Here is a 65,591-nt window from a genome sequence, read left to right as displayed (position 1 = left end):
CACTCCCTCAGCACTGACCCTCCCACAGCCCCCACTCCCTCAGCACTGACCCTCCCACAGCCCCCACTCCCTCAGCACTGACCCTCCCTCAGCACTGACCCTCCCTCAGCACTGACCCTCCCTCAGTTCTGTCCTCTCCCTGGCAGAGTGACGGATTGCTGTGTCTCTCTCTCTCTCGTTGTGTTTTAACGCTCCCCCCTTCTCTCTCTCTCTCTCTCTCCCACAGCCCGTGGCGCTCTCCAGGATACCAGATGGGGCGGTGCCCGAGCAAGTTCTATCCCGATTCCGCCGGGAGATCCTGCCCTCCGAGGGGGAGATGTACGCCAGCAATCCTGGGGACCCAGGACTAGGCCCAGGCCTGTACCCCCAGGCCCTGGGCATCCCCTCCGGCCTGGCTCAGCTCAGCCTGAGCCCGGGGAGCTCCAGCAACTGGAGAGGCAAGCCCTGAGCCTAGGCCTGAGGCCTGGTACTTCCCGGCCTGGTCCCGGGACCCTGGGCCGCGCCCTCCAGCGCCCCCTGGGAGCCGGAGACCCCCGGGAGCAGGCTGAGGCCTACGCTGCAGGCTTGCTCGGGCCTGGGAGCAGCTCGGCCGGAACGCGGCCTAACGCCAGGCCTCGGCCGCGCCGGGGGTTACCTCGACCACAACGGGCCTCGCTTGGGGGAGCAGGAGGAGGGAGAAGCCGAGGAGGAGGGGGAGGAGGGGGAGGACGGGGCCCGGGAGACGGAGGAGAGGCTGCTGGTCTACCTGGTAGGCCGCATCCTGGAGGACCTGGGGGCCAGGGGGGATCAGCCGGCCCCGAGGGGTCCCTCCAGGGGGCGCCCCGAGCCCCGCAGACTCCGCCGCGCCTGGAGGGGGCGGGGGGGCAGCCGCGCCAGCCTGCTACGCGTCAAGAGGGTGGGGGCTGAGGAGGAGGGGGGAAGGTGGGGTGACCTCCAGAGGGCACGGCTGGGCGGGGGTCGCCCCTTCCTGAGTGGGCACCTGGCCCGGCGTCTGGCCAGTCTCCTCCTCTCCTGAGGGGGGGGGGGGGAGGGGGGCGCGACCCCCACCCACCCACCCACCCATCGGAGATCGTGAGCCTCCCATCGCGGGTGGGGGCGGGGGTGGGGGAACTGGGTCTGGGGTTGGATGCTCTTTGGAGGGCCGAATGGCCTGTTTCCACCCCCCCGGGATTCTGTGACTGTTGGGTGGGGTGGGGGGGCAATGGTGGGTGAGCGATCGGGGAGGGGAAACTGCACCCACAAACCCCTCCTCCTCCACCACCACAACCCCCCTCCCCCGCGCCCACCCAACTGGTTCGCCACCATCCCTGGGTGCCAATCCCTCATTCGTCCCACCTCCCCTCCCTCCCACAGTCGAATAGCCCATATCCCCGTGTACTGCCATTTTACGCTCTTGTCAGATAAAAAAACACCTGCATTGCTCTAGCACCTCTCGCCTGGCCTCTTTACTGATTGTCCGCTACCTCCGGCGATTCGCCGGGTCAGTGAGGGTGGGGGTGGGGGTTGGGGGTGGGGTCAGTAACGGTGGAGTTGGGTTTGGGGTGAGGTCAGTGAGGACGGGGTGGGCTTGGGGGGTGGGGTCAGTGAGGATGAGGGCGGGGGTTGGGGGTGGGGTCAGTGAGGATGAGGGCGGGGCTTGGGGTGGGGTCAGTGAGGATGAGGGCGGGGTTGGTGGTGGGTCAGTGAGGATGAGGGGGGGATTGGAGGTGGAGTTGGTGAGGGTGGGGGTTGGGGGTGAGGTCAGTGAGGGTGGGGGTGGGTGGTGGGGTCAGTGGGGTGGGGTCGATGAGGGTTGGGTTTGGGGGTGGGGTCAGTGAGGGTGGGTGGGGCTTGGGTGTGGGGTCAGTGAGGGTGAAGGTGAGGGGGTGGGGTCAGTGAGGGTGGGGTTGGGGTTGGGGTCAGTGAGGGTGAAGGTGAGGGTGGGAGTTGGGAGTGGGGTCAGTTACGGTGGGGTCAGTCAGGTGTGAGGGTGGAGTGGGGGTGGGGTCAGTGAGGGTGGGTTTGGGGGTGGGGTCAGTGAGGGTGAGGGTTGTGGGGTGGTGGGTCAGTGAGGGTTGGGGGTGGGTCAGTGAGGGTGGGGTGGGGTTTGGGGGTGGGGTCAGTGAGGGTGGGGTTGGGGATGGGGTCAGTGAGGGTGAAGGTGAGGGTGGGAGTTGGGAGTGGGGTCAGTGAGGGTGAGGGTTGGGGGTGGAGACAGTTACGGTGGGATTGGGTTTGGGGGTGGGGTCAGTGAGGGTGGGTGGGGTTGGGGGTGTGGTCAGTGAGGGTGAGGATGGGGGTTGGGGATGGGGTCAGTGATGGTGGGGTGGGGTTTGGGGGTGGGGTCAGTGAGGGGGGGTGGGGTTTGGGGTGGGGTCAGTGAGTGTTAGGGTGGGGTTGGGGATGGGGTCAGGGATGGTGGGGTGGGGGTCAGTGAGGGTGGGGTCAGTTACTGTGGGGTTGGTTATGGGGGTGGGGTCAGTGAGGGTGGGGTGGGGCTGAGGGATGGGGTCAGTGATGGTGGGTTGGGGGTGGGGTCAGTGAGGGTTAGGGTGGGGTTGGGGATGGGGTCAGTGATGGTGGGGTTGGGGATGGGGTCAGTGATGGTGGGGTTGGGCGTGGGGGTGGGGTCCGTTAGGGTTGGGTTGGGGATGAAGACGGTGAGGGTTGGGGGTGGGGTCAGTGAGGGTGGGGTCAGTTACTGTGGGGTTGGTTATGGGGGTGGGGTCAGTGAGGGTTAGGGTGGGGTTGGGGGTGGGGTCAGTGAGGGCTAGGGTGTGGTTGGGGGTGGGGTCAGTGAGGGTGGGGTGGGGTTTGGGGGTGGGGTCAGTGAGGGTTAGGGTGGGGTTGGGGATGGGGTCAGTGTGGGTGAGGGGAGGGTCAATGAGGGTGGGGTCAGTGTGGGTGGGGTTGGTGTTGGGTGGTGTCAATGAGGGGAGGGTGGGGATTAGGGTGGGGTCAGTGAGGGTGGGGTGGGGTTGGGGTCAGTGGGGGTGGTGGGCTCAGTGAGGGTGGGGTGGGGTCAGTACGGGTTAGGGCGGGGTTGGGGGTGGTGTCAGTGTGGGTGAGGGTAGGGTCAGTGAGGGTGGGGTCAGTGAGGGTGGGGTTGGTGTTGGGGTGGTGTCAATGAGGGGAGGGTGGGGATTAGGGTGGGGTCAGTGAGCGTGGGGGTGGGGTCAGTTACTGTGGGGTTGGGTTTGGGGGTGGGGTCAGTGAGGGTGGGGGTTGGAGGTGGGGTCAGTGTGCGTGGGGGTGGTGTCAGTGTGGGTGAGGGTAGGGTCAGTGAGGGTGGGGTTGGTGTTGGGGTGGTGTCAATGAGGGGAGGGTGGGGATTAGGGTGGGGTCAGTGAGCGTGGGGGTTGGGGGTGGGGTCAGTTACTGTGGGGTTGGGTTTGGGGGTGGGGTCAGTGAGGGTGGGGGTGGGGGTTGGAGGTGGGGTCAGTGTGCGTGGGGGTGGGGTCAGGGAGGGTGAGGGTAGGGTCAGTGAGGGTGGGGTCAGTGAGGGTGGGGTTGGTGTTGGGGTGGTGTCAATGAGGGGAGGGTGGGGATTAGGGTGGGGTCAGTGAGGGTGGGGTTGGGGGTGGGGTCAGTGTGGGTGGGGTGGGGTTGGGGTGGGGTCAGTGTGGGTGGGGTGGGGTTGGGGTTGGGGTCAGTGAGGGTGGTGGGGGTGGTGGGCTCAGTGAGGGTGGGGTGGGGTCAGTATGGGTTAGGGTGGGGTTGGGGGTGGGGTCAGTGAGGGTGGGGTTGGGGGTGGGGTCAGTACGGGTTTGGGTGAGGTTGGGGTTGGGGTCAGTGAGGGTGGGGTGGGTGGACTCAGTGAGGGTGGGGTGGGGTCAGTATGGGTTAGGGTGGGGTTGGGGGTGGGGTCAGTGTGGGTGAGGGTAGGGTCAGTGAGGGTGGGGTCAGTGAGGGTGGGGTGGGGTCAGTATGGGTTAGGGTGGGGTTGGGGGTGGGGTCAGTGAGGGTGCAGGGTTGGGGGGACATGGAGAGGGTAAATAGACAAGGTCTTTGCCCCCTGGGGTGGGGGGGGGGGGGGTCCAGAACTAGAGGGGGGGTAGGTTTAAGGTGAGGGGGGGGGGGGGAAAGGGACCCGAGGGGTCAGTGAGACGATGACCTGGGTAGTGACATCTCTCGCCTTTGGGAATGACCATCTCGTCCTTTCATGTTTGACACCATGCCACCGTCTCTGAAGCCCCCGCCCCCCCACCCCCCCCACCCCCCCCCCCCCCCCACCCCCCCGTGACAGCGGTGGACATGAAATTCCCGCCCCCCAGGTCCGCGTCCCGCCCGACTCCCGGCCCCGCGAGAGGCAGGAGACAACGTCCCCCGGTGCAGCGGCTCCAGAAGGGGAGGGCAACGGAGGAGGGATTTTGCGCTGGGCGTCCCGTGGACGAGATCGAACGGCCGAAACGCCAGGTATTTCCCCGCGGTGCGCGAGCGGCCCCTTCGGTGCTCGCCTCTCCTAGCCCATCCGAGGCGAGCGCATGGTCCCGTCGTTCCCTGTCCGGCCCCCACCACCCCCCACCCCCCACCCCCCCCGCCGGATTCCTGAGGATCAGAAAAGGTCGCTGCCACTCAGCTCAGAGTGACTGGATTACTCCAAGGGGGAACAGCCCTGATCGAGAAATTACTGTCACCAGACGTCAACCGGACAGTGTCCATGATCGCCAACTCCCTCTACACTGTCCCCAGGGACAGGGGGGTTAGATACAGAGTAAAGCTCCCTCTACACTGTCCCCCCACTCCCAGGGACAGGGGGTTAGATACAGAGTAAAGCTCCCTCTACACTGTCCCCCCACTCCCAGGGACAGGGGGTTAGATACAGAGTAAAGCGCTCTCTACACTGTCCCTCACTTCCAGGGACAGGGGGGTTAGATACAGAGTAAAGCTCACTCTACACTGTCCCCCCACTCCCAGGGACAGGGGGTTAGATACAGAGTAAAGCTCCCTCTACACTGTCCCCCCCACTCCCAGGGACAGGGGGTTAGATACAGAGTAAAGCTCCCTCTACGCCGTCCCCCACACCCAGGGAAACTGGGTTAGATACAGAGTAAAGCTCTCTCTACACTGTCCCCCACTCCCAGGGACAGGGGGTTAGATACAGAGTAAAGCTCCATCTACACTGTCCCCCCACTCCCACGGACAGGGGGTTAGATACAGAGTAAAGCTTTCTCTACACTGTCCCCCCACTCCCAGGGACAGAGGGTTAGATACAGAGTAAAGCTCCCTCTACACTGTCCCCCACTCCCAGGGACAGGGGGGTTAGATACAGAGTAAAGCTTTCTCTACACTGTCCCCCCACTCCCAGGGACAGGGGGGTTAGATACAGAGTAAAGCTCCCTCTACACTGTCCCCCACTCCCAGGGACAAGGGGGTTAGATACAGAGTAAAGCTCCCTCTACACTCCCCCCCACTCCCAGGGACAAGGGGGTTAGATACAGAGTAAAGCTCCCTCTACACTGTCCCCCCGACTCCCAGGGACAGGGGGTTAGATACAGAGTAAAGCTCCCTCTACACTGACACCCCACTCCCAGGGACAGGGGGTTAGATACACATTAAAGCTCCCTCTACACTGTCCCCCCACTCCCAGGGACAGGGGGTTAGATACAGAGTAAAGCTCCCTCTACACTGTCCCCCCACTCCCAGGGACAGGGGGTTAGATACAGAGTAAAGCTCTCTCTACACTGACCCCCACTCCCAGGGACAGGGGGTTAGATACAGAGTAAAGCTCTCTCTACACTGTCCCCCACTCCCAGGGACAGGGGGTTAGATACAGAGTAAAGCTCCCTCTACACTGTCCCCCACTCCCAGGGACAGGGGGTTAGATACAGATTAAAGCTCCCTCTACACTGTCCCCCACTCCCAGGGACAGGGGGTTAGATACAGAGTAAAGCTCCCTCTACACCGATCCCCACTCCCAGGGACAGGGAGTTAGATACAGAGTAAAGCTCCCTCTACACTCTACCCCACTCCCAGGGACAGGGGGTTAGATACAGAGTAAAGCTCCCTCTACACTCTCCCCCACTCCCAGGGACAAGGGGGTTATATACAGAGTAAAGCTCCCCCTACACTGTCCCCCCACTCCCAGGGACAGGGGGTTAGATACAGAGTAAAGCTCTCTCTACACTGTCCCCCACCCCCAGGGACAGGGGGTTAGATACAGAGTAAAGCTTCCTCTACACTGTCCACCCACTCCCAGGGACAGGGGGGGTTACATACAGAGTAAAGCTCCCCCTACACTGTCCCCCCACTCCCAGGGACAGGGGGTTAGATACAGAGTAAAGCTCCCTCTACACTGTCCCCCACCCCCAGGGACAGGGGGTTAGATACAGATTAAAGCTCACTCTACACTCCCCCCCACTCCCAGGGACAAGGGGGTTAGATACAGAGTAAAGCTCTCTCTACACTGTTCCCCCACTCCCAGGGACAGGGGGTTAGATACAGAGTAAAGCTCGCTCTACACCGTTCCCCCACTCCCAGGGACAGGGGGTTAGATACAGAGTAAAGCTCGCTCTACACTGTTCCCCCACTCCCAGGGACAGGGGGTTAGATACAGAGTAAAGCTCGCTCTACACCGTTCCCCCACTCCCAGGGACAGGGGGTTAGATACAGAGTAAAGCTCCCTCTACACTGACCCCCCACTCCCAGGGACAGGGGGTTAGATACAGAGTAAAGCTCACTCTACACCGTCCCCCCACTCCCAGGGACAGGGGGTTAGATACAGAGTAAAGCTCCCTCTACACTGTCCCCCCACTCCCAGGGACAGGGGGTTAGATACAGAGTAAAGCTCCCTCTACACCGTCCCCCATTCCCAGGGACAGAGGGTTAGATACAGAGTAAAGCTCCCTCTACACTCCCCCCCACTCCCAGGGACAGGGGGTTAGATACAGAGTAAAGCTCCCTCTACACTGACCCCCCACTCCCAGGGACAGGGGGTTAGATACAGAGTAAAGCTCCCTCTACACCGTCCCCCATTCCCTGGGACAGGGGGTTAGATACAGAGTAAAGCTCCCTCTACACTGTCCCCCCACTCCCAGGGACAGGGGGGGTTACATACAGAGTAAAGCTCCCCCTACACTGTCCCCCCACTCCCAGGGACAGGGGGTTAGATACAGAGTAAAGCTCCCTCTACACCGTCCCCCATTCCCTGGGACAGAGGGTCAGATACAGAGTAAAGCTCCCTCTACACTGTCCCCCCACTCTCAGGGTCAGGGGGTTAGACACAGAGTAAAGCTCCCTCTACACTGTCCCCCCACTCCCAGGGACAGGGGGTTAGACACAGAGTAAAGCCCTCTCTACACCGTCCCCCCACTCCCAGGGACAGGGGGTTAGACACAGAGTAAAGCTCCCTCTACACTGTCCCCCCACTCCCAGGGACAGGGGGTTAGATACAGAGTAAAGCTCCCTCTACACTGTCCCCCACTCCCAGGGACAGAGGGTTAGATACAGAGTAAAGCTCCCTCTACACTGTCCCCCCACTCCCAGGGACAGGGGGTTAGATACAGAGTAAAGCCCTCTCTACACCGTCCCCCACTCCCAGGGACAGGGGGTTAGATACAGAGTAAAGCTCCCTCTACACCGTCCCCCCACTCGCAGAGAAATGACACAAAGGTGAATATGTGACGAGTCTTTATTGTCCGTTTTTGGAGGGGGTCGTTCACAGCCGAAAGGTCTCGGTCGCGGCCTGTCTTTCGCCTCCCTCACCATCCTCCTGGAGCCCAGGATGGGGCACTGCTCACAGGCGATCCTCCTCACGCACAGTCTCACTCACCGAGACAGGACAGGCGTCAGCAAACCTGGAACAGGAACAGGCTGACACAGGTCAGTGACGGGATCACCCACAGTCCCACACACACCGACACTGACAGTCCCACACACACTGACACTGACAGTCCCACACACACAGACACTGACAGTCCCACACACACAGACACTGACAGTCCCACACACTGACACTGACAGTCCCACACACACCGACACTGACAGTCCCACACACACCGACACTGACAGTCCCACACACACAGACACTGACAGTCCCACACACACAGACACTGACAGTCCCACACACTGACACTGACAGTCCCACACACACCGACACTGACAGTCCCACACACACTGACACTGACAGTCCCACACACTGACACTGACAGTCCCACACACACTGACACTGACAGTCCCACACACACCGACACTGACAGTCCCACACACAGACACTGAAAGTCCCACACACACGGACACTGACAGTCCCACACACACTGACACTGACAGTCCCACACACAGACACTGACAGTCCCACACACCGACACTGACAGTCCCACACACACCGATACTGACAGTCCCACACACACTGACAGTCCCACACACACTGACACTGACAGTCCCACACACACCGATACTGACAGTCCCACACACACTGACAGTCCCACACACTGACACTGACAGTCCCACACACACTGACAGTCCCACACACTGACACTGACAGTCCCACACACGCTGACAGTCCCACACACGCTGACACTGACAGTCCCACACACACTGACACTGACTGTCCCACACACAGACACTGACAGTCCCACACACACTGACACTGACAGTCCCACACACACAGACACTGACAGTCCCACACACTGACACTGACAGTCCCACACACACCGACACTGACAGTCCCACACACACTGACACTGACAGTCCCACACACTGACACTGACAGTCCCACACACACTGACACTGACAGTCCCACACACACCGACACTGACAGTCCCACACACAGACACTGAAAGTCCCACACACACGGACACTGACAGTCCCACACACACTGACACTGACAGTCCCACACACAGACACTGACAGTCCCACACACCGACACTGACAGTCCCACACACACCGATACTGACAGTCCCACACACACTGACAGTCCCACACACACTGACACTGACAGTCCCACACACACCGATACTGACAGTCCCACACACACTGACAGTCCCACACACTGACACTGACAGTCCCACACACACTGACAGTCCCACACACTGACACTGACAGTCCCACACACGCTGACAGTCCCACACACGCTGACACTGACAGTCCCACACACACTGACACTGACTGTCCCACACACAGACACTGACTGTCCCACACACAGACACTGACAGTCCCACACACACTGACACTGACAGTCCCACACACACTGACAGTCCCACACACTGACACTGACAGTCCCACACACGCTGACAGTCCCACACACGCTGACACTGACAGTCCCACACACGCTGACAGTCCCACACACTGACACTGACTGTCCCACACACACTGACAGTCCCACACACTGACACTGACAGTCCCACACACGCTGACAGTCCCACACACGCTGACACTGACAGTCCCACACACGCTGACAGTCCCACACACTGACACTGACAGTCCCACACACACTGACAGTCCCACACACACAGACACTGACAGTCCCACACACGCTGACAGTCCCACACACGCTGACACTGACAGTCCCACACACGCTGACAGTCCCACACACACTGACACTGACAGTCCCACACACGCTGACACTGACAGTCCCACACACGCTGACAGTCCCACACACACCGACACTGACAGTCCCACACACACTGACACTGACAGTCCCACACACAGCGACACTGACAGTCCCACACACACCGACACTGACAGTCCCACACACAGCGACACTGACAGTCCCACACACACTGACACTGACAGTCCCACACACACTGACACTGACAGTCCCACACACACTGACACTGACAGTCCCACACACACCGACACTGACAGTCCCACACACACAGACACTGACAGTCCCACACACACTGACACTGACAGTCCCACACACACAGACACTGACAGTCCCACACACACAGACACTGATAGTCCCACACACCGACACTGACAGTCCCACACACCGACACTGACAGTCCCACACACCGACACTGACAGTCCCACACACACTGACACTGACAGTCCCACACACACTGACACTGACAGTCCCACACACAGACACTGACAGTCCCACACACCGACACTGACAGTCCCACACACACCGACACTGACAGTCCCACACACACTGACACTGACAGTCCCACACACACCGACACTGACAGTCCCACATACACTGACACTGACAGTCCCACACACACTGACACTGACAGTCCCACACACACTGACACTGACAGTCCCACACACAGACACTGACAGTCCCACACACACCGACACTGACAGTCCCACACACTGACACTGACAGTCCCACACACAGACACTGACAGTCCCACACACACACACATTGACAGTCCCACACACTGACACTGACAGTCCCACACACACCGACACTGACAGTCCCACACACCGACACTGACAGTCCCACACACACTGACACTGACAGTCCCACACACACTGACACTGACAGTCCCACACACCGACACTGACAGTCCCACACACCGACACTGACAGTCCCACACACACAGACACTGACAGTCCCACACACACACACTGACAGTCCCACACACACACACTGACAGTCCCACACACCGACACTGACAGTCCCACACACACTGACACTGACAGTCCCACACACACCGACACTGACAGTCCCACACACACAGACACTGACAGTCCCACACACACTGACACTGACAGTCCCACACACACAGACACTGACAGTCCCACACACACAGACACTGATAGTCCCACACACCGACACTGACAGTCCCACACACCGACACTGACAGTCCCACACACACTGACACTGACAGTCCCACACACACTGACACTGACAGTCCCACACACAGACACTGACAGTCCCACACACCGACACTGACAGTCCCACACACACCGACACTGACAGTCCCACACACACTGACACTGACAGTCCCACACACACCGACACTGACAGTCCCACACACAGACACTGACAGTCCCACACACCGACACTGACAGTCCCACACACACCGACACTGACAGTCCCACACACACTGACACTGACAGTCCCACACACACCGACACTGACAGTCCCACACACACTGACACTGACAGTCCCACACACACTGACACTGACAGTCCCACACACACTGACACTGACAGTCCCACACACAGACACTGACAGTCCCACACACACCGACACTGACAGTCCCACACACAGACACTGACAGTCCCACACACACCGACACTGACAGTCCCACACACTGACACTGACAGTCCCACACACAGACACTGACAGTCCCACACACACACACACTGACAGTCCCACACACTGACACTGACAGTCCCACACACACCGACACTGACAGTCCCACACACACTGACACTGACAGTCCCACACACACTGACACTGACAGTCCCACACACACAGACACTGACAGTCCCACACACACCGACACTGACAGTCCCACACACCGACACTGACAGTCCCACACACACTGAGACTGACAGTCCCACACACACCGACACTGACAGTCCCACACACACTGACACTGACAGTCCCACACACACCGACACTGACAGTCCCACACACACTGACACTGACAGTCCCACACACAGACACTGACAGTCCCACACACACCGACACTGACACTGACAGTCCCACACACACAGACACTGACAGTCCCACACACCGACACTGACAGTCCCACACACACAGACACTGACAGTCCCACACACACCGACACTGACACTGACAGTCCCACACACTGACACTGACAGTCCCACACACACTGACACTGACAGTCCCACACACCGACACTGACAGTCCCACACACACTGACACTGACAGTCCCACACACACCGATACTGACAGTCCCACACACACTGACAGTCCCACACACACTGACACTGACAGTCCCACACACACCGATACTGACAGTCCCACACACACTGACAGTCCCACACACTGACACTGACAGTCCCACACACACTGACAGTCCCACACACTGACACTGACAGTCCCACACACGCTGACAGTCCCACACACGCTGACACTGACAGTCCCACACACACTGACACTGACTGTCCCACACACAGACACTGACAGTCCCACACACACTGACACTGACAGTCCCACACACACTGACAGTCCCACACACTGACACTGACAGTCCCACACACGCTGACAGTCCCACACACGCTGACACTGACAGTCCCACACACGCTGACAGTCCCACACACTGACACTGACTGTCCCACACACACTGACAGTCCCACACACTGACACTGACAGTCCCACACACGCTGACAGTCCCACACACGCTGACACTGACAGTCCCACACACGCTGACAGTCCCACACACTGACACTGACAGTCCCACACACACTGACAGTCCCACACACACAGACACTGACAGTCCCACACACGCTGACAGTCCCACACACGCTGACACTGACAGTCCCACACACGCTGACAGTCCCACACACACTGACACTGACAGTCCCACACACGCTGACACTGACAGTCCCACACACGCTGACAGTCCCACACACACCGACACTGACAGTCCCACACACACCGACACTGACAGTCCCACACACAGCGACACTGACAGTCCCACACACACCGACACTGACAGTCCCACACACAGCGACACTGACAGTCCCACACACACAGACACTGACAGTCCCACACACACTGACACTGACAGTCCCACACACACTGACACTGACAGTCCCACACACACCGACACTGACAGTCCCACACACACAGACACTGACAGTCCCACACACACTGACACTGACAGTCCCACACACACAGACACTGACAGTCCCACACACACAGACACTGATAGTCCCACACACCGACACTGACAGTCCCACACACCGACACTGACAGTCCCACACACACTGACACTGACAGTCCCACACACACTGACACTGACAGTCCCACACACAGACACTGACAGTCCCACACACCGACACTGACAGTCCCACACACACCGACACTGACAGTCCCACACACACTGACACTGACAGTCCCACACACACCGACACTGACAGTCCCACATACACTGACACTGACAGTCCCACACACACTGACACTGACAGTCCCACACACACTGACACTGACAGTCCCACACACAGACACTGACAGTCCCACACACACCGACACTGACAGTCCCACACACTGACACTGACAGTCCCACACACAGACACTGACAGTCCCACACACACACACATTGACAGTCCCACACACTGACACTGACAGTCCCACACACACCGACACTGACAGTCCCACACACCGACACTGACAGTCCCACACACACTGACACTGACAGTCCCACACACACTGACACTGACAGTCCCACACACCGACACTGACAGTCCCACACACCGACACTGACAGTCCCACACACACAGACACTGACAGTCCCACACACACACACTGACAGTCCCACACACACACACTGACAGTCCCACACACACACACTGACAGTCCCACACACCGACACTGACAGTCCCACACACACTGACACTGACAGTCCCACACACACCGACACTGACAGTCCCACACACACAGACACTGACAGTCCCACACACACTGACACTGACAGTCCCACACACACAGACACTGACAGTCCCACACACACAGACACTGATAGTCCCACACACCGACACTGACAGTCCCACACACCGACACTGACAGTCCCACACACACTGACACTGACAGTCCCACACACACTGACACTGACAGTCCCACACACAGACACTGACAGTCCCACACACTGACACTGACAGTCCCACACACACCGACACTGACAGTCCCACACACACTGACACTGACAGTCCCACACACACCGACACTGACAGTCCCACACACAGACACTGACAGTCCCACACACCGACACTGACAGTCCCACACACACCGACACTGACAGTCCCACACACACTGACACTGACAGTCCCACACACACCGACACTGACAGTCCCACACACACTGACACTGACAGTCCCACACACACTGACACTGACAGTCCCACACACACTGACACTGACAGTCCCACACACAGACACTGACAGTCCCACACACACCGACACTGACAGTCCCACACACAGACACTGACAGTCCCACACACACCGACACTGACAGTCCCACACACTGACACTGACAGTCCCACACACAGACACTGACAGTCCCACACACACACACACTGACAGTCCCACACACTGACACTGACAGTCCCACACACACCGACACTGACAGTCCCACACACACTGACACTGACAGTCCCACACACACTGACACTGACAGTCCCACACACACAGACACTGACAGTCCCACACACACCGACACTGACAGTCCCACACACCGACACTGACAGTCCCACACACACTGAGACTGACAGTCCCACACACACCGACACTGACAGTCCCACACACACCGACACTGACAGTCCCACACACACTGACACTGACAGTCCCACACACAGACACTGACAGTCCCACACACACCGACACTGACACTGACAGTCCCACACACACAGACACTGACAGTCCCACACACCGACACTGACAGTCCCACACACACAGACACTGACAGTCCCACACACACCGACACTGACACTGACAGTCCCACACACTGACACTGACAGTCCCACACACACTGACACTGACAGTCCCACACACCGACACTGACAGTCCCACACACACTGACACTGACAGTCCCACACACACACACTGACAGTCCCACACACCGACACTGACAGTCCCACACACACTGACACTGACAGTCCCACACACACCGACACTGACAGTCCCACACACACCGACACTGACACTGACAGTCCCACACACACAGACACTGACAGTCCCACACACCGACACTGACAGTCCCACACACACAGACACTGACAGTCCCACACACACCGACACTGACACTGACAGTCCCACACACACCGACACTGACAGTCCCACACACACCGACACTGACAGTCCCACTGACACTGACACTGACAGTCCCACACACTGACACTGACAGTCCCACACACCGACACTGACAGTCCCACACACTGACACTGACAGTCCCACACACACTGACACTGACAGTCCCACACACAGACACTGACAGTCCCACACACAGACACTGACAGTCCCACACACAGACACTGACAGTCCCACACACTGACACTGACAGTCCCACACACACTGACACTGACAGTCCCATAAACACAGACACTGACAGTCCCACACACACTGACACTGACAGTCCCACACACAGACACTGACAGTCCCACACACCGACACCGACAGTCCCACACACACCGATACTGACAGTCCCCCACACCGACACTGACAGTCCCACACACACAGACACTGACAGTCCCACACACAGACACTGACAGTCCCACACACACCGACACTGACAGTCCCACACACACCGACACTGACAGTCCCACACACACTGACACTGACAGTCCCACACACTGACACTGACAGTCCCACACACACAGACACTGACAGTCCCACACACACTGACACTGACAGTCCCACACACAGACACTGACAGTCCCACACACACTGACACTGACAGTCCCACACACACAGACACTGACAGTCCCACACACACCGACACTGACAGTCCCACACACCGACACTGACAGTCCCACACACACTGACACTGACAGTCGCACACACCGACACTGACAGTCCCACACACACCGACACTGACAGTCCCACACACACCGACACTGACAGTCCCACACACACCGACACTGACAGTCCCACACACACCGACACTGACAGTCCCACACACACCGACACTGACAGTCCCACACACACCGACACTGACAGTCCCACACACTGACACTGACAGTCCCACACACACTGACACTGACAGTCCCACACACAGACACTGACAGTCCCACACACTGACACTGACAGTCCCACACACACTGACACTGACAGTCCCATAAACACAGACACTGACAGTCCCACACACACTGACACTGACAGTCCCACACACAGACACTGACAGTCCCACGCACACCGACACTGACAGTCCCACACACACAGACACTGACAGTCCCACACACCGACACTGACAGTCCCACACACACCGATACTGACAGTCCCCCACACCGACACTGACAGTCCCACACACACAGACACTGACAGTCCCACACACAGACACTGACAGTCCCACACACACCGACACTGACAGTCCCACACACACCGACACTGACAGTCCCACACACACTGACACTGACAGTCCCACACACTGACACTGACAGTCCCACACACACAGACACTGACAGTCCCACACACACTGACACTGACAGTCCCACACACAGACACTGACAGTCCCACACACACTGACACATGACAGTCCCACACACACTGACACTGACAGTCCCACACACAGACACTGACAGTCCCACACACACTGACACTGACAGTCCCACACACACAGACACTGACAGTCCCACACACACCGACACTGACAGTCCCACACACCGACACTGACAGTCCCACACACACTGACACTGACAGTCGCACACACCGACACTGACAGTCCCACACACACCGACACTGACAGTCCCACACACACTGACACTGACAGTCCCACACACACCGACACTGACAGTCCCACACACACTGACACTGACAGTCCCACACACCGACACTGACAGTCCCACACACACTGACACTGACAGTCCCACACACCGACACTGACAGTCCCACACACTGACACTGACTGTCCCACACACACTGACACTGACAGTCCCACACACCGACCCTGACAGTCCCACACACACCGACACTGACAGTCCCACACACACCGACACTGACAGTCCCACACACTGACACTGACAGTCCCACACACAGACACTGAGTCCCACACACTGACACTGACAGTCCCACACACAGACACTGGCAGTCCCACACACACTGACTGTCCCACACACACTGACACTGACAGTCCCACAGACAGACACTGACAGTCCCACACACACCGACACTGACAGTCCCACACACACTGACACTGACAGTCCCACACACCGACACTGACAGTCCCACACACTGACACTGACTGTCCCACACACACTGACACTGACAGTCCCACACACCGACACTGACAGTCCCACACACACCGACACTGACAGTCCCACACACACAGAGACTGACAGTCCCACACACAGACACTGACAGTCCCACACACACCGACACTGACAGTCCCACACACACAGACACTGACAGTCCCACACACACACACTGACAGTCCCACACACACACACACTGACAGTCCCACACACACACACACTGACAGTCCCACACACAGACACTGACAGTCCCACACACACACACACTGACAGTCCCACACACACACACAATGACAGTCCCACACACAGACACTGACAGTCCCACACACACCGACACTGACAGTCCCACACACCAACACTGACAGTCCCACACACACCGACACTGACAGTCTCACACACCGACACTGACAGTCCCACACACCAACACTGACAGTCCCACACACACCGACACTGACAGTCCCACACACACTGACACTGACAGTCCCACACACACTGACACTGACAGTCCCACACACACCGACACTGACAGTCCCACACACACCGACACTGACAGTCCCACACACCGACACTGACAGTCCCACACACACCGACACTGACAGTCCCACACACACCGACACTGACAGTCCCACACACACTGACACTGACAGTCCCACACACCGACACTGACAGTCCCACACACACTGACACTGACAGTCCCACACACCGACACTGACAGTCCCACACACTGACACTGACTGTCCCACACACACTGACACTGACTGTCCCACACACCGACCCTGACAGTCCCACACACCGACCCTGACAGTCCCACACACACCGACACTGACAGTCCCACACACACCGACACTGACAGTCCCACACACTGACACTGACAGTCCCACACACAGACACTGACAGTCCCACACACTGACACTGACAGTCCCACACACAGACACTGACAGTCCCACACACACTGACAGTCCCACACACACTGACACTGACAGTCCCACAGACAGACACTGACAGTCCCACACACAGACACTGACAGTCCCACACACAGACACTGACAGTCCCACACACACTGACACTGACAGTCCCACACACAGACACTGACAGTCCCACACACTGACACTGACAGTCCCACACACAGTCACTGACAGTCCCACACACTGACACTGACAGTCCCACACACCGACACTGACAGTCCCACACACCGACACTGACAGTCCCACACACACTGACACTGACAGTCCCACAGACAGACACTGACTGTCCCACACACACTGACACTGACAGTCCCACAGACAGACACTGACAGTCCCACACACACCGACACTGACAGTCCCACACACACTGACACTGACAGTCCCACACACCGACACTGACAGTCCCACACACTGACACTGACTGTCCCACACACACTGACACTGACAGTCCCACACACCGACACTGACAGTCCCACACACACAGAGACTGACAGTCCCACACACAGACACTGACAGTCCCACACACACAGACACTGACAGTCCCACACACACACACTGACAGTCCCACACACACACACACTGACAGTCCCACACACACACACACACTGACAGTCCCACACACAGACACTGACAGTCCCACACACACCGACACTGACAGTCCCACACACACTGACACTGACAGTCCCACACACACCGACACTGACAGTCCCACACACACTGACACTGACAGTCCCACACACACTGACACTGACAGTCCCACACACAGACACTGACAGTCCCACACACACCGACACTGACAGTCCCACACACTGACACTGAAAGTCCCACACACTGACACTGAAAGTCCCACACACACACACATTGACAGTCCCACACACTGACACTGACAGTCCCATACACACCGACACTGACAGTCCCACACACCGACACTGACAGTCCCACACACACTGACACTGACAGTCCCACACACACTGACACTGACAGTCCCACACACCGACACTGACAGTCCCACACACCGACACTGACAGTCCCACACACACAGACACTGACAGTCCCACACACACACACTGACAGTCCCACACACACACACTGACAGTCCCACACACCGACACTGACAGTCCCACACACACTGACACTGACAGTCCCACACACACCGACACTGACAGTCCCACACACACAGACACTGACAGTCCCACACACACTGACACTGACAGTCCCACACACACTGACACTGACAGTCCCACACACACAGACACTGACAGTCCCACACACCGACACTGACAGTCCCACACACACCGACACTGACAGTCCCACACACACTGACACTGACAGTCCCACACACACCGACACTGACAGTCCCACACACACCGACACTGACAGTCCCACACACACTGACACTGACAGTCCCACACACACTGACACTGACAGTCCCACACACACTGACACTGACAGTCCCACACACACCGACACTGACAGTCCCACACACAGACACTGACAGTCCCACACACACCGACACTGACAGTCCCACACACTGACACTGACAGTCCCACACACAGACACTGACAGTCCCACACACACACACACTGACAGTCCCACACACTGACACTGACAGTCCCACACACACCGACACTGACAGTCCCACACACACTGACACTGACAGTCCCACACACACTGACACTGACAGTCCCACACACACAGACACTGACAGTCCCACACACACCGACACTGACAGTCCCACACACCGACACTGACAGTCCCACACACACTGACACTGACAGTCCCACACACACTGACACTGACAGTCCCACACACACTGACACTGACAGTCCCACACACAGACACTGACAGTCCCACACACACCGACACTGACACTGACAGTCCCACACACACAGACACTGACAGTCCCACACACCGACACTGACAGTCCCACACACACCGACACTGACAGTCCCACACACCGACACTGACACTGACAGTCCCACACACACAGACACTGACAGTCCCACACACCGACACTGACAGTCCCACACACACCGACACTGACACTGACAGTCCCACACACTGACACTGACAGTCCCACACACACTGACACTGACAGTCCCACACACCGACACTGACAGTCCCACACACACTGACACTGACAGTCCCACACACTGACACTGACAGTCCCACACACACTGACACTGACAGTCCCACACACCGACACTGACAGTCCCACACACACTGACACTGACAGTCCCACACACACACACTGACAGTCCCACACACCGACACTGACAGTCCCACACACACTGACACTGACAGTCCCACACACACCGACACTGACAGTCCCACACACACCGACACTGACACTGACAGTCCCACACACACAGACACTGACAGTCCCACACACCGACACTGACAGTCCCACACACACAGACACTGACAGTCCCACACACACCGACACTGACACTGACAGTCCCACACACACCGACACTGACAGTCCCACACACACCGACACTGACAGTCCCACACACACTGACACTGACAGTCCCACACACACTGACACTGACAGTCCCACACACTGACACTGACAGTCCCACACACCGACACTGACAGTCCCACACACACTGACACTGACAGTCCCACACACACTGACACTGACAGTCCCACACACAGACACTGACAGTCCCACACACACTGACACTGACAGTCCCACACACACTGACACTGACAGTCCCATAAACACAGACACTGACAGTCCCACACACACAGACACTGACAGTCCCACACACACAGACACTGACAGTCCCACACACCGACACTGACAGTCCCACACACACCGATACTGACAGTCCCCCACACCGACACTGACAGTCCCACACACACAGACACTGACGGTCCCACACACAGACACTGACAGTCCCACACACACCGACACTGACAGTCCCACACACACCGACACTGACAGTCCCACACACACTGACACTGACAGTCCCACACACTGACACTGACAGTCCCACACACACAGACACTGACAGTCCCACACACACTGACACTGACAGTCCCACACACAGACACTGACAGTCCCACACACACTGACACATGACAGTCCCACACACACTGACACTGACAGTCCCACACACAGACACTGACAGTCCCACACACACTGACACTGACAGTCCCACACACACAGACACTGACAGTCCCACACACACCGACACTGACAGTCCCACACACCGACACTGACAGTGCCACACACACTGACACTGACAGTCGCACACACCGACACTGACAGTCCCACACACACCGACACTGACAGTCCCACACACACCGACACTGACAGTCCCACACACACTGACACTGACAGTCCCACACACACCGACACTGACAGTCCCACACACACTGACACTGACAGTCCCACACACCGACACTGACAGTCCCACACACACTGACACTGACAGTCCCACACACTGACACTGACTGTCCCACACACACTGACACTGACAGTCCCACACACCGACCCTGACAGTCCCACACACACCGACACTGACAGTCCCACACACACCGACACTGACAGTCCCACACACTGACACTGACAGTCCCACACACAGACACTGAGTCCCACACACTGACACTGACAGTCCCACACACAGACACTGGCAGTCCCACACACACTGACTGTCCCACACACACTGACACTGACAGTCCCACACACAGACACTGGCAGTCCCACACACACTGACTGTCCCACACACACTGACACTGACAGTCCCACAGACAGACACTGACAGTCCCACACACACCGACACTGACAGTCCCACACACACCGACACTGACAGTCCCACACACACTGACACTGACAGTCCCACACACCGACACTGACAGTCCCACACACTGACACTGACTGTCCCACACACACTGACACTGACAGTCCCACACACCGACACTGACAGTCCCACACACACCGACACTGACAGTCCCACACACACAGAGACTGACAGTCCCACACACAGACACTGACAGTCCCACACACACCGACACTGACAGTCCCACACACACAGACACTGACAGTCCCACACACACACACTGACAGTCCCACACACACACACACTGACAGTCCCACACACACACACACACTGACAGTCCCACACACAGACACTGACAGTCCCACACACACACACACTGACAGTCCCACACACACACACAATGACAGTCCCACACACAGACACTGACAGTCCCACACACACCGACACTGACAGTCCCACACACCGACACTGACAGTCCCACACACTGACACTGACAGTCCCACACACACTGACACTGACAGTCCCACACACACTGACACTGACAGTCCCACACACCGACACTGACAGTCCCACACACTGACACTGACTGTCCCACACACACTGACACTGACAGTCCCACACACACCGACACTGACAGTCCCACACACTGACACTGACAGTCCCACACACAGACACTGACAGTCCCACACACACTGACACTGACAGTCCCACACACACAGACACTGACAGTCCCACACACACTGACACTGACAGTCCCACACACTGACACTGACAGTCCCACACACAGACACTGACAGTCCCACACACTGACACTGACAGTCCCACACACAGACACTGACAGTCCCACACACACTGACAGTCCCACACACACTGACACTGACAGTCCCACAGACAGACACTGACAGTCCCACACACCGACACTGACAGTCCCACACACCGACACTGACAGTCCCACACACAGACACTGACAGTCCCACACACACTGACACTGACAGTCCCACACACAGACACTGACAGTCCCACACACAGTCACTGACAGTCCCACACACTGACACTGACAGTCCCACACACTGACACTGACAGTCCCACACACACTGACACTGACAGTCCCACACACCGACACTGACAGTCCCACACACCGACACTGACAGTCCCACACACAGACACTGACAGTCCCACACACACCGACACTGACAGTCCCACACACACAGACACTGACAGTCCCACACACAGACACTGACAGTCCCACACACACTGACACTGACACTCCCACACACAGACACTGACAGTCCCACACACACTGACACTGACAGTCCCACACACAGACACTGACAGTCCCACACACAGTCACTGACAGTCCCACACACTGACACTGACAGTCCCACACACTGACACTGACAGTCCCACACACACTGACACTGACAGTCCCACACACCGACACTGACAGTCCCACACACCGACACTGACAGTCCCACACACAGACACTGACAGTCCCACACACACCGACACTGACAGTCCCACACACACAGACACTGACAGTCCCACACACAGACACTGACAGTCCCACACACACTGACACTGACACTCCCACACACCGACACTGACAGTCCCACACACACCGACACTGACAGTCCCACACACACAGACACTGACAGTCCCACACACAGACACTGACAGTCCCACACACACTGACACTGACACTCCCACACACAGACACTGACAGTACCACACACAGACACTGAAACACCCCCATACACAGACCCACACAGACACCCCACACCCCCCCAGACACACACCCACACACACATACAGACACAGACACTCACATACCCCCAACCACAATCACACATCCCCCCACGCACCCCCCCACACAGACACCCCCCCCACACACAGTCACACACAACCCCCACACACATACTGACACACACACACCCCACACACAGACACTCACAAACCCCACACACACAGACACGCACCCCACACACCCACACACACACTCACACATCCCCACGCACCCACCCTCATACACACATATCCACACACACCGACACTCATACACCCCCCCCACACACAGCCACACACCCCCCACACAGACACACACCCACACACAGACACACCCACACACCCCCACGCACCCACACACATGCACACACCCACACACACAGACACACATACATACAGACACCCACATACTCACACCCACACACACCCCCTCACATACTGACAGAGAGGCAGACCATGTCCACATTGGTGTACAAGGGTGTAGGGGGGCAGGGGATAGAGGTGGGAACACTCCTGATATATACATAGGGAGAGAGAGAGAGGGAGGGAGAGAGAGAGAGAGAGAGGGAGGGGGAGAGAGAGAGAGGGAGGGAGAGAGAGAGAGAGAGAGGGAGGGAGAGAGAGAGAGAGGGAGGGAGAGAGGGAGGGAGAGAGAGAGGAACAGTGAGAGAGAGAGAGAGAGAGAGGGAGGGAGAGAGAGATTGTGAGAGAGTGAGGTGGAGAGGGAGAGAGAGGTGGAGAGAGATAGTCAGAGGGGGGATAGGGAGAGAGAAAAAAAGGGAGAGAGAGATAGTGAGAGGGAGAGAGAGAGAGAGAGAGAGAGAGAGAGATAGTGAGAGGGAGAGAGAGAGAGAGAGAGAGAGAGAGGGAGTGAGTGAGAGAGGGAGAGTGAGAGGGAGAGTGAGAGGGAGAGAGGGAGAGTGAGAGGGAGAGAGAGATAGTGAGAGGGAGAGAGAGAGAGAGAGAGAGAGAGAGAGGGAGTGAGTGAGAGAGAGATAGTGAGAGGGAGAGAGGGAGAGTGAGAGGGAGAGAGAGATAGTGAGAGGGAGTGAGAGATAGTGAGAGGGAGAGAGAGATAGTGAGAGGGAGAGAGAGATAGTGAGAGGGAGAGAGAGATAGTGAGAGGGAGAGAGGGAGAGTGAGAGGGAGAGAGGGAGAGTGAGAGGGAGAGAGAGTGAGATAGTGAGAGGGAGAGAGAGAGAGAGGGAGTGAGTGAGAGAGAGGGAGAGAGAGATAGTGAGAGGGAGAGAGAGAGAGAGAGAGAGGAAGAGAGAAAGGGAGGGATATTGAAATAGAGGGATCGTGAGAGGGAGGGAGGAAGAGAAACAGGTGAATGTGAGGTGATGTATTCAGGGAAGTCTAATTCTGGAGCGAATTATCGAGTGAACGGGAGAGCTTTGGGAAAGGTTGGTGGGCCGAGAGAGATCTGGGGGCGCAGGCCCACCGTACCCTGGAGGGTGGGTAGAGTGGGCAAGGGTTTGCCTTCGTGGGACGGGGTATAAGAGCTGGCAGCTCACGTTAACATGGGACAGGACATTGGTTCGGCTGCGTTTGGAATCCCACGTTCCCAAAAGGAGGTGGACGCTTTGGAGAGGGTGCAGAGGAAGGTTTCTGAGGACGCTGCCTGGGGTGGAAGGTGCTGGCTACGAAGAGAGGTTGAGTCGGTTCGGTTTGTTTTCACTAGATTGAGGTGGGGGGTCGGCGGGGGGGACCCTGATTGAGGTTTACAAGATCGTGAAGGGTATAGATAGAGACAAGCTTTTTCCCCAGTGTGAAGGATTCGATAAGGGGACATCGTGCATTCAAGGTGAGAGGTGGAAAGTTTAAGGGGGGGGGTACATGCGGTAAGTACTTCAGACAGAGGGTGGTGGGTGTCTGGAACACGTTGCCAGCAGAGGTGGAAGAGACAGGCACCGGAGATTCATTTAAGATGGGTCTGGGCAGATGCATGAGGAAGGAGGTGGGGGAGCAGAGGGATACACATACTTTGGAATTGGGCGACAGGTTTGGACAGTGGATTTGGATCGGCTCAGGCTTAGAGGGCCGAAGGGCCTGTTCCCGGGCTGGACATTTTCAAGTGTTCAGTGGGGGGGAGAGGAGAGAGAGAGAGAGAGAGAGACTGCGAGAGGAGCAAAGAGAATGAGAGAGGGGAGAGAGAGAGAGGGAGGGGAGAAGGAGGGGGAGAGAGAGAGGGAGGGGGGGGTAGAGAGAGGGAGGGGGAGAGAAAGAGAGAGGGGAGAGAGGGGAGAGAGAGAGGGAGGGGGGTAGAGAGAGGGAGAGAGAAAGAGAGAGGGGAGAGAGAGAGGGAGGGGGTAGAGAGAGGGAGGGGGAGAGAGAGAGAGGGGGGGAGGGGAGAGGAGAGAGAGAGAGAGAGACTGCGAGAGGAGCAAAGAGAATGAGAGAGGGGAGAGAGAGAGAGGGAGGGGAGAAGGAGGGGGAGGTGAGATAGGGAGGGGGAGGGGGAGGGGGAGAGAGATAGGGGTAGAGAGAGAGAGGGGGGAGGGGGAGGGGGGTGAGAGAGGGAGGGGAGAGAGGGGGAGAGAGAGAGAGGGGGCCTCGGAGGGGGAGGGGGAGAGAGATAGGGGTAGAGAGAGAGAGGGGGGAGGGGGAGGGGGGTGAGAGAGGGAGGGGAGAGAGGGGGAGAGAGAGAGAGGGGGCCTCGGAGGGGGAGGGGGAGAGAGATAGGGGTAGAGAGAGAGAGGGGGGAGGGGAGGGGTAGAGAGAGAGAGGGGGGAGGGGGAGGGGGTGAGAGAGGGAGGGGAGAGAGGGGGAGAGAGAGAGAGGGGGCCTCGGAGGGGGAGGGGGAGAGAGATAGGGGTAGAGAGAGAGAGGGGGGAGGGGGAGGGGTAGAGAGAGAGAGGGGGGAGGGGGAGGGGGTGAGAGAGGGAGGGGAGAGAGGGGGGCAGGGGGCAGGGGGGAGACAGAGAGAGGGGGGAGAGAGAGAGAGGGGGAGAGAGAGAGGGGGAGAGAGAGAGGGAGGGGAGAGAGAGAGGGGGGGAGAGAGAGAGAGGGGGGAGGGACAGAGAGAGGGAGGGGGAGAGAGAGAGAAGGAGGGGGAGAGAGAGACAGGGGAACGGGGAGAGGGGGAAGAGAGAAGGGGGGGGAGAGGGAGGGCAGAGAGAGAGAAGGAGGGGGAGGGAGAGCACTGGAGAGGGGGGGTAGAGAGAGAGGGAGGGGGAGAGAGAGAGAGGGACGGGGGAGAGAGAGAGAGAGGGAGGGTGCGAGAGAGAGAGGGAGGGGGAGAGGGAGAGAGGGAGAGAGGGACGGGGGAGAGAGAGAGGGAGGGTGCGAGAGAGAGAGAGTGCGGCGTTGGGACAGGATGGAAGCGGGACTCACTGACGACCCATTGGCCGCCTCAAACTGGAACGACTCAGTCATTCATTCATTCCTGTGGGATCTTCCTCTGCACAGAGACCAGTCACCATCACGGTATGGGGTATCCTCAGATAGAGAGGGGGCACATGGGGGGGAGGGCAGGCCGGGAGGTCGGTGGGGGGGTGGGGGGGGGTGGGGGGGGGGGTGCAGTGAGGTGTGAGAAACACACACCAAAAATACACAGCAAATCGCTCCAACTTCCCTCACATCGCGCTGTCAGTGACTAAGGGAGAGAGAGAGAAAGAGAGATTATACACTGACCCGACAGTACGGTACTGAGGAAAGCTCCCTCTACACTGTCCCCCCACCCCCAGGGACAGGGGGTTAGATACAGAGTAAAGCTCTCTCTACACTGTCCCCCCACCCCCAGGGACAGGGGGTTAGATACAGAGTAAAGCTCTCTCTACACTGTCCCCCCACACTCCCAGGGACAGGGGGTTAGATACAGGGTTAAAGCTCTCTCTACATTGTCCCCCCACTCCCAGGGACAGGGGGTTAGATACAGAGTAAAGCTCCCTCTACACTGTCCCCCCCCCACTCCCAGGGTCAGGGGGGTTAGATACAGAGGAAAGCTCTCTCTACACCGTCCCCCCCCCCACTCCCAGGGACAGGGGGGTTAGATACAGAGGAAAGCTCCCTCTACACTGTCATAATAAACTCTGACCCGTGCAGTGTGTCTCTCTAAGCGCAAAGCCCAGGCCCTGGCCCTGCTGTCTCCTTCCCCCCTGAGACACATTACCCTCCCTCGCGGTCAGGCTTCAGCACTTACAGTAGGCCGCACGATGTCAGCACAAGGGAGATCGGGATCCCAGTCCTGGGGGGGGGGGGGGGGGGGGGGGGGGGGGGGGTGGACTCGTTCCCAATTTCCCGCCAAATCTGCTCCCCCCCCTTCCCCACCCCCCCTACCCAGAACCATCCCGCTTCCCCCCCCCCCCCACACCCCCGCCTCGAGCCGCCAACCTCCTCTCTCGGACATTCGGGTGTCCAAGTCGGGACGTCCTCAGCGCCTCAGACAATAACAGTCTCCCTCCCCCCCCCCCCCCCCACCACCCCCCCCCCAACCCCCCCCCCCAACCCCCCCCCCAACCCCCCCCCAACCCCCCCAATCCGCCAGGGGGAGGTCGGGGGGTGGGGGGAGGGAGAGGGTCAAAGGTTATGGCTTGACGGGGAGGACGTGGGACGGAAGACAGGAAGGGTCAGCCGAGCGGCCTGGGGGTTTGTTGGTGCGGGAGGGGCCCGGTCTCTCTCCCCTTCCCCCCCCCCACCCCGCCAACTTCTGTGACCTTACCCTTTTTCCCGCGTGTCTCCGGGACGAGGCTCTCTTGCCGATTGGCGAGGATGAAGGCCAGGACGGACAGGACGAGGGCGTCCAGGGCCCCAAGCACCGCTAGGCCGAAGGCCCAGTGGACGCTGCAGGAGCCCAGCGCGTAACTCCCGGCCCGCGACCCGCAGAGCGCTCGCACCTCCGGCGCCTCCCAGCTGTCCGGGAAGGTCACACATCCCAGGGTCTGGCAACTGGCTGGGAACACGAGAGAGAGAGAGAGAGAGAGAGAGGTGAGGAAGCTGGCCTCTCACCTGAACCACCCCTCCGCCCCCTCACCGTAGCTCCCTCACAGCGTCCCCCCTCTCCCCTGAGGAAGCTGGGCTCATTAGGAATGCCCGGCTGGGCTCCAACACTCCCTCCCTCCCACCCCCAAGTGAGCTGGACTCATTAGGAATGCCCGGCTGGGCTACAACACTCCCTCCCATGCCCCCGAGGTAGCTGGGCTCATTAGGAATGCCCGGCTGGGCTCCAACACTCCCTCCCTCCCACCCCCAAGTGAGCTGGACTCGTTAGGAATGCCCGGCTGGGCTACAACACTCCCTCCCATCCCCCCGAGGTAGCTGGGCTCATTAGGAATGCCCGGCTTGGGCTCCAACACTCCCTCCCTCCCACCCCCGAGGTAGCTGGGCTCATTAGGAATGCCCGGCTGAGCTCCAACACTCCCTCCCTCCCACCCCACCGGAGGTAGCTGGGCTCATTAGGAATGCCCGGCTGAGCTCCAACACTCCTCCCTCCCACCCCCCAATGCTGAGGGGCTGTGGTGTGTGTCTACAGGACGCACTGCAGCAACTCTCCTCCAACAGTGCCTTCCAAAACCTGCCCCCTCCCGAAATGTTGAGGGGCAGCAGGTGTGAGGCACCCTGTCCCCGCAAGTTCCCCTCCGACTTTTGACCCACGACCCCTTGCCCCATCCCCCCTGACAGGGACCGATATGGGTCATTCCTACAGAGATAGAGTCCTGAGACTCCCTCCCCCAGGGAGGGGGTGAGGGGTGGGGATGGGGGCACGGTCTCCCTTCAACAAAACGGTGTGGGGGGATTTGCAGGGCTCACCCTCCCCCCCCCCCCACCCATTACCTCCCAACCCCATCTCCTCAAGGTGGGCAACAGGCTGGAGGAGGAGGAGGGCTGAATGGCCTCCTGTCCCTGTGTAACAGGCTGGAGGAGGAGGGGCTGAATGGCCTCCTGTTCCTGTGTAACAGGCTGGAGGGAGGGAGGAGGGGCTGAATGGCCTCCTGTTCCTGTGTAACAGGCTGGAGGAGGAGGGGCTGAATGGCCTCCTGTTCCTGTGTAACAGGCTGGAGGAGGAGGGGCTGAACGGCCTCCTGTTCCTGTGTAACAGGCTGGAGGAGGAGGGGCTGAATGGCCTCCTGTTCCTGTGTAACAGGCTGGAGGAGGAGGGGCTGAATGGCCTCGTGTTGCTGTGTAACAGGCTGGAGGGAGGGAGGAGGGGCCTGAATGGCCTCCTGTTCCTGTGTAACAGGCTGGAGGAGGAGGGGCTGAATGGCCTCCTGTTCCCGTGTAACAGGCTGGAGGAGGAGGGGCTGAACGGCCTCCTGTTCCTGTGTAACAGGCTGGAGGAGGAGGGGCTGAATGGCCTCCTGTTCCTGTGTAACAGGCTGGAGGAGGAGGGGCTGAATGGCCTCCTGTTCCTGTGTAACAGGCTGGAGGAGGAGGAGGGGCTGAATGGCCTCCTGTTCCTGTGTAACAGGCTGGAGGAGGAGGAGGGGCTGAATGGCCTCCTGTTCCAGTGTAACAGGCTGGAGGAGGAGGGGCTGAATGGCCTCCTGTTCCTGTGTAACAGGCTGGAGGAGGAGGGGCTGAATGGCCTCCTGTTCCAGTGTAACAGGCTGGAGGAAGAGGGGCTGAATGGCCTCCTGTTCCTGTGTAACAGGCTGGAGGAGGAGGAGGGGCTGAATGGCCTCCTGTTCCTGTGTCACAGGCTGGAGGAGGGAGGGGGCTAAATGGCCTCCTGTCCCTGTGTAACAGGCTGGAGGAGGAGGCGGGGCTGAATGGCCTCCTGTTCCTGTGTAACAGGCTGGAGGAGGAGGAGGGGCTGAATGGCCTCCTGTTCCTGTGTAACAGGCTGGAGGAGGAGGAGGGGCTGAATGGCCTCCTGTTCCAGTGTAACAGGCTGGAGGAGGAGGGGCTGAATGGCCTCCTGTTCCTGTGTAACAGGCTGGAGGAGGAAGGGCTGAATGGCCTCCTGTTCCTGTGTAACAGGCTGGAGGAGGAGGGGCTGAATGGCCTCCTGTTCCTGTGTAACAGGCTGGAGGAGGAGGAGCTGAATGGCCTCCTGTTCCTGTGTAACAGGCTGGAGGAGGAGGGGGCTGAATGGCCTCCTGTTCCTGTGTAACAGGCTGGAGGAGGAGGAGGGGCTGAATGGCCTCCTGTTCCTGTGTAACAGGCTGGAGGAGGAGGGGCTGAATGACTCCTGGTTCATCCTTCAGTCTGATCGTCCAAGGCTGGCGTGGGGAGGGGAGGGAGGGGGAGGAGGGGGGAGACCGAGTCGGGGTGTACAGCCATTTAGGGCATATTTGGGGGTTCCCCAGCCCCACCCACCCTGCTGCAGCCACCCGGAGGCTATAAACACTGCTGCTATTCCACAACAGCGGCATCACCCAACGATTGTACCTTTCAGGAGTGCCTCCTCTTGCCTCTCTTCCCCGTCCCACCCCCCCCCCCTCCTTGCGTGTACCGCCAACCTTCACGCATTCGGCGGTGGCTCGGTTATGCAGTGCCCCTGTCCACTCCCCCCCCACCCCCCCCCAACCCACCCCCCCCCCCACCTGCCCCCCCCCCCCCCTCCCCCTCCACCCCCCACCTCTGGCTTGGCGCTTTTCCCATTTGTGTTGCATCTCTGGCGTGTTTGGGCTGGCTGGGCATCGACAGGAGTCACGTGTGGCTTGGGTAGCGCCCCCCCCCCCCCACCAAACCCTCCCCCGGTCCCTCTCTTCACCCGACTTCCCCTGCAGAGATCAGCTCGGCCCAAGACTAGTCAGTGCAATGGGTTGGTAGGCCGAGATTGAAGCCTGGAGCTTTCTTGCCCAGAGATTTAATGCCCTCTGCCATAGCAGGGTAGAGGGGAGGCTATCCCTCGAAGTAGGCCGAGATCGGAGCCTGGGGCTTTCCTGCTCAGATTTTAAGGCGCAGCACCACAGCGGGTTGTAGAGGAGGCTATAAACTCATAGTAGGCCGAGATTGAAGCCTGGAGCTTTCCTGCCGAGAGATTTACGGTCTGTACCATAGCAGGGTAGAGGGAAGGTTATCACTCGAAGTAGGCCGAGATTGAAGCCTGGAGTTTTCCTGCCCAGTACCACAACAGATTATAGTAGGGGAGGGATTTAACAGGAAGTAGGCCGAGATTGAAGCCTGGAGTTTTCCTGCCCAGTACCACAGCAGATTATAGGGGGGGGGGGGGGGGGGGGGGGGGGCAATAACAGGAAGTAGGCCGAGATGAAGCCTGGAGATTTCCTGCCCAGTACCACAGCAGATTATAGGAGGGGGGCAATAACAGGAAGTAGGCCGAGATTGAAGCCTGGAGTTTTCCTGCCCAGTACCACAGCAGATTATTGGGGGGGGGGGGGGTGCAATAATAGGAAGTAGGCCGAGATTGAAGCCTGAACTTTTCATGCCCACTGATTTATGCCCAGTACCATGGCAGGTGACAGGGATGGCAATAACAGGAAGTAGGCCGAGATTGAAGCCTGGAGCTATCCTGCCCAGATGTTTGGGCAGCGGGAAGAGCGCGCGGGCGGTGGGGAGAGTGCGTGGGTGAGGCGTACCGGCTGAGAACTGGAGCCAGGCGCACACCTTGTAGACGGTGGCCGGGTTGCAGCAGCGGTGAAGGGCCAGGCCGAGGCAGATGCTGGCCAGGACCAGGGCCAGGGCGGCGCCCACGAATCCAGCCGGGGTCCGGAAGGAGGGCACCGGGGCGAGGGCGGCCAGAGAGCCCTGGCACCGGGGCGGCCCCTCGGTCTGCTGGCACAGCTGGAAGAGGCCGAAGGAGCCGGGGGGGGGCCAGGCCGGAGCCTGGGGCCTGCACCCAGCCTGGTTCAGTCAGCACCACCACCTCCACCAAGGCCAGGCACAGGGTGCAGACGGCCCAGAGGGCAGCCACTGCCCGAGCGTTCCTGACAAAGTCCGTCTGGTACAGGGGTGCCACGTCCTGAACTGTCAGCATCTCGGTGCGGAGGGATCCCACAGGCAGCACCGTCCTGACTCTCTCTCTCTCTCTCTGTGTCGCACATCGAGGGGCTGCTGCAGGACTGTGAGGAACTGCAGTGCATCCTGAGCAGGGATACGCTCCGAAGTGACAGCTAATCCATCAGGGACTCTCTCTCACACACACACACACGCACGCACACACTCGCTCTCTCTCTAAGACACACGGACCTCTGCCTCTTCCTTCAGCTCCCAGATCACCGCAGGACAGCACAGACACAGAGAGCTCTGACAACGCACACACTCTCTCCCTCTCACACACAGATAGAATCACCCACTCTCTCACACACACACACAGATAGAATCACCCACTCTCTCAGACACACACACACACAGATAGAATCACCCACTCTCTCAGACACACACACACACACACAGATAGAATCACCCACTCTCTCAGACACACACACACACAGATAGAGTCACCCACTCTCTCAGACACACACACACACAGATAGAGTCACCCACTCTCTCACACACACACACACAGATAGAGTCACCCACTCTCTCACACACACACACACAGATAGAATCACCCACTCTCACAGACACACACACACAGATAGAATCACCCACTCTCTCAGACACACACACAGATAGAATCACCCACTCTCTCAGACACACACACACACACAGATAGAATCACCCACTCTCTCAGAGACACACACACAGATAGAATCACCCACTCTCTCAGACACACACACACAGATAGAATCACCCACTCTCTCAGACACACACACACACAGATAGAATCACCCACTCTCTCAGACACACACACACACACACAGATAGAATCACCCACTCTCTCAGACACACACACACACAGATAGAATCACCCACTCTCTCAGACACACACACACACAGATAGAATCACCCACTCTCTCAGACACACACACACACACAGATAGAATCACCCACTCTCTCAGACACACACACACAGATAGAATCACCCACTCTCTCAGACACACACACACACAGATAGAATCACCCACTCTCTCAGACACACACACACACACAGATAGAATCACCCACTCTCTCAGACACACACACACAGAGATAGAATCACCCACTCTCTCAGACACACACACAGATAGAATCACCCACTCTCTCAGACACACACACACAGATAGAATCACCCACTCTCTCAGACACACACACACAGATAGAGTCACCCACTCTCTCAGGCACACACACACACAGATAGAATCACCCACTCTCTCAGAGACACACACACACAGATAGAATCACCCACTCTCTCCGACACACACACACACAGATAGAATCACCCACTCTCTCAGACACACACACACACAGATAGAATCACCCACTCTCTCAGAGACACACACACACAGATAGAGTCACCCACTCTCTCAGACACACACACACACAGAGATAGAATCACCCACTCTCTCAGACACACACACACACACACAGATAGAATCACCCACTCTCTCAGACACACACACACAGATAGAATCACCCACTCTCTCAGAGACACACACACACAGATAGAGTCACCCACTCTCTCACACACACACACAGATAGAATCACCCACTCTCTCAGACACACTCACACAGATAGAATCACCCACTCTCTCAGACACACACACACACAGACAGAATCACCCACTCTCTCAGACACACACACGCACAGATAGAATCACCCACTCTCTCACACACACACACAGATAGAATCACCCACTCTCTCAGACACACACACAGATAGAGTCACCCACTCTCTCAGACACACACACACACACAGATAGAATCACCCACTCTCTCAGACACACACACACACAGATAGAATCACCCATTCTCTCAGACACACACACACAGATAGAATCACCTACTCTCTCAGAGACACACACACACAGATAGAATCACCCACTCTCTCAGAGACACACACACAGATAGAATCACCCACTCTCTCAGACACACACACACACACACAGATAGAATCACCCACTCTCTCAGACACACACACAGATAGAATCACCCACTCTCTCAGACACACACACACAGATAGAATCACCCACTCTCTCAGACACACACACACAGATAGAATCACCCACTCTCTCAGACACACTCACACAGATAGAATCACCCACTCTCTCAGACACACACACACACAGACAGAATCACCCACTCTCTCAGACACACACACGCACAGATAGAATCACCCACTCTCTCACACACACACACAGATAGAATCACCCACTCTCTCAGACACACACACAGATAGAATCACCCACTCTCTCAGACACACACACACACACACAGATAGAATCACCCACTCTCTCAGACACACACACACACAGATAGAATCACCCACTCTCTCAGACACACACACACACACAGATAGAATCACCCACTCTCTCAGACACACACACACAGATAGAATCACCCACTCTCTCAGACACACACACACACAGATAGAATCACCCATTCTCTCAGACACACACACACAGATAGAATCACCCACTCTCTCAGAGACACACACACACAGATAGAATCACCCACTCTCTCAGAGACACACACACAGATAGAATCACCCACTCTCTCAGACACACACACACACACACAGATAGAATCACCCACTCTCTCAGAGACACACACACACAGATAGAGTCACCCACTCTCTCACACACACACACAGATAGAATCACCCACTCTCTCAGACACACACACAGATTGAATCACCCACTCTCTCAGACACACACACACAGATAGAATCACCCACTCTCTCAGACACACACACACAGATAGAATCACCCACTCTCTCAGACACACTCACACAGATAGAATCACCCACTCTCTCAGACACACACACACACAGACAGAATCACCACACACACAGATTGAATCACCCACTCTCTCAGACACACACACACAGATAGAATCACCCACTCTCTCAGACACACACACACAGATAGAATCACCCACTCTCTCAGACACACTCACACAGATAGAATCACCCACTCTCTCAGACACACACACACACAGACAGAATCACCCACTCTCTCAGACACACACACGCACAGATAGAATCACCCACTCTCTCACACACACACACAGATAGAATCACCCACTCTCTCAGACACACACACAGATAGAATCACCCACTCTCTCAGACACACACACACACAGATAGAATCACCCACTCTCTCAGACACACACACACACACAGATAGAATCACCCACTCTCTCAGACACACACACACAGATAGAATCACCCACTCTCTCAGACACACACACACAGATAGAATCACCCACTCTCTCAGACACACACACACACAGATAGAATCACCCACTCTCTCAGACACACACACACAGATACAATCACCCACTCTCTCAGACACACACACACAGATAGAATCACCCACTCTCTCAGACACACACACACACAGATAGAATCACCCATTCTCTCAGACACACACACACAGATAGAATCACCTACTCTCTCAGAGACACACACACACAGATAGAATCACCCACTCTCTCAGAGACACACACACAGATAGAATCACCCACTCTCTCAGACACACACACACACACACAGATAGAATCACCCACTCTCTCAGACACACACACACAGATAGAATCACCCACTCTCTCAGACACACACACAGATAGAATCACCCACTCTCTCAGACACACACACACACAGATAGAATCACCCACTCTCTCAGACACACACACACACACACAGATAGAATCACCCACTCTCTCAGACACACACACACACAGATAGAATCACCCACTCTCTCACACACACACAGATAGAATCACCCACTGTCTCTCACACGCACACACAGATAGAATCACCCACTCTCTCAGACACACACACACAGATAGAATCACCCACTCTCTCAGACACACACACACACAGATAGAATCACCCACTCTCTCAGACACACACACACACAGATAGAATCACCCACTCTCTCAGACACACACACACACAGATAGAATCACCCACTCTCTCACACACACACACAGATAGAATCACCCACTCTCTCACACACACACACAGATAGAATCACCCACTCTCTCAGACACACACACAGATAGAATCACCCACTCTCTCAGACACACACACACAGATAGAATCACCCACTCTCTCAGACACACAGACACAGATAGAATCACCCACTCTCTCAGACACACTCACACAGATAGAATCACCCACTCTCTCAGACACACACACACACAGACAGAATCACCCACTCTCTCAGACACACACACACATATAGAATCACCCACTCTCTCACACACACACACACACACACAGATAGAATCACCCACTCTCTCAGAGACACACACACAGATAGAATCACCCACTCTCTCAGACACACACACACACACACAGATAGAATCACCCACTCTCTCAGACACACACACACACACAGATAGAATCACCCACTCTCTCAGACACACACACACACAGATAGAATCACCCACTCTCTCAGACACACACACACACACAGATAGAATCACCCACTCTCTCAGACACACACACACACATATAGAATCACCCACTCTCTCACACACACACAGATAGAATCACCCACTCTCTCAGACACACACACAGATAGAATCACCCACTCTCTCAGACACACACACACACAGATAGAATCACCCATTCTCTCAGACACACACACACACACAGATAGAATCACCCACTCTCTCAGAGACACACACACACACAGATAGAATCACCCACTCTCTCAGAGACACACACACACACAGATAGAATCACCCACTCTCTCAGACACACACACACACACAGATAGAATCACCCACTCTCTCAGACACACACACACAGATAGAATCACCCACTCTCTCAGACACACACACACACAGATAGAATCACCCACTCTCTCAGACACACACACACACAGATAGAATCACCCACTCTCTCAGACACACACACACACACAGATAGAATCACCCACTCTCTCAGACACACACACACAGATAGAATCACCCACTCTCTCAGACACACACACACAGATAGAATCACCCACTCTCTCAGACACACACACACACAGATAGAATCACCCACTCTCTCAGACACACACACACAGATACAATCACCCACTCTCTCAGACAAACACACACAGATAGAATCACCCACTCTCTCAGAGACACACACACACAGATAGAATCACCCACTCTCTCAGAGACACACACACAGATAGAATCACCCACTCTCTCAGACACACACACACACACACAGATAGAATCACCCACTCTCTCAGACACACACACACACACAGATAGAATCACCCACTCTCTCAGACACACACACACACACAGATAGAATCACCCACTCTCTCAGACACACACACACACAGATAGAATCACCCATTCTCTCAGACACACACACACACACAGATAGAATCACCCACTCTCTCAGAGACACACACACACACAGATAGAATCACCCACTCTCTCAGACACACACACACACACAGATAGAATCACCCACTCTCTCAGACACACACACACAGATAGAATCACCCACTCTTTCAGACACACACACACACAGATAGAATCACCCACTCTCTCAGACGCACACACACACACAGATAGAATCACCCACTCTCTCAGACACACACACACACAGATAGAATCACCCACTCTCTCATACACACACACACAGATAGAATCACCCACTCTCTCAGACACACACACACACAGATAGAATCACCCACTCTCTCAGACACACACACACACAGATAGAATCACCCACTCTCTCAGACACACACACAGATAGAATCACCCACTCTCTCAGACACACACACACAGATAGAATCACCCACTCTCTCAGACACACACACACAGATAGAATCACCCACTCTCTCAGACACACACACACAGACAGAATCACCCACTCTCTCAGACACACACACACAGATAGAATCACCCACTCTCTCAGACACACACACACAGATAGAATCACCCACTCTCTCAGACACACACACACACACAGATAGAATCAACCACTCTCTCAGACACACACACACAGATAGAATCACCCACTCTCTCAGACACACACACAGATAGAATCACCCACTCTCTCAGACACACACACACACAGATAGAATCACCCATTCTCTCAGACACACACACACAGATAGAATCACCCACTCTCTCAGAGACACACACACACAGATAGAATCACCCACACTCTCAGACACACACACACAGATAGAATCACCCACTCTCTCAGACACACACACACACACAGATAGAATCACCCAATCTCTCAGACACACACACACACAGATAGAATCACCCACTCTCTCAGAGACACACACACACACAGATAGAATCACCCACTCTCTCAGACACACACACACACACAGATAGAATCACCCACTCTCTCAGACACACACACACAGATAGAATCACCCACTCTCTCAGACACACACACACACAGATAGAATCACCCACTCTCTCAGACACACACACACACAGATAGAATCACCCACTCTCTCAGACACACACACACACAGATAGAATCACCCACTCTCTCAGACACACACACACACACAGTTAGAATCACCCACTCTCTCAGACACACACACACACAGATAGAATCACCCACTCTCTCAGACACACACACACACAGATAGAATCACCCACTCTCTCTCAGACACACACACACACACAGATAGAATCACCCACTCTCTCAGACACACACACACACACAGATAGAATCACCCACTCTCTCAGACACACACACACAGATAGAATCACCCACTCTCTCAGACACACACACACAGATAGAATCACCCACTCTCTCAGACACACACACACACAGATAGAATCACCCACTCTCTCAGACACACACACACAGATACAATCACCCACTCTCTCAGACACACACACACAGATAGAATCACCCACTCTCTCAGACACACACACACACAGATAGAATCACCCATTCTCTCAGACACACACACACAGATAGAATCACCCACTCTCTCAGAGACACACACACACAGATAGAATCACCCACTCTCTCAGAGACACACACACAGATAGAATCACCCACTCTCTCAGACACACACACACACACACAGATAGAATCACCCACTCTCTCAGACACACACACACAGATAGAATCACCCACTCTCTCAGAAACACACACAGATAGAATCACCCACTCTCTCAGACACACACACACACAGATAGAATCACCCACTCTCTCAGACACACACACACACACACAGATAGAATCACCCACTCTCTCAGACACACACACACAGATAGAATCACCCACTCTCTCACACACACACAGATAGAATCACCCACTCTCTCTCACACGCACACACAGATAGAATCACCCACTCTCTCAGACACACACACACAGATAGAATCACCCACTCTCTCAGACACACACACACACAGATAGAATCACCCACTCTCTCAGACACACACACACAGAGATAGAATCACACACTCTCTCAGACACACACACAGATAGAATCACCCACTCTCTCAGACACACACACACAGAGATAGAATCACCCACTCTCTCAGACACACACACAGATAGAATCACCCACTCTCTCAGACACACACACACAGATAGAATCACCCACTCTCTCAGACACACACTCACAGATAGAATCACCCATTCTCTCAGACACACACACACACACAGATAGAATCACCCACTCTCTCAGACACACACACACAGATAGAATCACCCACTCTCTCAGACACACACACACAGAGGTAGAATCACCCACTCTCTCAGACACACACACAGATAGAATCACCCACTCTCTCAGACACACACACACACACAGATAGAATCACCCACTCTCTCAGACACACACACACAGATAGAATCACCCACTCTCTCAGACACACACACACACAGATAGAATCACCCACTCTCTCAGAGACACACACACACAGATAGAGTCACCCACTCTCTCAGACACACACACACACAGATAGAATCACCCACTCTCTCAGACACACACACACACACAGATAGAATCACCCACTCTCTCAGACACACACACACAGATAGAATCACCCACTCTTTCAGACACACACACACACAGATAGAATCACCCACTCTCTCAGAGACACACACACACAGATAGAGTCACCCACTCTCTCAGACACACACACACACACATATAGAATCACCCACTCTCTCAGACACACACACACACACACAGATAGAATCACCCACTCTCTCAGACACACACACACACAGATAGAATCACCCACTCTCTCAGACACACACACACACAGATAGAATCACCCACTCTCTCACACACACACACAGATAGAATCACCCACTCTCTCAGACACACACACACACAGATAGAATCACCCACTCTCTCAGAGACACACACACACAGATAGAATCACCCACTCTCTCAGACACACACACACACACAGATAGAATCACCCACTCTCTCAGACACACACACACACACAGATAGAATCACCCACTCTCTCAGAGACACACACACACAGATAGAATCACCCACTCTCTCTCACACACACACAGATAGAATCACCCACACTCTCAGACACACACACAGATAGAATCACCCACTCTCTCAGACACACACACACAGATAGAATCACCCACTCTCTCAGACACACACACACAGATAGAATCACCCACTCTCTCAGACACACTCACACAGATAGAATCACCCACTCTCTCAGACACACACACACACAGACAGAATCACCCACTCTCTCAGACACACACACACATATAGAATCACCCACTCTCTCAGACACACACACACACAGATAGAATCACCCACTCTCTCAGACACACACACACACACAGATAGAATCACCCACTCTCTCACACACACACACAGATAGAATCACCCACTCTCTCAGACACACACACACACACATAGAATCACCCACTCTCTCAGACACACACACACACAGATAGAATCACCCACTCTCTCAGACACACACACACACACAGATAGAATCACCCACTCTCTCAGACACACACACACAGATAGAATCACCCACTCTCTCAGACACACACACACACAGATAGAATCACCCACTCTCTCAGACACACACACACACACAGATAGAATCACCCACTCTCTCAGACACACACACACAGAGATAGAATCACCCACTCTCTCAGACACACACACAGATAGAATCACCCACTCTCTCAGACACACACACACAGATAGAATCACCCACTCTCTCGACACACACACACAGATAGAGTCACCCACTCTCTCAGGCACACACACACACAGATAGAATCACCCACTCTCTCAGAGACACACACACACAGATAGAATCACCCACTCTCTCCGACACACACACACACAGATAGAATCACCCACTCTCTCAGACACACACACACACAGATAGAATCACCCACTCTCTCAGAGACACACACACACAGATAGAATCACCCACTCTCTCAGACACACACACACACAGAGATAGAATCACCCACTCTCTCAGACACACACACACACAGATAGAATCACCCACTCTCTCAGACACACACACACAGATAGAATCACCCACTCTCTCAGAGACACACACACACAGATAGAGTCACCCACTCTCACACACACACACACAGATAGAATCACCCACTCTCTCAGACACACACACAGATAGAATCACCCACTCTCTCAGACACACACACACAGATAGAATCACCCACTCTCTCAGACACACTCACACAGATAGAATCACCCACTCTCTCAGACACACACACACACAGACAGAATCACCCACTCTCTCAGACACACACACGCACAGATAGAATCACCCACTCTCTCACACACACACACAGATAGAATCACCCACTCTCTCAGACACACACACAGATAGAATCACCCACTCTCTCAGACACACACACACACAGATAGAATCACCCACTCTCTCAGACACACACACACACACAGATAGAATCACCCACTCTCTCAGACACACACACACACACAGATAGAATCACCCATTCTCTCAGACACACACACACAGATAGAATCACCCACTCTCTCAGAGACACACACACACAGATAGAATCACCCACTCTCTCAGACACACACACACAGATAGAATCACCCACTCTCTCAGACACACACACACACACACAGATAGAATCACCCACTCTCTCAGACACACACACACACAGATAGAATCACCCACTCTCTCAGACACACACACAGATAGAATCACCCACTCTCTCAGACACACACACACACAGATAGAATCACCCACTCTCTCAGACACACACACACACACACAGATAGAATCACCCACTCTCTCAGACACACACACACACAGATAGAATCACCCACTCTCTCACGCACACACAGATAGAATCACCCACTCTCTCTCACACGCACACACAGATAGAATCACCCACTCTCTCAGACACACACACAGATAGAATCACCCACTCTCTCAGACACACACACACAGAGATAGAATCACCCACTCTCTCAGACACACACACAGATAGAATCACCCACTCTCTCAGACACACACACACAGATAGAATCACCCACTCTCTCAGACACACACACACACACAGATAGAATCACCCACTCTCTCAGACACACACACACAGATAGAATCACCCACTCTCTCAGACACACACACACAGAGATAGAATCACCCACTCTCTCAGACACACACACAGATAGAATCACCCACTCTCACAGACACACACACACAGATAGAATCACCCACTCTCTCAGACACACACACACAGATAGAATCACCCACTCTCTCAGACACACACACACACAGATAGAATCACCCACTCTCTCAGAGACACACACACACAGATAGAGTCACCCACTCTCTCAGACACACACACACACAGATAGAATCACCCACTCTCTCAGAGACACACACACACAGATAGAATCACCCACTCTCTCCGACACACACACACACAGATAGAATCACCCACTCTCTCAGACACACACACACACAGATAGAATCACCCACTCTCTCAGAGACACACACACACAGATAGAGTCATCCACTCTCTCAGACACACACACACACACAGATAGAATCACCCACTCTCTCAGACACACACACACACACAGATAGAATCACCCACTCTCTCAGACACACACACACACAGATAGAATCACCCACTCTCTCAGAGACACACACACACAGATAGAGTCACCCACTCTCTCACACACACACACAGATAGAATCACCCACTCTCTCAGACACACACACACACAGACAGAATCACCCACTCTCTCAGACACACACACACACAGATAGAATCACCCACTCTCTCAGAGACACACACACACAGATAGAATCACCCACTCTCTCAGACACACACACACAGATAGAATCACCCACTCTCTCAGAGACACACACACACAGATAGAATCACCCACTCTCTCAGACACACACACACACACAGATAGAATCACCCACTCTCTCAGACACACACACACAGATAGAATCACCCACTCTTTCAGACACACACACACACAGATAGAATCACCCACTCTCTCAGAGACACACACACACAGATAGAGTCACCCACTCTCTCAGACACACACACACACACATATAGAATCACCCACTCTCTCAGACACACACACACACACACAGATAGAATCACCCACTCTCTCAGACACACACACACACAGATAGAATCACCCACTCTCTCAGACACACACACACACAGATAGAATCACCCACTCTCTCACACACACACACAGATAGAATCACCCACTCTCTCAGACACACACACACACAGATAGAATCACCCACTCTCTCAGAGACACACACACACAGATAGAATCACCCACTCTCTCAGACACACACACACACACAGATAGAATCACCCACTCTCTCAGACACACACACACACACAGATAGAATCACCCACTCTCTCAGAGACACACACACACAGATAGAATCACCCACTCTCTCTCACACACACACAGATAGAATCACCCACACTCTCAGACACACACACAGATAGAATCACCCACTCTCTCAGACACACACACACAGATAGAATCACCCACTCTCTCAGACACACACACACAGATAGAATCACCCACTCTCTCAGACACACTCACACAGATAGAATCACCCACTCTCTCAGACACACACACACACAGACAGAATCACCCACTCTCTCAGACACACACACACATATAGAATCACCCACTCTCTCAGACACACACACACACAGATAGAATCACCCACTCTCTCAGACACACACACACACACAGATAGAATCACCCACTCTCTCACACACACACACAGATAGAATCACCCACTCTCTCAGACACACACACACACACATAGAATCACCCACTCTCTCAGACACACACACACACAGATAGAATCACCCACTCTCTCAGACACACACACACACACAGATAGAATCACCCACTCTCTCAGACACACACACACAGATAGAATCACCCACTCTCTCAGACACACACACACACAGATAGAATCACCCACTCTCTCAGACACACACACACACACAGATAGAATCACCCACTCTCTCAGACACACACACACAGAGATAGAATCACCCACTCTCTCAGACACACACACAGATAGAATCACCCACTCTCTCAGACACACACACACAGATAGAATCACCCACTCTCTCGACACACACACACAGATAGAGTCACCCACTCTCTCAGGCACACACACACACAGATAGAATCACCCACTCTCTCAGAGACACACACACACAGATAGAATCACCCACTCTCTCCGACACACACACACACAGATAGAATCACCCACTCTCTCAGACACACACACACACAGATAGAATCACCCACTCTCTCAGAGACACACACACACAGATAGAATCACCCACTCTCTCAGACACACACACACACAGAGATAGAATCACCCACTCTCTCAGACACACACACACACAGATAGAATCACCCACTCTCTCAGACACACACACACAGATAGAATCACCCACTCTCTCAGAGACACACACACACAGATAGAGTCACCCACTCTCACACACACACACACAGATAGAATCACCCACTCTCTCAGACACACACACAGATAGAATCACCCACTCTCTCAGACACACACACACAGATAGAATCACCCACTCTCTCAGACACACTCACACAGATAGAATCACCCACTCTCTCAGACACACACACACACAGACAGAATCACCCACTCTCTCAGACACACACACGCACAGATAGAATCACCCACTCTCTCACACACACACACAGATAGAATCACCCACTCTCTCAGACACACACACAGATAGAATCACCCACTCTCTCAGACACACACACACACAGATAGAATCACCCACTCTCTCAGACACACACACACACACAGATAGAATCACCCACTCTCTCAGACACACACACACACACAGATAGAATCACCCATTCTCTCAGACACACACACACAGATAGAATCACCCACTCTCTCAGAGACACACACACACAGATAGAATCACCCACTCTCTCAGACACACACACACAGATAGAATCACCCACTCTCTCAGACACACACACACACACACAGATAGAATCACCCACTCTCTCAGACACACACACACACAGATAGAATCACCCACTCTCTCAGACACACACACAGATAGAATCACCCACTCTCTCAGACACACACACACACAGATAGAATCACCCACTCTCTCAGACACACACACACACACACAGATAGAATCACCCACTCTCTCAGACACACACACACACAGATAGAATCACCCACTCTCTCACGCACACACAGATAGAATCACCCACTCTCTCTCACACGCACACACAGATAGAATCACCCACTCTCTCAGACACACACACAGATAGAATCACCCACTCTCTCAGACACACACACACAGAGATAGAATCACCCACTCTCTCAGACACACACACAGATAGAATCACCCACTCTCTCAGACACACACACACAGATAGAATCACCCACTCTCTCAGACACACACACACACACAGATAGAATCACCCACTCTCTCAGACACACACACACAGATAGAATCACCCACTCTCTCAGACACACACACACAGAGATAGAATCACCCACTCTCTCAGACACACACACAGATAGAATCACCCACTCTCACAGACACACACACACAGATAGAATCACCCACTCTCTCAGACACACACACACAGATAGAATCACCCACTCTCTCAGACACACACACACACAGATAGAATCACCCACTCTCTCAGAGACACACACACACAGATAGAGTCACCCACTCTCTCAGACACACACACACACAGATAGAATCACCCACTCTCTCAGAGACACACACACACAGATAGAATCACCCACTCTCTCCGACACACACACACACAGATAGAATCACCCACTCTCTCAGACACACACACACACAGATAGAATCACCCACTCTCTCAGAGACACACACACACAGATAGAGTCATCCACTCTCTCAGACACACACACACACACAGATAGAATCACCCACTCTCTCAGACACACACACACACACAGATAGAATCACCCACTCTCTCAGACACACACACACACAGATAGAATCACCCACTCTCTCAGAGACACACACACACAGATAGAGTCACCCACTCTCTCACACACACACACAGATAGAATCACCCACTCTCTCAGACACACACACACACAGACAGAATCACCCACTCTCTCAGACACACACACACACAGATAGAATCACCCACTCTCTCAGAGACACACACACACAGATAGAATCACCCACTCTCTCAGACACACACACACAGATGGAATCACCCACTCTCTCAGACACACACACACACAGACAGAATCACCCACTCTCTCAGACACACACACACACATATAGAATCACCCACTCTCTCACACACACACAGATAGAATCACCCACTCTCTCAGACACACACACACACACAGATAGAATCACCCACTCTCTCAGACACACACACACACACAGATAGAATCACCCACTCTCTCAGACACACACACACACAGATAGAATCACCCACTCTCTCAGACACACACACACACACAGATAGAATCACCCACTCTCTCAGACACACACACACAGATAGAATCACCCACTCTCTCAGACACACACACACAGATAGAATCACCCACTCTCTCAGACACACACACACACAGATAGAATCACCCACTCTCTCAGACACACACACACAGATACAATCACCCACTCTCTCAGACAAACACACACAGATAGAATCACCCACTCTCTCAGAGACACACACACACAGATAGAATCACCCACTCTCTCAGAGACACACACACAGATAGAATCACCCACTCTCTCAGACACACACACACACACACAGATAGAATCACCCACTCTCTCAGACACACACACACACACAGATAGAATCACCCACTCTCTCAGACACACACACACAGATACAATCACCCACTCTCTCAGACACACACACACAGATAGAATCACCCACTCTCTCAGACACACTCACACAGATAGAATCACCCACTCTCTCAGACACACACACACACAGACAGAATCACCCACTCTCTCAGACACACACACACATATAGAATCACCCACTCTCTCAGACACACACACACACAGATAGAATCACCCACTCTCTCAGACACACACACACACAGATAGAATCACCCACTCTCTCACACACACACACAGATAGAATCACCCACTCTCTCAGACACACACACACACACATAGAATCACCCACTCTCTCAGACACACACACACACACAGATAGAATCACCCACTCTCTCAGACACACACACACACACAGATAGAATCACCCACTCTCTCAGACACACACACACAGATAGAATCACCCACTCTCTCAGACACACACACACACAGATAGAATCACCCACTCTCTCAGACACACACACACACACAGATAGAATCACCCACTCTCTCAGACACACACACACAGAGATAGAATCACCCACTCTCTCAGACACACACACAGATAGAATCACCCACTCTCTCAGACACACACACACAGATAGAATCACCCACTCTCTCGACACACACACACAGATAGAGTCACCCACTCTCTCAGGCACACACACACACAGATAGAATCACCCACTCTCTCAGAGACACACACACACAGATAGAATCACCCACTCTCTCCGACACACACACACACAGATAGAATCACCCACTCTCTCAGACACACACACACACAGATAGAATCACCCACTCTCTCAGAGACACACACACACAGATAGAATCACCCACTCTCTCAGACACACACACACACAGAGATAGAATCACCCACTCTCTCAGACACACACACACACACACAGATAGAATCACCCACTCTCTCAGACACACACACACAGATAGAATCACCCACTCTCTCAGAGACACACACACACAGATAGAGTCACCCACTCTCACACACACACACACAGATAGAATCACCCACTCTCTCAGACACACACACAGATAGAATCACCCACTCTCTCAGACACACACACACAGATAGAATCACCCACTCTCTCAGACACACACACACAGATAGAATCACCCACTCTCTCAGACACACACACACACACAGATAGAATCACCCACTCTCTCAGACACACACACACACAGACAGAATCACCCACTCTCTCAGACACACACACGCACAGATAGAATCACCCACTCTCTCACACACACACACAGATAGAATCACCCACTCTCTCAGACACACACACAGATAGAATCACCCACTCTCTCAGACACACACACACACAGATAGAATCACCCACTCTCTCAGACACACACACACACACAGATAGAATCACCCACTCTCTCAGACACACACACACAGATAGAATCACCCACTCTCTCAGACACACACACACAGATAGAATCACCCACTCTCTCAGACACACACACACAGATAGAATCACCCACTCTCTCAGACACACACACACACAGATAGAATCACCCATTCTCTCAGACACACACACACAGATAGAATCACCCACTCTCTCAGAGACACACACACACAGATAGAATCACCCACTCTCTCAGACACACACACACAGATAGAATCACCCACTCTCTCAGACACACACACACACACACAGATAGAATCACCCACTCTCTCAGACACACACACACACAGATAGAATCACCCACTCTCTCAGACACACACACAGATAGAATCACCCACTCTCTCAGACACACACACACACAGATAGAATCACCCACTCTCTCAGACACACACACACACAGATAGAATCACCCACTCTCTCACGCACACACAGATAGAATCACCCACTCTCTCTCACACGCACACACAGATAGAATCACCCACTCACTCAGACACACACACAGATAGAATCACCCACTCTCTCAGACACACACACACAGAGATAGAATCACCCACTCTCTCAGACACACACACAGATAGAATCACCCACTCTCTCAGACACACACACACAGATAGAATCACCCACTCTCTCAGACACACACACACACACAGATAGAATCACCCACTCTCTCAGACACACACACACAGATAGAATCACCCACTCTCTCAGACACACACACACAGAGATGGAATCACCCACTCTCTCAGACACACACACAGATAGAATCACCCACTCTCACAGACACACACACACAGATAGAATCACCCACTCTCTCAGACACACACACACAGATAGAATCACCCACTCTCTCAGACACACACACACACAGATAGAATCACCCACTCTCTCAGAGACACACACACACAGATAGAGTCACCCACTCTCTCAGACACACACACACACAGATAGAATCACCCACTCTCTCAGAGACACACACACACAGATAGAATCACCCACTCTCTCCGACACACACACACACAGATAGAATCACCCACTCTCTCAGACACACACACACACAGATAGAATCACCCACTCTCTTAGAGACACACACACACAGATAGAGTCATCCACTCTCTCAGACACACACACACACACAGATAGAATCACCCACTCTCTCAGACACACACACACACACAGATAGAATCACCCACTCTCTCAGACACACACACACACAGATAGAATCACCCACTCTCTCAGAGACACACACACACAGATAGAGTCACCCACTCTCTCACACACACACACAGATAGAATCACCCACTCTCTCAGACACACACACACACAGACAGAATCACCCACTCTCTCAGACACACACACACACAGATAGAATCACCCACTCTCTCAGAGACACACACACACAGATAGAATCACCCACTCTCTCAGACACACACACACAGATGGAATCACCCACTCTCTCAGACACACACACACACAGACAGAATCACCCACTCTCTCAGACACACACACACACATATAGAATCACCCACTCTCTCACACACACACAGATAGAATCACCCACTCTCTCAGACACACACACACACAGATAGAATCACCCACTCTCTCAGACACACACACACACACAGATAGAATCACCCACTCTCTCAGACACACACACACACAGATAGAATCACCCACTCTCTCAGACACACACACACACAGATAGAATCACCCACTCTCTCAGACACACACACACAGATAGAATCACCCACTCTCTCAGACACACACACACAGATAGAATCACCCACTCTCTCAGACACACACACACACAGATAGAATCACCCACTCTCTCAGACACACACACACACAGATAGAATCACCCACTCTCTCAGACACACACACACAGATACAATCACCCACTCTCTCAGACACACACACACACAGATAGAATCACCCACTCTCTCAGACAAACACACACAGATAGAATCACCCACTCTCTCAGAGACACACACACACACAGATAGAATCACCCACTCTCTCAGAGACACACACACAGATAGAATCACCCACTCTCTCAGACACACACACACACACACAGATAGAATCACCCACTCTCTCAGACACACACACACACACAGATAGAATCACCCACTCTCTCAGACACACACACACACAGATAGAATCACCCACTCTCTCAGACACACACACACACACAGATAGAATCACCCACTCTCTCAGACACACACACACACAGATAGAATCACCCATTCTCTCAGACACACACACACACACAGATAGAATCACCCACTCTCTCAGACACACACACACAGATAGAATCACCCACTCTCTCAGACACACACACACACAGATAGAATCACCCACTCTCTCAGACACACACACACACAGATAGAATCACCCACTCTCTCAGACACACACACACACAGATAGAATCACCCACTCTCTCAGACACACACACACACAGATAGAATCACCCACTCTCTCAGACACACACACACACAGATAGAATCACCCACTCTCTCAGACACACACACACACAGATAGAATCACCCACTCTCTCTCAGACACACACACACACACAGATAGAATCACCCACTCTCTCAGACACACACACACACACAGATAGAATCACCCACTCTCTCAGACACACACACACAGATAGAATCACCCACTCTCTCAGACACACACACACACAGATAGAATCACCCACTCTCTCAGACACACACACACAGATAGAATCACCCACTCTCTCAGAGACACACACACACAGATAGAATCACCCACTCTCTCAGAGACACACACACAGATAGAATCACCCACTCTCTCAGACACACACACACACACACAGATAGAATCACCCACTCTCTCAGACACACACACACAGATAGAATCACCCACTCTCTCAGAAACACACACAGATAGAATCACCCACTCTCTCAGACACACACACACACAGATAGAATCACACACTCTCTCAGACACACACACACACACACAGATAGAATCACCCACTCTCTCAGACACACACACACAGATAGAATCACCCACTCTCTCACACACACACAGATAGAATCACCCACTCTCTCTCACACGCACACACAGATAGAATCACCCACTCTCTCAGACACACACACACAGATAGAATCACCCACTCTCTCAGACACACACACACACAGATAGAATCACCCACTCTCTCAGACACACACACACAGAGATAGAATCACACACTCTCTCAGACACACACACAGATAGAATCACCCACTCTCTCAGACACACACACACAGAGATAGAATCACCCACTCTCTCAGACACACACACAGATAGAATCACCCACTCTCTCAGACACACACACACAGATAGAATCACCCACTCTCTCAGACACACACTCACAGATAGAATCACCCACTCTCTCAGACACACACACACACACAGATAGAATCACCCACTCTCTCAGACACACACACACAGATAGAATCACCCACTCTCTCAGACACACACACACAGAGATAGAATCACCCACTCTCTCAGACACACACACAGATAGAATCACCCACTCTCTCAGACACACACACACAGATAGAATCACCCACTCTCTCAGACACACACACACAGATAGAATCACCCACTCTCTCAGACACACACACACACAGATAGAATCACCCACTCTCTCAGAGACACACACACACAGATAGAGTCACCCACTCTCTCAGACACACACACACACAGATAGAATCACCCACTCTCTCAGAGACACACACACACAGATAGAATCACCCACTCTCTCAGACACACACACACACAGATAGAATCACCCACTCTCTCAGACACACACACACACAGATAGAATCACCCAAACTCTCAGAGACACACACACACAGATAGAGTCACCCACTCTCTCAGACACACACACACACACATATAGAATCACCCACTCTCTCAGACACACACACACACACACAGATAGAATCACCCACTCTCTCAGACACACACACACACACAGATAGAATCACCCACTCTCTCAGAGACACACACACACAGATAGAGTCACCCACTCTCTCACACACACACACAGATAGAATCACCCACTCTCTCAGACACACACACAGATAGAATCACCCACTCTCTCAGACACACACACAGATAGAATCACCCACTAACTCAGACACACACACAGATAGAATCACCCACTCTCTCAGACACACACACACAGATAGAATCATCCACTCTCTCAGACACACACACACACAGATAGAATCACCCACTCTCTCAGACACACGCACACAGATAGAATCACCCACTCTCTCAGACACACACACACAGATAGAATCACCCACTCTCTCAGACACACACACACAGATAGAATCACCCACTCTCTCCGACACACACACAGATAGAATCACCCACTCTCTCAGACACACACACACACACAGATAGAATCACCCACTCTCTCAGAGACACACACACAGATAGAATCACCCACTCTCTCAGACACACACACACACACACAGATAGAATCACCCACTCTCTCAGACACACACACACACACAGATAGAATCACCCACTCTCTCAGACACACACACACACAGATAGAATCACCCACTCTCTCAGAGACACACACACACACACAGATAGAATCACCCATTCTCTCAGACACACACACACAGATAGAATCACCCACTCTTTCAGACACACACACACACACAGATAGAATCACCCACTCTCTCAGACACACACACACAGATAGAATCACCCACTCTTTCAGACACACACACACACAGATAGAATCACCCACTCTCTCAGACGCACACACACACACAGATAGAATCACCCACTCTCTCAGACACACACACACACAGATAGAATCACCCACTCTCTCATACACACACACACAGATAGAATCACCCACTCCCTCAGACACACACACACACAGATAGAATCACCCACTCTCTCAGACACACACACACACAGATAGAATCACCCACTCTCTCAGACACACACACAGATAGAATCACCCACTCTCTCAGACACACACACACAGATAGAATCACCCACTCTCTCAGACACACACACACAGATAGAATCACCCACTCTCTCAGACACACACACACAGACAGAATCACCCACTCTCTCAGACACACACACACAGATAGAATCACCCACTCTCTCAGACACACACACACACACAGAATCACCCACTCTCTCAGACACACACACACAGATAGAATCACCCACTCTCTCAGACACACACACAGATAGAATCACCCACTCTCTCAGACACACACACACACAGATAGAATCACCCATTCTCTCAGACACACACACACAGATAGAATCACACACTCTCTCAGAGACACACACACACAGATAGAATCACCCACTCTCTCAGACACACACACACAGATAGAATCACCCACTCTCTCAGACACACACACACACACAGATAGAATCACCCAATCTCTCAGACACACACACACACAGATAGAATCACCCACTCTCTCAGAGACACACACACACACAGATAGAATCACCCACTCTCTCAGACACACACACACACACAGATAGAATCACCCACTCTCTCAGACACACACACACAGATAGAATCACCCACTCTCTCAGACACACACACACACAGATAGAATCACCCACTCTCTCAGACACACACACACACAGATAGAATCACCCACTCTCTCAGACACACACACACACAGATAGAATCACCCACTCTCTCAGACACACACACAGATAGAATCACCCACTCTCTCAGACACACACACACACAGATAGAATCACCCACTCTCTCAGACACACACACACACACAGATAGAATCACCCACTCTCTCAGACACACACACACAGATAGAATCACCCACTCTCTCAGACACACAGACAGATAAAATCACCCACTCTCTCAGACACACACACACACACAGATAGAATCACCCACTCTCTCAGACACACACACACACAGATAGAATCACCCACTCTCTCTCACACACACACAGATAGAATCACCCACTCTCTCAGACACACACACACACAGATAGAATCACCCACTCTCTCACACGCACACACAGATAGAATCACCCACTCTCTCACACGCACACACAGATAGAATCACCCACTCTCTCAGACACACACACACACAGATAGAATCACCCACTCTCTCAGACACACACACAGATAGAATCACCCACTCTCTCAGACACACACACACACACAGACAGAATCACCCACTCTCTCAGACACACACACAGATGGAATCACCCACTCTCTCAGACACACACACACAGATAGAATCACCCACTCTCTCAGACACACACACACACAGATAGAATCACCCACTCTCTCAGACACACACACACAGATAGAATCACCCACTCTCTCACACACACACACAGATAGAATCACCCACTCTCTCAGACACACACACACACAGATAGAATCACCCACTCTCTCAGACACACACACACACAGATAGAATCACCCACTCTCTCAGACACACACACAGATAGAATCACCCACTCTCTCAGACACACACACACACATATAGAATCACCCACTCTCTCAGACACACACACACACAGATAGAATCACCCACTCTCTCAGACACACACACACACAGATAGAATCACCCACTCTCTCAGACACACACACACAGATAGAATCACCCACTCTCTCAGACACACACACACACAGATAGAATCACCCACTCTCTCCGACACACACACACACACAGATAGAATCACCCACTCTCTCAGACACACACACACACAGATAGAATCACCCATTCTCTCAGACACACACACACACAAATAGAATCACCCACTCTCTCAGACACACACACACAGATAGATTCACCCACTCTCTCAGACACACACACAGATAGAATCAGCCACTCTCTCAGACACACACACACAGATAGAATCACCCACTCTCTCACGCACACACACACAGATAGAATCACCCACTCTCTCAGACACACACACACACAGATAGAATCACCCACTCTCTCAGACACACACACAGATAGAATCACCCACTCTCTCAGACACACACACACAGATAGAATCACCCACTCTCTCAGACACACACACACACAGATAGAATCACCCACTCTCTCAGACACACACACACACAGATAGAATCACCCACTCTCTCAGACACACACACACACAGATAGAATCACCCACTCTCTCAGACACACACACACACAGATAGAATCACCCACTCTCTCAGACACACACACAGATAGAATCACCCACTCTCTCAGACACACACACACACAGATAGAATCACCCACTCTCTCAGACACACACACACACAGATAGAATCACCCACTCTCTCAGACACACACACACACAGATAGAATCACCCACTCTCTCAGACACACACACACACAGATGGAATCACCCACTCTCTCAGACACACACACACACAGATAGAATCACCCACTCTCTCAGACACACACACACACACAGATAGAATCACCCACTCTCTCAGACACACACACACACAGATAGAATCACCCATTCTCTCAGACACACACACACACAGATAGAATCACCCACTCTCTCAGACACACACACACAGATAGAATCACCCACTCTCTCAGACACACACACAGATAGAATCAGCCACTCTCTCAGAGACACACACACACAGATAGAGTCACCCACTCTCTCAGGCACACACACACACAGATAGAATCACCCACTCTCTCAGAGACACACACACACAGATAGAATCACCCACTCTCTCCGACACACACACACACAGATAGAATCACCCACTCTCTCAGACACACACACACACAGATAGAATCACCCACTCTCTCAGAGACACACACACACAGATAGAATCACCCACTCTCTCAGACACACACACACACAGAGATAGAATCACCCACTCTCTCAGACACACACACACACACACAGATAGAATCACCCACTCTCTCAGACACACACACACAGATAGAATCACCCACTCTCTCAGAGACACACACACACAGATAGAGTCACCCACTCTCACACACACACACACAGATAGAATCACCCACTCTCTCAGACACACACACAGATAGAATCACCCACTCTCTCAGACACACACACACAGATAGAATCACCCACTCTCTCAGACACACACACACAGATAGAATCACCCACTCTCTCAGACACACTCACACAGATAGAATCACCCACTCTCTCAGACACACACACACACAGACAGAATCACCCACTCTCTCAGACACACACACGCACAGATAGAATCACCCACTCTCTCACACACACACACAGATAGAATCACCCACTCTCTCAGACACACACACAGATAGAATCACCCACTCTCTCAGACACACACACACACAGATAGAATCACCCACTCTCTCAGACACACACACACACACAGATAGAATCACCCACTCTCTCAGACACACACACACAGATAGAATCACCCACTCTCTCAGACACACACACACAGATAGAATCACCCACTCTCTCAGACACACACACACAGATAGAATCACCCACTCTCTCAGACACACACACACACAGATAGAATCACCCATTCTCTCAGACACACACACACAGATAGAATCACCCACTCTCTCAGAGACACACACACACAGATAGAATCACCCACTCTCTCAGACACACACACACAGATAGAATCACCCACTCTCTCAGACACACACACACACACACAGATAGAATCACCCACTCTCTCAGACACACACACACACAGATAGAATCACCCACTCTCTCAGACACACACACAGATAGAATCACCCACTCTCTCAGACACACACACACACAGATAGAATCACCCACTCTCTCAGACACACACACACACACACAGATAGAATCACCCACTCTCTCAGACACACACACACACAGATAGAATCACCCACTCTCTCACGCACACACAGATAGAATCACCCACTCTCTCTCACACGCACACACAGATAGAATCACCCACTCACTCAGACACACACACAGATAGAATCACCCACTCTCTCAGACACACACACACAGAGATAGAATCACCCACTCTCTCAGACACACACACAGATAGAATCACCCACTCTCTCAGACACACACACACAGATAGAATCACCCACTCTCTCAGACACACACACACACACAGATAGAATCACCCACTCTCTCAGACACACACACACAGATAGAATCACCCACTCTCTCAGACACACACACACAGAGATAGAATCACCCACTCTCTCAGACACACACACAGATAGAATCACCCACTCTCACAGACACACACACACAGATAGAATCACCCACTCTCTCAGACACACACACACAGATAGAATCACCCACTCTCTCAGACACACACACACACAGATAGAATCACCCACTCTCTCAGAGACACACACACACAGATAGAGTCACCCACTCTCTCAGACACACACACACACAGATAGAATCACCCACTCTCTCAGAGACACACACACACAGATAGAATCACCCACTCTCTCCGACACACACACACACAGATAGAATCACCCACTCTCTCAGACACACACACACACAGATAGAATCACCCACTCTCTCAGAGACACACACACACAGATAGAGTCATCCACTCTCTCAGACACACACACACACACAGATAGAATCACCCACTCTCTCAGACACACACACACACACAGATAGAATCACCCACTCTCTCAGACACACACACACACAGATAGAATCACCCACTCTCTCAGAGACACACACACACAGATAGAGTCACCCACTCTCTCACACACACACACAGATAGAATCACCCACTCTCTCAGACACACACACACACAGACAGAATCACCCACTCTCTCAGACACACACACACACAGATAGAATCACCCACTCTCTCAGAGACACACACACACAGATAGAATCACCCACTCTCTCAGACACACACACACAGATGGAATCACCCACTCTCTCAGACACACACACACACAGACAGAATCACCCACTCTCTCAGACACACACACACACATATAGAATCACCCACTCTCTCACACACACACAGATAGAATCACCCACTCTCTCAGACACACACACACACACAGATAGAATCACCCACTCTCTCAGACACACACACACACACAGATAGAATCACCCACTCTCTCAGACACACACACACACAGATAGAATCACCCACTCTCTCAGACACACACACACACACAGATAGAATCACCCACTCTCTCAGACACACACACACAGATAGAATCACCCACTCTCTCAGACACACACACACACAGATAGAATCACCCACTCTCTCAGACACACACACACACAGATAGAATCACCCACTCTCTCAGACACACACACACACACAGATAGAATCACCCACTCTCTCAGACACACACACACAGATAGAATCACCCACTCTCTCAGACACACACACACACAGATAGAATCACCCACTCTCTCAGACACACACACACACAGATAGAATCACCCACTCTCTCAGACAAACACACACAGATAGAATCACCCACTCTCTCAGAGACACACACACACACAGATAGAATCACCCACTCTCTCAGAGACACACACACAGATAGAATCACCCACTCTCTCAGACACACACACACACACACAGATAGAATCACCCACTCTCTCAGACACACACACACACACAGATAGAATCACCCACTCTCTCAGACACACACACACACAGATAGAATCACCCACTCTCTCAGACACACACACACACACAGATAGAATCACCCACTCTCTCAGACACACACACACACAGATAGAATCACCCATTCTCTCAGACACACACACACACACAGATAGAATCACCCACTCTCTCAGACACACACACACAGATAGAATCACCCACTCTCTCAGACACACACACACACAGATAGAATCACCCACTCTCTCAGACACACACACACACAGATAGAATCACCCACTCTCTCAGACACACACACACACAGATAGAATCACCCACTCTCTCAGACACACACACACACAGATAGAATCACCCACTCTCTCAGACACACACACACACAGATAGAATCACCCACTCTCTCAGACACACACACACACAGATAGAATCACCCACTCTCTCTCAGACACACACACACACACAGATAGAATCACCCACTCTCTCAGACACACACACACACACAGATAGAATCACCCACTCTCTCAGACACACACACACAGATAGAATCACCCACTCTCTCAGACACACACACACACAGATAGAATCACCCACTCTCTCAGACACACACACACAGATAGAATCACCCACTCTCTCAGAGACACACACACACAGATAGAATCACCCACTCTCTCAGAGACACACACACAGATAGAATCACCCACTCTCTCAGACACACACACACACACACAGATAGAATCACCCACTCTCTCAGACACACACACACAGATAGAATCACCCACTCTCTCAGAAACACACACAGATAGAATCACCCACTCTCTCAGACACACACACACACAGATAGAATCACACACTCTCTCAGACACACACACACACACACAGATAGAATCACCCACTCTCTCAGACACACACACACAGATAGAATCACCCACTCTCTCACACACACACAGATAGAATCACCCACTCTCTCTCACACGCACACACAGATAGAATCACCCACTCTCTCAGACACACACACACAGATAGAATCACCCACTCTCTCAGACACACACACACACAGATAGAATCACCCACTCTCTCAGACACACACACACAGAGATAGAATCACACACTCTCTCAGACACACACACAGATAGAATCACCCACTCTCTCAGACACACACACACAGAGATAGAATCACCCACTCTCTCAGACACACACACAGATAGAATCACCCACTCTCTCAGACACACACACACAGATAGAATCACCCACTCTCTCAGACACACACTCACAGATAGAATCACCCACTCTCTCAGACACACACACACACACAGATAGAATCACCCACTCTCTCAGACACACACACACAGATAGAATCACCCACTCTCTCAGACACACACACACAGAGATAGAATCACCCACTCTCTCAGACACACACACAGATAGAATCACCCACTCTCTCAGACACACACACACAGATAGAATCACCCACTCTCTCAGACACACACACACAGATAGAATCACCCACTCTCTCAGACACACACACACACAGATAGAATCACCCACTCTCTCAGAGACACACACACACAGATAGAGTCACCCACTCTCTCAGACACACACACACACAGATAGAATCACCCACTCTCTCAGAGACACACACACACAGATAGAATCACCCACTCTCTCAGACACACACACACACAGATAGAATCACCCACTCTCTCAGACACACACACACACAGATAGAATCACCCAAACTCTCAGAGACACACACACACAGATAGAGTCACCCACTCTCTCAGACACACACACACACACATATAGAATCACCCACTCTCTCAGACACACACACACACACACAGATAGAATCACCCACTCTCTCAGACACACACACACACAGATAGAATCACCCACTCTCTCAGAGACACACACACACAGATAGAGTCACCCACTCTCTCACACACACACACAGATAGAATCACCCACTCTCTCAGACACACACACAGATAGAATCACCCACTCTCTCAGACACACACACAGATAGAATCACCCACTAACTCAGACACACACACAGATAGAATCACCCACTCTCTCAGACACACACACAGATAGAATCACCCACTCTCTCAGACACACACACACACAGATAGAATCACCCACTCTCTCAGACACACACACACACACAGATAGAATCACCCACTAACTCAGACACACACACAGATAGAATCACCCACTCTCTCAGACACACACACACAGATAGAATCACCCACTCTCTCAGACACACACACACACAGATAGAATCACCCACTCTCTCAGACACACGCACACAGATAGAATCACCCACTCTCTCAGACACACACACACAGATAGAATCACCCACTCTCTCAGACACACACACACAGATAGAATCACCCACTCTCTCCGACACACACACAGATAGAATCACCCACTCTCTCAGACACACACACACACACAGATAGAATCACCCACTCTCTCAGAGACACACACACAGATAGAATCACCCACTCTCTCAGACACACACACACACACACAGATAGAATCACCCACTCTCTCAGACACACACACACACACAGATAGAATCACCCACTCTCTCAGACACACACACACACAGATAGAATCACCCACTCTCTCAGAGACACACACACACACACAGATAGAATCACCCATACTCTCAGACACACACACACAGATAGAATCACCCACTCTTTCAGACACACACACACACACAGATAGAATCACCCACTCTCTCAGACACACACACACAGATAGAATCACCCACTCTTTCAGACACACACACACACAGATAGAATCACCCACTCTCTCAGACGCACACACACACACAGATAGAATCACCCACTCTCTCAGACACACACACACACAGATAGAATCACCCACTCTCTCATACACACACACACAGATAGAATCACCCACTCCCTCAGACACACACACACACAGATAGAATCACCCACTCTCTCAGACACACACACACACAGATAGAATCACCCACTCTCTCAGACACACACACAGATAGAATCACCCACTCTCTCAGACACACACACACAGATAGAATCACCCACTCTCTCAGACACACACACACAGATAGAATCACCCACTCTCTCAGACACACACACACAGACAGAATCACCCACTCTCTCAGACACACACACACAGATAGAATCACCCACTCTCTCAGACACACACACACACACAGAATCACCCACTCTCTCAGACACACACACACAGATAGAATCACCCACTCTCTCAGACACACACACAGATAGAATCACCCACTCTCTCAGACACACACACACACAGATAGAATCACCCATTCTCTCAGACACACACACACAGATAGAATCACACACTCTCTCAGAGACACACACACACAGATAGAATCACCCACTCTCTCAGACACACACACACAGATAGAATCACCCACTCTCTCAGACACACACACACACACAGATAGAATCACCCAATCTCTCAGACACACACACACACAGATAGAATCACCCACTCTCTCAGAGACACACACACACACAGATAGAATCACCCACTCTCTCAGACACACACACACACACAGATAGAATCACCCACTCTCTCAGACACACACACACAGATAGAATCACCCACTCTCTCAGACACACACACACACAGATAGAATCACCCACTCTCTCAGACACACACACACACAGATAGAATCACCCACTCTCTCAGACACACACACACACAGATAGAATCACCCACTCTCTCAGACACACACACAGATAGAATCACCCACTCTCTCAGACACACACACACACAGATAGAATCACCCACTCTCTCAGACACACACACACACACAGATAGAATCACCCACTCTCTCAGACACACACACACAGATAGAATCACCCACTCTCTCAGACACACAGACAGATAAAATCACCCACTCTCTCAGACACACACACACACACAGATAGAATCACCCACTCTCTCAGACACACACACACAGATAGAATCACCCACTCTCTCAGACACACACACACACAGATAGAATCACCCACTCTCTCAGACACACACACAGATAGAATCACCCACTCTCTCAGACACACACACACACACAGACAGAATCACCCACTCTCTCAGACACACACACAGATGGAATCACCCACTCTCTCAGACACACACACACAGATAGAATCACCCACTCTCTCAGACACACACACACACAGATAGAATCACCCACTCTCTCAGACACACACACACAGATAGAATCACCCACTCTCTCACACACACACACAGATAGAATCACCCACTCTCTCAGACACACACACACACAGATAGAATCACCCACTCTCTCAGACACACACACACACAGATAGAATCACCCACTCTCTCAGACACACACACAGATAGAATCACCCACTCTCTCAGACACACACACACACATATAGAATCACCCACTCTCTCAGACACACACACACACAGATAGAATCACCCACTCTCTCAGACACACACACACACAGATAGAATCACCCACTCTCTCAGACACACACACACAGATAGAATCACCCACTCTCTCAGACACACACACACACAGATAGAATCACCCACTCTCTCCGACACACACACACACACAGATAGAATCACCCACTCTCTCAGACACACACACACACAGATAGAATCACCCATTCTCTCAGACACACACACACACAAATAGAATCACCCACTCTCTCAGACACACACACACAGATAGAATCACCCACTCTCTCAGACACACACACAGATAGAATCAGCCACTCTCTCAGACACACACACACAGATAGAATCACCCACTCTCTCACGCACACACACACAGATAGAATCACCCACTCTCTCAGACACACACACACACAGATAGAATCACCCACTCTCTCAGACACACACACAGATAGAATCACCCACTCTCTCAGACACACACACACAGATAGAATCACCCACTCTCTCAGACACACACACACACAGATAGAATCACCCACTCTCTCAGACACACACACACACAGATAGAATCACCCACTCTCTCAGACACACACACACACAGATAGAATCACCCACTCTCTCAGACACACACACACACAGATAGAATCACCCACTCTCTCAGACACACACACAGATAGAATCACCCACTCTCTCAGACACACACACACACAGATAGAATCACCCACTCTCTCAGACACACACACACACAGATAGAATCACCCACTCTCTCAGACACACACACACACAGATAGAATCACCCACTCTCTCAGACACACACACACACAGATGGAATCACCCACTCTCTCAGACACACACACACACAGATAGAATCACCCACTCTCTCAGACACACACACACACACAGATAGAATCACCCACTCTCTCAGACACACACACACACAGATAGAATCACCCATTCTCTCAGACACACACACACACAGATAGAATCACCCACTCTCTCAGACACACACACACAGATAGAATCACCCACTCTCTCAGACACACACACAGATAGAATCAGCCACTCTCTCAGACACACACACACAGATAGAATCACCCAGTCTCTCACGCACACACACACAGATAGAATCACCCACT

The 65,591-nt window shown here is 53.1% G+C and overlaps 1 protein-coding gene across 4 annotated transcripts; it reads right to left on the bottom strand.

The window, feature by feature from the left end:
• Positions 1–7,591: 7,591 nt before the first annotated feature.
• On the bottom strand, positions 7,592–32,767 carry LOC140471396 (LHFPL tetraspan subfamily member 4 protein-like). 4 transcript variants are annotated; one of them, XM_072567416.1, is made up of 4 exons: positions 32,074–32,767; positions 28,226–28,456; positions 27,109–27,160; positions 7,592–7,775 (listed from the first exon to the last, which is right to left on the bottom strand). In XM_072567416.1, exons 1-3 carry the CDS (start codon positions 32,441–32,443, stop codon positions 27,141–27,143), a joined length of 621 nt encoding a protein of 206 aa, XP_072423517.1. In that variant the 5' UTR covers positions 32,444–32,767; the 3' UTR covers positions 7,592–7,775; positions 27,109–27,140. The 4 variants fall into 4 exon arrangements, with proteins under 4 accessions (XP_072423517.1, XP_072423515.1, XP_072423516.1 ...); XM_072567414.1 differs by having other exon boundaries at positions 32,046–32,764; XM_072567415.1 differs by lacking the exon at positions 27,109–27,160 and having other exon boundaries at positions 32,074–32,763.
• Between the last annotated feature and the right edge of the window lie 32,824 nt (positions 32,768–65,591).

This window comes from Chiloscyllium punctatum, unplaced genomic scaffold (genome assembly GCF_047496795.1).
Source record: "Chiloscyllium punctatum isolate Juve2018m unplaced genomic scaffold, sChiPun1.3 scaffold_67, whole genome shotgun sequence".
Taxonomy (NCBI): Eukaryota; Metazoa; Chordata; class Chondrichthyes; order Orectolobiformes; family Hemiscylliidae; genus Chiloscyllium; species Chiloscyllium punctatum.
This window is presented reverse-complemented; position numbering and strand designations above follow the sequence as displayed.

Bases quoted from the DNA above. Each gene is read 5' to 3' on its own strand.
- LOC140471396 (XM_072567413.1), bottom strand. From the start codon at position 32,443: ATGCTGACAGTTCAGGACGTGGCACCCCTGTACCAGACGGACTTTGTC. The intron at 28,457-32,045 runs GTACGCCTCACC...TCGTGTTCCCAG, and splicing joins CTGGCTCCAGTTCTCAGCCG to CCAGTTGCCAGACCCTGGGA. The intron at 7,776-28,225 runs GTAAGGTCACAG...TTCCTGTTCCAG, and splicing joins GGAGACACGCGGGAAAAAGG to GTTTGCTGACGCCTGTCCTG.